Below are 72,089 nucleotides of genomic sequence, written 5' to 3'. Positions count from 1 at the left end.
ATTGTATATTTCCCATTTAGTCTTTTAAAAGCAACTGTTAAACGGTTTTGTTTACATACAAAATTTTCACTTAAAACAGAGACAAAATTGATCATTCATTGTATCAGTTGTGAGCAAATTTCCCAAACAGAATTATGAAAAGAAATCATTTATCAAAGTAAATATTTGGTTCGGTAAAAGATAAGAGACAATGGAATACATTTTAAGTGCGTTCAACATGATATACATTATAAAATTTAGCTCATATATATATATATATATATATATATATCAACGATTCGTTTTAAAGAAATAATTAAATAAGATAAGTAAAACGTATAAATATTTATGGAACACCAACTTGGCATTTTAGTCATCTTGTCGAAAACCCTGTTTGGAATAGTAGAATGTGGTAAGCTTTATCTAATTAGTTTCGCTGAATAGTGAACGACGAAAGAGAAAATACATTAATGAAAATGTTTGGAACCTACGGGTAATGATTGCAAGCAAATGAGCTTTCTATTTCTTAATTAATTATCTTTTTTGTAATGCAGTATTCCTTATATTTTTAACATGCATTCTAGATGGTGTTCAAGAATAAGTTCATTTTATAATGTTTTGTTATTGTTTTACGGCCATCAAATAGACATTTTAAGAAAGCAATTCCTTTTTCCGAGCGATGATTTTTAAATTTCTGTTTATTTATTTATTTTTTTGTACGTATAAAACGGTTATATATATTATCCAGATTTTGATTTTATCGCAACATTATATCCATGAAGATTCCCCCTTTTATATACATGAAACAGAGCGTTATATAAAAATTACAGTCACCAAAATATTCTTTTAAGTGTCAGTCTCTGTAAGAATCAGCAGTTGTTGAAACATGGTATGAAAAAAACACCATTTTGAAAGTTTAATTGTATTTTTTGCACTATTTGAAGCAAGGAAAAGATTTTCCATATCATTTTAGGAAATTAAGTCATATTTTTAATTGAAATGTACGAACATCTCAAGGCCAAATAATTCTGTCGAAAACCTCATTTTTCTAACATTCTGTTGAAAAAAAATTTCAGCAAATCCAGTGATTCAGATATAAAAAGTATAGTCTTTTCAAATAGTGAAAGCATAATTGAATGAAATTATATTTTCAGACCCGTTGGGTTTTGACATGCATGTTTCTTAATTTTCCCGTTTTGCCTGATTCTTACAAAAACCTTAAAGTGTACTTAAAACTATCAACACAATGAGTGTGTTGAACAATTTGCTCGAGGACATTATCTAGTCATTTGTTTATAACTTCACTTAAAAGGCATAATCACTAGAGGTTTAATCTCTGTCTATACCTTTAACAGCTTTAATGAGATATTAAGAAAAAACAGTAATTAACTTTTATTTCCATATGTGTTACTATACATTGTATGTAAAAAACGGTACAACACAAATATACCTGATCAGAGTGAGAGCATATGGTATAAAAATGTGCCACTGAAGATTAAAAAGTCTGTATAATTATGATTTGTGAACGGAAAAATAGTCAGATTTTAATATGATAAAGCATCTAGATAAAGTCAGATTTCATAAAATATATTACGAAAACAGTTAGGAAAGAGTATTTGAAAATTGTGACAAACTATTTAACAATTATACCAGTTAATATAAATGTTAAATTTGACTTTTGTCAATGATGGTGTTGAACTATATAAATGAAGGTGTTTACAGTATCTGTTATACCTGATCAGAGTGAGAGCATATGGTATAAAAATGTGCCACTGAAGATTAAAAAGTCTGTATAATTATGATTTGTGAACGGAAAAATAGTCAGATTTTAATATGATAAAGCATCTAGATAAAGTCAGATTTCATAAAATATATTACGAAAACAGTTAGGAAAGAGTATTTGAAAATTGTGACAAACTATTTAACAATTATACCAGTTAATATAAATGTTAAATTTGACTTTTGTCAATGATGGTGTTGAACTATATAAATGAAGGTGTTTACAGTATAACAAGAATTACATTCTATGCCCAAGTCATTTAATTCATAAGGTTCGATGATATGATAAAACAAACAATAGCAAAAATACTTACGTGTGAAATTTGCGGAAATAAAAACATCACTCATTCATGTACCAGCGTTTACTGCAAAATCATTAAGTTTCAAAGTCATGATAGGAGTAATCAAGGGAAACAAGGTTCTAGCGGGAATTAAACGAATGTAATCCAGGGACAAAGACCAGACATGGAAAACAGACATACACAACAAAAGTAAATGAGCAACTCGGATTCCACTACATACTGGGAGCTCGGACCAATAAATGAATAGAATTAGAGGTCGTAAAATATGTCTGCCCTATACTAAAGACCCCCCTAAAAATAAACCCTTTATACCTTCTCCACCACTATTATATTCTGTTAAGGATATCCTTAACAGATTACAGTATTAGTTTTTATTGTTTCATTATTCATTATTTGTTTCATACATCATGTTCATGTTCGGTTTAATGCATGTACTTTTTTGGATATATTTTACTGAAAATCTGTCTAAGAAAGTGAAAGATATGGTTGTTTCATAATCTATTTTATCTTTGGAGCATCAATACGGAATTTTGCAGTATGTACATGAATTTATTTGTCAATATCTGATTGTTTTTATTTATCGTTGTCGCAGCTATCAAAACAAATGAAATTAACTCTTCATTTCTCAAATTTAGAAATCTAGAATTACTCTTCGAGTGATTCTAATTGACATTGTCGTTTTGTCTAATTCCTCGACGGCTAGATACTTGCGATATCAGACAATAAACGATGTGGTACAAACTTGTGATACAAAAAAATGGCCGAGATTGTTTGTAGCGTGGTTGTGTATCATTTTCTATAAATGAAAACGACGTTGTGACCTTTCTAACGTTCTTCTCCCGACACCAATGGTGATGTCGTAGACGGACGATTGCAAGAATTTTGGGTGAACGATCCGTTATGTCGGCTTAAATATTTAAAATATTAAAAATTAAATGACGGCATTTTATGGATTCTCTAAAGTTAAAGCTGAATTAAATACCTTCTTCTCTCCAGAGCTCAGAATTCGCGACAAACGTATATAATAATAGAATTATCACGCACTTAGAAACACATTTAAAGGAGCAACAATCCAGAATATAGTAATAAAGCTCCTGTATTTCAGGGATATGAATTGAGTAAAATGTAATACTGCAGATTTCCATTAAGGCATAACAAAAGAGATATAATTTCCCGGGTCATACAAGTTATTTGTTTATTCATTCTATTTTCAACTTGATTACTTTTCGACTCAACGTTTAAATTAATATTTTTTTAGTTGCTGATTGCTCACCGACGGCGCTTGGCGATACCTACAGTGGTCATACTAGTACAACACAATCTGGTAAAACCTGTCAACGATGGGACAGCCAATCTCCGCATACTCACGTGCATACTTACATCGCAGACCAAGAAAACTACTGTCGTAACCCTGCCAGTGACGACGTAGGACTATGGTGTTACACGACTGATCCAAATGTTAGATGGGAGATTTGTAAAGTCCCACTGTGTGGTAAGTATCATTCATGAGTGTTTAAGAAAACGTTCACAAATCGAGAATATCCACCTCAAACTTACAGATTTCAGTTTTCTACGAAGTTTATAAAGTTTAATTATTAAACAACAAAAAACACAATGATTTTTATCTTTGTATATCTCAGAAACGTTGCTAATAGAACGCCTTCTAAGGTAAAGTAAAGCAAAATAGAAGAATATTGTGTGACAATTTACATGCAATTAGTTTACATATGTGTTTCCTAAATAGTATATTGTCACTGAAGCAGATCAGAATTTGTTAAGGGGCCTTCAAAGCAAGACAGAGCATGATCATGACCATGCGGTCTTTATATGCAAGTTAACTCTATATAATAGGGAATTCGTACGAACATTACCGGGTATGTCATCATTTTTATGACTGGAAATTGCTGAAAATAGATGATCGCTGAGACTGGTTTTATTCTAAAATAAGTTAGTTCAATGTTTTTAAAGTTAAATATTATGATATGAAATAACATAATTAAAATACTGTTTGTTTAAGCGATTGATTGCATGATGACACCACTTGGCAATAATTACAGAGGACAAGCTACTATAACCGAATCTGGCAAAACTTGTCAGCGATGGGACAGCCAATCTCCCCATTCCCATACGTATACTTCTTTGGAAGACCAGGAAAACTACTGCCGTAACCCTGACAATGAGGGAGTAGGTCCATGGTGTTACACAACTGATCCAAATGTCAGATGGCAAAGTTGTTATATCCCAGTATGTGGTCAGTATCAAAGAAAATCTCCGCCCAATAAATAATTCCAGATACATAATGACCTTTTTTGATGCCAGGAGGAAAGCAAAAGTTTTAGTTCTAATTTTGAATAAATCACGAAACCGGACGAGTACATTACATACAATTAATGTAAATTGTTATAAAAGTGTCAACTGTGATTTTTTTTTTTTTTTTTTTTTTTTTGTTACTATTTAAAGCTGTTTCACTTGATTACGTGTAGTTGCATATATGAGGGTTTTTTTTTATTCCGATGAAAAATCAAAAGCACAATTGTTTATAACGCTACACGATTTTTTTTTTGACGATATAATGAAATAAATAGTGAAGCTGAATAGTGATGGTCATGTACAGTTGATTATGTCAGCCCCTGCACTAGTAGGTTCAGAAATAAAATATAAAAATTGTGCCATCACCTGTATGACTTGCTGAAAGGTGCACATATTGAAATAACATAGTCACGAAACTGCATAAGTTCAGGTATGGTTAGGTATAAAATATCTTATTGTTTGAAATTTTATTTTTAAGTTTCCCAAATATGCATGGGATTTAAAATTTGTGAATTCACGATCAAATTGCCGTTGATGTGGAGGAATAACGACTTCAATAGTTTCATAATAGTTACAAAGAAAACTATGTTGTACGTTTTAAATTTTGCAATAAAACACTTCGAATTTTCCGAAAATACGTGAGAAAATTATCCGTGACGAAAAAAAGTGATGATTGTCTGTTTAGCATTAAATAAGTGAAATTCAGGCTTTACATGTACTAGCAAGCTATCAAGTAGTTGTGTCAATAATTTGTTCACAGAGTGTAAAATGGATATGATTGGCTTTGGGTACAGTGGATATACAAGTGTAACAATATCAGGTATTGTGTGTCAAAGATGGGACCGTAATTCACCTCATCAATCTGCTCATCCTCAGTTAGCGGACCAGGAAAATTACTGTCGTAACCCTGATGCTTATTCGGAGGGACCGTGGTGTTATACAACGGATAGGAACATTAGATGGGAATTATGTGACATCCCAATCTGTGGTAAGGAGTATACATGTAAAACGTTAAAAGCGAAACAGTGGACTTTTAGATCTATTGTGTAACCACACTTTTCACTTGTTTGTGCTCTCCGTTGTTTCGTATGTATTATTGCGTTTTAGTTTTTATGTCTTGTTTGTATTGTTTGTTAAATTATGTGTTGCCCGTTAAGTACACCTATTTTGTTGTGCAAAGTTGTCCACTCTATGTTTGGTGTTCAAGACAATGCCTTGTCAAAATGCCCTACCTACTTTAACTCTTATTATAAATTGTTTTTCTGATGTAAAAAAAACATTTCTGTATATAATTTGATTAGTGATCAACAAAACATAATAAGACTTTTTAATCATAATAATAAAAAAAACAATCGAGGCAATGTTGACTTATTCTATTGTGTTTCCTTTTTTTGGCTTTTTCTTTTTATTTGGTTTTGTAAAGTTTTCGTTTGTATGTTTCGTTTTTTTTTTATGTTCGTTGCTAACTTGAAGAAACATTGCTCATTATTTTAATGAGTATTCAAGGGAACCAAGGTTATAGCGGTAATCAAAAGAATGTAATCCAGGGACAAAGACCAGACATGGAAAACAGACATACACAACAAAGAACATAAAGTAACTAAAATCATACATACAAAGTAACAAAAGTAAATGAGCAACTCGGACTCCACTAAAAACTGGGAGCATGGACCAGGTGCACCGGTAGGGTAAGCGGTAATACAATGAATAAATAAGCTTTCTTTTCATTTTTTTTTTAATTTAGATACAAACATAGCCAAACATCATGTATGACTCACAGCTTGAAGTTACCGCTACAATCATAACACTTATTTTGCTATTACTGCTTTTTTCTCAAAAATGAATTTACATTTTGGAAACGGTAATGAAGTAATTTAGATGGATGTATTTGAAACATATTTTCTTTGTTATTATTCGTTGATTTTTTTGGCTTGTATTAGTTTTTACAACAACGACACCTGTAGCAACGCATATTTCAACAGCAACTACAGGCGTTCTCTCGACTGGAATGACCTCTACAACAACGGAAGTGTTTACAACATGTGAGGAATTTGCATCAACAAGAATGACATCTTCATCAACGGAAGAACCTTCAACTGAGAAGACATCTTTATCAACAGAGAAGAAAACTTATGTAACAACACAGTTTACTCAAGTTGAGATGACAACTTCATCAACGGAACTGCCTACTACAATGACATCTGGATCAACAACATTAATAGAAATGACATCTTTCTCATCAAAAGTGCTTACAACAAAAATGAAATTTTTATCAACGGTGAAGCCTACATCTTTATTAACAGAAATGATTTCAACAGAGAAAACTACTGCATCAAAAACACAAACTACACCAGAGATGATAAAGTCATTAACGGAAGTCCCTGCAACAGAAATGACACATGCATCAACGGAATATCCATCACAATTGACGACATCTGCATCAACGAATTTGCCATCGACAGTGACTACATCCGTATCAACGGAGTTGTCATCAACAGTAACTACATCCGCATCAACGGAATGGATATCAAGGTTAACAACATCTGCATCATCGGAATTTTCATCGCCAGGAATGACATCTGAAGAATCAATAGAAGTATCTTCATCAAAAACTGAATCTACATTTACGGAAGAGCCTTCAGTGAAGGAAACAACTACTGCATCAACACATCTGCCTAAAATAGAGACGACATTATCAACGGAAGTGGTTACAGAGACAACATCGTTTTCAACAGACGTTGTAACAGAGGAGGTGTTGGCAGTATGTTCCTGTCCTTGTTCACACATTTCTCCTGAAACACTGGAAAATATGGCTAATAAACTCAGGGAAAATTTGTCAATAGATAAAAGGGGCACTTCTAAATTCATACGAAGGCATATTTCTGTTAAAGACAATAGGAAATCTTCTCGAACTATAGGGACGATAGGCATTGCATTTCTAATCGGATGTGCATTTTTGATAGTTCTTTCCGACTGTCATCGTTATTGTTTCCTCCGTTACTGCAGTTGTGGAAATTAAAAAACCAAAGACACATTACACACTTAATAAAATGTAACAACTTTAAAAGTAAGCACTGAATTTATCTTATTTTTTCTGCTAAGCGGCTCAAAAGCTGATGATACATGGAGAGAGAAAAAACAAAGGAATGTTTTTCACTGCTTATATAACTCTAGGACTTTTTCTTGCCAAACGTCACAAAACGTCAATCCATCGTCCCAGAATTTACAATTTATGTTGAAAATAGCAACAAATACTGGAGAAAATCTATATAAATAGAATAATTAATTGGTTATTGTGAATATCCCCTAACGCATTTCCGTACACTCGTTAAATCTAGGGTTTCTTTGGCACTCGTGATCATATTTTGATTTTTCAATCTTTCCAATTAATTTTCGTATTATTCGGCAACTATTTGTACCACTGCTATTGTTGAAGCCACTGGAAACGTAAGGAAAAACAACTACTACAAATATATATTAAATATCATCATATTTTTATTCATTATTGATTGGACTTGGATCTAATAATTACATGATATGATTCTCGTACGTAACACCTATTGAAGCTTTACACCGTTCTGCAGGTTAATATTGCTACCCTTGTATTGTTTTCTTTTACGGATACTCCTTCGCGAGAAATGAACAAATACAAAATGGCAATCATATAACACACTGACCACGACATGGAACTTAGACACTAGGAACATCTCTCCATAACATAAATACATTTTGTATGCGACATGTAACGAGCCATCTGGTTAGTTTCTCTTTGGACAAAAAACATCATTTTGCATAAAATAATTTCGCACCTTTATCTCATTCACACCAATTAGCCTACAGTAAGTGTTGTAAATTATGACATAAGACATTTAGTAAAAATCCATTTAAAACATTCAGACGCATGATTCATTGTTCTGTCAATGTCAAATTCGGAAATGACAGCCGCCATATACAAATATATGACAAAAACTCGGGCATGTTTTACCCTTGTTGTCTGGTCCTTTTTTGCTCGTTTAACGGCGTGTTAACACCTGTTGAAATCTTATAGTGACTTGAACTTATTTTTAGGATGTAGGTTAAACGCTGATACACTTGTTGCGTCTTATAATATCAGTTACTCCGTATACGAAAATTCTCTGACACTGAAGTTTAACATCCATTGATAGAATGTCAGGATTTCGATTGGATCATAATAAGTGACTATGATTTGTTACCTCACTTTGTCCGTACTTATGAAGCCAAGTTATCGGAAAAATGTTTTTTGTTCTATAGTAAGGAATAGTTAGGTATGTGTTCAAAAAAGTTATGTGATATTGGAAGGGGAAAATGGATGTTGAAAAAGATGGATTTGTTGAGTTTTTTCTTTCTGGAAATAGCTACAAATAGTGAGGAAGACATCTGATTTAAATAGTAAAGAACCGAAATGGATAAATTATTGAATAACTGTTGGATTTTAAATATTTTTCAAATTTACCATTTACATCAAATATAATCATTACATGAAAAACTGGAATTTTAGACATATTATACTTCATCCTTTACTTTCTTTATGCATCTGCGTCGTCGTTATAACCCTTGCCAATGTGTTTTTAATAAGTTTATCAAAAAAGAGGTTAGATGAGTAATTTAATTAATTTGTCATTCAATTTAAGTCACACTTAAAGTAAGTGTAGTACTCTAACCAAGATATACATATAAATATATAAAATGATATTTCAATAATGGTCGTTTCGTTTTATTAAAAAAAAACCAAATAGAATTGAAAAAATATCGATGGTATTGAGTGCTAAATATAATATTCCTAGACGAAAGAGTAAAGGGAATCTATGACACATTGAACAAATCGGTTCTCATGCAGCAGACGGATACACCGTAACGACCATGGAACTTCTGTAGTGGTAAATTCAACATTGTATCAAGATAATCATGTTTCAGATGCCTATTAGGAAAAAGTCGAACAGGTAACAAAAAGTAGTAACAGCAATTCCTAAAATAACGAATGAGTTGTGATATGAAATCTCCATACGGTGGTGCTAAAGGGATGTCGCAACTTTTGACAGGAAAGTTGACAATACAAAATGAGAAGTCATGGCGTTTGTCGTTTATTGTTGTTATTTACCATCGGCCTCTAAGTGTATGTCAAGATATGAGGCTGGCTTCATAGTGTCTGTATTGTCCTTTATCATGCGTTCTTAGGCGGTAGCTGCTATGTATAAAACTCCCGAAAGTGGGATTGTTTAATAATACGTCTTCTATATAGCAAAACCTTGGATCAAAGGTTCCGGCAAAACGATGTTCCTTCTTTTGGATCAGACCAGGTGTAAAGTTAGCACATAAGGGTGAAGGAATAAGTAGGTCAGCGAGTACCGTATTACATTTTTTTACATCGGGTTGCTGACCGTTTGTTGAAAAATTCGTCCACCACACTGGACAAATATGTTATCGAGTAACAATTAATGAATTTTGACAACATCTTCGTCGGTAATTTTGGAAGATGATTCGGAATCAGGAATCTCTACCAAGCACTATGTATCACTCATTTCGTAATACTATAACATTTAATATGTGATATAATGCGGGTCAGATAATTCTGTCTACTGTGCATGTAGAATATATTCACGGATTTTTAAATAGAGTTATCTCGAACTCGCTGTTTATTCCTATCCTGTTGTTTTATGGATCTTCATAAACTTAATTGAACATTTTTTTGTTATTTTTCTCAGCGATGCAGAGGTAAATTTCACAATTGGTTTATTTCCTTCGTTATTGTAAGATATCAATAGAACCAAGATTCTAGCGGAATTAAAAAAAAAATAACCAAGAGATTAAGACCAGAAACGGAAAACAGAAAAACACAACAAAAAAAACATAAAATAACCAAAATAATACACACAAAATAGCAAAAGTAAATGAGTAACTCGGACTCCACTAAAATGTAGGAGCATGGACAAGGTGCTCCGGTAGGCTAAGCGTCCTCTGCTTTTCTAGAACAACCGGCGAGTTTCTACTACAAAGGCAAATTCATGGTTGCCGTAAGAGAAAATGACAACTATAACACGTTTAATAAATCTGTTTTCATGGTGCAGATGGATACACTGTAACGATCCACGAGTTCATGATGACAACCATAAAATTTCTGTAGTGATGACTTCAATCATGTAGCAACATTACCCTGTTCCATACGCCTAAATGTAAGAAGTCTAGCGCAATACAAAAAAAAACCCGCGTAGTTAGGGCAGACTGTGGCATGCAAACTCCATTTCCTTTTCCTTTGCTATTGATCTCTAAGTATAGGTCAAATGTAGGTCAAGATATAAGACTGGCTTTCCAGTGTCTGAAGTTCTTTGGGGTAGATGCGATATGTATACAATCCCCGAAACTAGGATCATTTAACGATCATACGTCATCTTTATAGCGGAAACCGAGTTTAGGGATCTACTTAAACGATGTTCTTTCTTTTAGGTTAGATCAGTTCTAAATTGTAACAATGTTCCTGATTTTAACTCCGGAAATTGTTACATAACCGAGAAATTACATGTACTACATTAAAGTTTTCGACCAACACAATTCATTCGATTTATATTCGTCATAAAGCCCGGAAAGTTCAAAACTCACCTTATAAGACGACGAAACCGATGAATAGGCTCATTTGTAAAGATATAGTTATGATTGTGTTGTCAATTTGTTAAAACGTGCATTGTTGGTATTAGCATTGATTGGTTCGTAGGTATTTAAGATAGAAACACACTATATTTATCAGTTTTTTTAATGACATCGGTTACGTCCTTATTCTATTGGCTCATGACATTCCGTATTTATTAAACCCGCATGGTAAGAGTTGGGATTGATATTACATACTGAGGACATAACATTTTGTAGGTTTAAACTGGTTTGGAGCTGGCATGTCAATTAACTGTAATTAGGTTTTTGCTTGTGCATTTGTGTAACGTATAATCAGTTTCTTTTTTTTAATTTTAGCAAAGGGCTCAGACCTTTTTGAACTGATTTTAGGTATGTTTAATTGTGTAATATTTTTCCATCCTGGCAAGTTTTGAAAAGGGAGGGTTATGATCACGCCAAAGCACTTTAATTCCGCTACATTTAATTGCACCTGCTCCAAGTCATGAATTTCTGGCTTCTTTATCTCTTGCTTCGTTTTACCTTTAGTTTACATCATATTGCTGAAGTATACAGAGCATACAGAGGCAAATACTAGACTGTACCTGTATATCATACTGTTTTGGGGCCAGCTGCAACCTACCCTGTGGTTTGAGGATTTTAATAAGTGTATTTTTAAAATGTATTTGCACAAATTCAAACCTGAATACAAGAAGAAGAATATTAAAGTTCTTCCAAACTGGTCAATACCTGGGACATTTATTATTCTATTGTATTTTAAATCTTCAAAAGATATATTTCAATAAAATGATATCCACATGGATATTCACTGCTTAGGAATATCTTTTTATAAGCTATATACCTGTGTGAATGTACAGAATACATGTAAAGAAACATTTTTTTTTAATTCAATCTACAATTTCTAAATTCTAAAGATATACACACATACTGACAATAATAAATATGCCCCTGAGCATAAAACAATATATTTCTAACTTCTGGATATAAATTTGATATTAATATTTTTTTTATATTTTGGAAAACCATCCCAATATTATGTTACAATAAGGAAATTACAACACAAATTATTACCTTTGCAATATTTTACAAAATCATATCATGATAAGTTCAACACAATTGTAACGAGAATCGATATGGTGAATATGTCAGAGACAACAACACCATTGGGATGAAAAATGTCAGTTTAAGGCCACCAACAGGTCTTTAATGAACTATGAGCAAATCATAATGCCACAGGGCAGGCAGCAACAGGCCCCAAAACAAAAGAAAGTGAAAATGAAACAAGACATTTAGAGGCCAGAAATTCCCAACTTGTGAAAGGCTAAAAAATGCAACAGGGTAAAAGTAATAAGATGTGACCACAACCCTCCCCTTTTTTAATCAGGCCAATGAGGAAAAAAAAACATTCCACAATTAAACCCATTCTATAAATATAACATTGACGATACTGACAAGTTTGAAGGATCTTTGAAGAAGATACCACATGATGGATGATGCCCACAAAATTCACATGAATGATCACACACTCAAATCTTGTGTAAAATAATTTAAACCTAATGATCTTACCAAGGAAATTAAAAATCTATCATTTCTGGTGATGACAAAAACATATCCAGATTTTTTTATTATACAATAATAATGTATTTTACCAACATCCAAAGCGAGTTGTTCAAATGCAAATGACTTATAAAACCAATCTGGTGATCCAGTTCCCAATTAAAAATTTATCTTGTCCTTTTAACACTTTCCAATTTCATGTAAGAAAGTTTTCCTCCTTTTTTGCCAATTCTTTACTTCAACTATATATCAATATATCTATTGTTCATTTCCAGCAAAAGAGTAATTTATATCAAGCCCATCACAAGGAAAATCTGTTTTTTTATGATTACGCTTGGTCAGATATTAATCTGATCCATGCAGAAAACAGGCAGAGAAAATTCCTTTAAATTTCATGTATTTATATCTTGTTAAAAGAACTATTAAAATACATGTTTGTTTCAGAAAGAAAAAAAAACAAATTTTAAATATGACAAAAGATTTTTAATTTCTCTTCACTTGAAATCAGATGGCATAATCACCACAAACAATCTTTTCTGAAAAGTTTTTATAACGCAATGCTACACCCGCGTTAACGCGATATCGTTAACATGGTACATACCGCTAACACGGTTGAACAAAAACAACACAAACCTGAACATGTTGTCAGAAAATGGTACGTTTCTGCTATTTATTCATCACTTTTTAGGATAATTAATACCCCTTTGACCTCGCATAGGAATGCTTATTTGATCGTACATGTAGCAACGGATCGATTCAGTAACTTGCGAAAAACGACGTTTCAAACTAGGTACACCCCAAAAAAGACGTATTTTTTTTCCGTATATTTCCATCGAGTGTGGAAGGGGAAGGAAGGTTATGACAAATCAACGCCTTTAATATATTTAAAAACCATTTTACAACATTCCCTTAAAATGTCAGCATCCAGATTTCACGGATAAGGACAGTAATGGTACTCTTTTGAAACGTGGTGTTATGAAAGCATGTGGTCAACCCGGGTGATGCTAAAACACACAAAAGTTATAATGGTTATTAAAGTGCTACCAAGTGATCCTTGAATACCATTAAACATTCAAAATTCTAGTCAACTAAAAAACATTACATTTTTAGCATCACAAAAATTTGAAGTTTTAGTCAGGAAAAAAATAAATCTTTTTTTCCAACCCAGTGATTTTAAGAATTATCATTATGACCATGTAATTGATCAAATTATAGTAAATGAATGATGCAAGCTCCAACTCAATTGAATGGCGAAATTAACAATTACAATGCAAAACAGAATGAATTGTGTAATAGACTTCATTTTGTGGCTTTCTTTGGTGAAATCTTTTCCTTGGTTTGTGACGGCTTTCTCTTTCTCGTTTTCTTTGTGTTGAAAAATTCTTTTGCCAACAAAAGTTCATTTTTCAACTCAGCTGACATAGGTTTTGAAGAGTCAAATTCAAAATTACAGATTACTGAACTAGAATGTACCTGAAATGAAAAAAAAATAAAGAAAATGAACTCTGTGCAAATATGTTTTTTGGTTATACCCGTGCCAAACAAATAAAATTATTTCTTCTTTGCAAGGTAAAATAATAAAAGGATAATTAATTGGAAAGAGTGATTGACCAAAATATGATCACAAGTGACAAAGAACATCTAGATTTAACGAATGTGCACAAGTTCAATCTAAGTGTGTTCTTGGCACAAGTGATCATCTTAACCAATTAATTAACCTATTTATTACACAGATATCCACCATTATTCATAGCAATTTTCAACATAAGTTTTCAATTTGTGAAGGCGGATTGATATCATGTCGTGACATTTAGTGATGTTTTGGCAGGAGAAAGTCCGAGAGTGAAATTACCGAATTTATTTGACAGTGTGAAATATTGACTCCACTACAAAGGGACCATTAGGTAAATCACTGCTATTAAATCTTCTATCTTATCCCTGTGAAACATTAAAAAAATCCATACAACAGTTTTAAATAGAAGAGTTAAAAACACATAATTCATTACGTGGTCAAGGGGTGTATACCTGGAGTAGGCCTTACCTTTTTGATGGAAAATTCAGTTAATTCTTTGCCATATAATCCATTTTTTGAGACCAGAAGTGTTGTCCAATTTATGAAAATTCTTTCGTCAATGATGGAAGTGACAAGCACTACAACTATCACTGACTATTTTGATCATGGTGTATATTCCTAGGAGGGTTTACCCTTTCAATAGAATTTTTTTTTTTAATTTCATTTAATAATATTTCAAAGAAATGGTTTGGCACACCCCTTTCTCTAAAAATGCAAGTGTATGTGGATTAGCCATTAAACAGATAGCAACAGTGATAACAATATGTCTAAAAAAATTTTGGTATGTTGGGCATGAGTTTATCTAGCAGATAGTCTGTCTAAAACAACTGCATCAACTTGCAACTACTTTGATTGTGATTGGTCTATTACTTGAATTTTGACCATAATATTTTAGATCAGCCTATAGTCAAAGACCATGATTTTCTACACTTTATACATGTATGTGGAGCTTTTTATAATCAATTAGAAGCAAATTATATTGTGTAATTAAGTGCAGCCTATACTAGAACAGTCATGGAATTTAAAGATTAATACTTGCTAAATGCTTATTTAAATTCAAATTTTCAAGTAGGAATCATTTCCCCTTGCTTAGGGAGGTAGACCTAGGGCCACATCAAGTTAGTTTGTAGGTTCCCATCCCCTTCCACCCCTACTCAAAAGGGCCTGTCCCAAAATTTTTTATTCTTGATTTCTTTACGGTTGTTCAAATTTCCGGATTTCTTTTTATGTCCATAACCGTCAAAATTCTTCTTATACACAATATGATAGACTTCCGGTAAAAAAAATGAGTAACGTGGTGTATCAAAATATTGTGATATTTTTTGGCAAATCTCAGGATGGTTTTCGTTGTTAGCTGCATTATAAGGGGAATTAAAGAAATAAAGCCATAGTATAGCACAAACATCTGAAAGTACACATTTCCAGGATTTCTTTAACAAATTTTTCAGAGAGAATGTTGATTAGAAAGGCCCACAGACTATGATGAGAACAACTCGAGAATAACAGACAGATATTGACCCCTCCCTGCAAATACACGATGTCATCTGCCTCGGAAATTACGACGAATATCCAATCAACAGTTAGCCTCAATGTACAAGTAAAAAATCAAATACAGACATACTTTTTTTAGTTGCTACAAATTAACTTGATGTAGTCTAAGGGAAATAACCTGAAATCAGTGATATATTTGTATCAAATTCAAAAGCCTCTCAAGCTTTCATTTGAAGCAGAATGTAATCAGTCCAAGTTATTTTGATGCTTCCATGAGATTGATATAAAATTCTGAATACAAATATTCCAATGATTTATAAGAGTTGTGTCCCTTTTCCTAGGTCTATCTCCATAAATTTGCTTTCAGAATTCTATATCAGTTTAATTCAATTCAGTTCAGAAATAACCCCAAAAAATAGCAAGTTTATATTTTCACTACTTGCTAAATTTAAATAGAGGAAGAATGTCTTAAATTCAATCCCTGAAATGATGCCAAATAGAGAGAATCTGTAGCAGTAATCACCTCTGTGTGGAGAATAAACGAAGACTTGTTATGTGGATATTATTAGTTTCTTAACCTTTGACGTGCTGTGCCCGAACCTATTTGGGATTAGCCATGGTTCTGACAGTGTAAATCTTAGTTCAGGAAAGCACAATTTGTGTCCACCTGCAAGCAACGTGATTGTGCTTTTAAAATGAGGCTGCCTGATATAGAGTTTGTTAAAATAAAAATGACTTAAGAGATTAAAAAAGAGGTCATGAGTTTCCGCTTCCAAAAAAAAAGTGAGATTTTTAAGGGAGTAGGGTTAATTTCTCGGCCCCTCGCTAGAGCAGAATTAATCTATAGTACCCTATTTCACCTGGAATCTAAATAAGTATGGTGTCTGTCACCATCATTTCTATGTCGACACCTTACATTGACTACTTCCAGTTTTAGGCCAAACAGAGGCCAAAAGTTGAAAAAAAATAAATCCTTATTTGGACAAAAATTACCATTTTTGAGTGACGACCAATTTTAACGTGAAATCTAGAATTTTTTCAGAGATACTCAGCACAACAATGGTCAATATGAAGAAAGGGAATTTTGAAGGTTTTTGACATGCATGTATTGCCTCTTGCTATTTAAAAACTTAGGTTCTTGATGGGTTACATAATCCCTTGGTACAGAGAAATATACAATGTAATTAAGTCTCAGTCTCTGTAAGAATCAGGCAGCGGGTGATGAATGGTATAAAAGAAAAACCAACCATTTTGGAAGTTAAATTTGACTATTTACACCATAATGGAGGAAAAAAGACAACAGACAAGATTTTCCACATCACTTCGGTAAATTAAGTTACAATTCTGGAAATGAACATTTCAAGGGCAGATAACTCTGTCATAAACAATCTATTTAAAAATACTTTAGCAAATCTAATGATGTAGACATCAAATAATGACCTTTTAAATAGTGAAATCATCTCTGAATGAAATGACATTGTTATTGTCAGATCAACAGGTTTTCGACATACAAGTTTCTGATTTTTCCCATTTTGCCTGATTCTTACAAAGACTTACACTTAACAAACTTACAGGCTCCTGCTTCTTTCTTATTTCAAACACTGTATCTTTCCCTAAATGTCCTACAAATAAAAAAAAATAATAATAAAAATATGGTAGCAAGGGTAGCAATCTCATATAGAAAATGCAGTGAAATTTCATAACAAATCAAGCATGCTAAGAACTGCTTACAACATATACAGCCAAAAATTACAGTTAGGATTTTTGTGTGAAACCTTTCTCTATTATTCCTTTACTGATAAATCACTAAGTCCCACAATACAATAATCACTAACTCCCACAATACAGTAATCACTATGTCCCATGACACAGTAATCACTATGTCCCATGACACAGCAATCACTAAGTCCCACAATACAGTAATCACTAACTCCCACAATACAGTAATCACTATGTCCCACAACACAGTAATCACTAAGTCCCAGGACACAGTACATTGATTTATACTGCAATCATTCTATTTGAGCAACCAAAATGCATTAACAGTATATTTATTTATGGCATATGGTCAGTGACAGTATATAACACTTTGGCTGCGCCTACTTTCCTACCCAAGCATGAACTACTTGTTTATCGTAGTGTCACTTTAGGGGGCAACTTGTGGTAAATAAATTTAATAAACATGTCATATAAGCATTAAACTTGATTGCAGCATAAAGACAATAACAGTATATTGACTAGAAATAAACATGAGTCAGTTATTTGTAAATAATTAGCACTATATGTCGCACTCAAACTGATCGCAAATGGATTAAAAAAATTTACACCTGTCTACGTTATCTATATTATTCTGCCCATATGGGAGGCGCCACACAGGGAACACATTATAGAATTCAGCAGAGCCTAGCAGTTACGGTTTCTTCACCTCTGTCCTCATCCTTTTATTCCTATTATGTGAAGTCAAGACACTATTATTGTCTATATCAACAAACAGAATGGCTAACACTTCTATCAATTATATATTTTAAAAGCCAATAGTTGATAATTGAATCAAATTCAGAAGAAGGGACAGAATGTCTGACAGTTGGAATATAATTTTTTTTTTTGTACCCTTGAAAACTGATACCAACAAATATGTCTACATGACAAAATTTGTGAAAATTAGGAACCGCACAAATTAATACAGTTACAGTATACAAATAGTAAATATCTATAAATTGGCTTCAATTTTCATTATATTCTTTTTAAAAATTTAGAAAATCCATCAAAATCATAATGTGGTACTTTTATTTTCATAGCCATTTGGAAATATGGTAAAATACTGCCTTCATATACAACAGATTTATTTGTAAAAAAATCAGTTTTAGTGTATTTTTTAAAAAGAAAGAAAATGCATAGAGAATTATTTAATTAGTATATTACAATCCAATAATACATGTCCAACCACAGTACTTGATATCCTTTATTGATCTGTTCTAAAAATGTTCTCCTGTTTTTACAATTCTTTTTTAAACCTAGTTAGTTCCATACCTTTAAACCAGTTGACCGTGTACTGTGTTGTTTCCTTCATTTTAAAACTATCCACCACTTTACCCAAGAAAACTTTCTCTTCAGCATCATGTTCTTCACTCATTTTGGCCAACAAACATTTTCCTGTTTCATTCATAGAGAAAATACTTAGATACTAAATTAATGCCTACAAGTTTCAATTGAAAATTTGCAGCTTTTTCCGCATGTGTACGATTTTCTATATACAATATATATCATGCATATATGATATTTCAAAGAGTATATTTTTCACTTTTCAGCAATGTATGTAAACACAGAGTGGAAATTTCCTTTTTTGTCGGGAACAAAATGTTTGTAGCTTGCCAAACAAATGCACACAACAAACAGTATTAAATACATTCGCAGAAGTCAGCAATCATATTAGAATGGAGGTAACTGTATTGTGTTAGAAGATTTGATATTACCAATCGTGAATTAATTATCAAAAATAATAATTTCTACTTCCGTGGACCACGAATAGTAAAATAAATGAGTAAATCAAATCATATTGATACTTCACAACTCCTCCTAACTTCCAAATACAACACATTTATCTTGTGTATATTCATGGTGCATGAAATGTGGAATGCAAGGTATGAACAGTAACTGGTATTTTGCAAATTTCCAGTTGGACCACAATATTTCATCAAAAGAAAAATTTGTCTTGAATGCAAATTGTAAACAAGATGTTGAATGCTACAAAGTTGTACAATAAACAGGGATTAGATAAGTGAGGAATATCCTTGAAAATGCTACATTAGTGAAAGTTTTATTGAATCAATTTACATATTTTTTAAAAAAAACATGCACATCACTATAGAAGTCTATGGGGAAAATTAATGCAAGACTGATACCAATATACGTCAAGTCTCAGTTACTCAAACACATCACTTCCTGTTTTCCTGCTCTGAGTATTGACTTTTGACTAACCATTATTAGTCTCTGAAGAGTATGTCATTCACAAAATGACCCTTTAAGTTTTGGAGAAAGATTATCATGTGGTCCATTACCAATTAATGAGCACTTTGTCTGAGCAGTATTCTTTTTATGCAATTTTTATTCTTCATTTGAAAATATGGTCCCCTTTGTTTAAATTCTTTGCCTTTAAATTACCTGTTTCAATACTGGTAGCCTTTATTTCTACAAGTTTAAGCTTTGGTGGAAGACAAGCTGAACTTTCAGACTTATCTGACCTGTAAAAATATATGATAAAAAATAACACGTGGAACTTGAAAATCTATATTTACCATAACATATTCTTCCTTTTAAAGATTTTTCTATAAAAAAAAATAAGCTTTCTGGCCAAGGATCAACATATATACATGTATGGGGTTTGAAAGTCTCGTCATGTGACTCCATGGTTTCATGAAAATGGGCCCTAGGCTGCCTTTCATATGCATTGAGAGTTGTCGGTTTCAGAGCATTTGGTTCAGTATATAAAAGAAAAACATATTTTCTTTAAAAATACCAATAAAAATAACAAATGTTTATTTCCACATGATGAAAGTGTTAAGAAAAACATAAAATAGAAGATTTTGCATTGTAATACAGTGTTTCTAAATACTGGAAGTGAACAATAAAATGCAGACCAGTCCTCAGATTTCAATACGTTCTACATCAAAAATTTCGGTAAAGGAAAATGAACGTAACTTTCAGACCGTGTACATGTATGCAGTGAAATCTGTCTAAAATGAACACCTTATGGACTGAAATAATTGTTATGTTAAGGCTTGGTTTAGAAATGTCTCACTGTAACATATGCTGTATTAAATTATTTAATGATTGTTTTTAATTTTTGACCAGCTTTTGCAAAATAACCAACTTTGGGGCAGTTTACACTTCATGAACCTCATATTCAATTAATTGTAGATGTTTTTCCTCGTTCATCTAGCGTGCATTTAAACACACACTATAAGCATTCATTTATCATGCATTTAAAGAACGATAGATGAATGAGAAAAATATTTACAACCAATGAAAAAAAAATATATTTAAAGATATTTTAAGATAAAAGATATTTTTTATAGAAATAATACAAAAAAGTAAAAGTAAAGGTATAAGAATAGCTGAATATTTTGTCTTTTTAAACAAATGCAACACACTCAGCAAAACACCCAATAAATAATGCACAAACACTAAAATGGGAAACATAAACATTATAAGGAGTGCGCCCCTTGCAGAGAAAGGACAAGAAATCTTAATCAAAGAAACCCATCACTACTCATAGTGTTTAAACAAAATCAACCTACTCGCTATCATAAGGATCAGTGGTCCCTGATGCTGTAGAATCTACTGATTTCCTGTGCTGTGATATTTTACTACCAGGACCAGAGTCTTTTTTACTATCACTTTCAGTTTTGTCACAATTTTTCTTATTATCTTCACATGATGATCTATGACTAGTAACTGACTGTGGGATTGATGAGGTCGATGTTGATGATGAATGTGTGGATGTCTTTGGCTTCTTGAATGATTTTTCTGAAGAAAAAAGAATACTAACTTAGAATATCAAATCAATAGATTAAAAATTTCAAACAATATTAAAAACTGTGATATAAAAACTGAACAACAAATACATGTACAACTCAAATGAAAAACAAACAAAACAAAGAGTGAGCTCACTGAATGATACCCCCAGTAGGTAAGATGTACAATTTAAAACACTAATGATGACCAACGAATCTTGCTTCAAGCACGACAACAAACACTTCTATTGAACTTGGATATATAATTTCATCAAGTTCCAGTGAATGGTATACCAAGAATTATGCTTCAGTGTTTTCTATATACCCCCAAACTTTGTTTGCAGAGGGTATTAAAACACCTTCTAGACCCATTTCCATCCTCATTCATCTATCTGAAATCATGAACTAAATAATGGTTCCAATTTAAATATAGAATTTAATATTATTCAATTATGCAACAATTCACTGTGGTATACAGACATTGCATGTTTGCCGTGTGCCACGAACAGAATGTTCACCAGAGCTTTAAGGCTTTTTAAGGATTTTGAAATTTTAATAAGAAAAAGAAGGTTTGTGCCAAAAATAAGAAAATAAGATCCTGCTTGAAAGCATGCATGATTAAGTTTGGTCTTATTCATATTTTAAGCACTAACATGGCTATTAAAGTCACCATAGCTGTGACTACTTTTTATACAATTTAACAAGAGTCAGGAATATTTATTTTACCTGATGAGGCCCCAAAAAAAAAGTGTGTTTACGGTACCTTGACCGACCCTATCTTCTGACACAACCTTAAACATTTTTATTAGAAATATCATCGGAAAATGAAAAATCCGGAAATTTTGTTCCGTCCACATTAGATTACATCTATTACCAATTCAAATAAACATGGCAATCTCTGAGTCTGGGTCCCATGCCCAGTCTAGTCTCTTACTTTCAAAAAATACACCAATCAAAAGTGTAATAGCTCCATTCAGTGACAGTACAAAGTTTGCGGATATATTTCACAGACACCATGATTTTAATTTGAAAAACAACAACTGTTACATCAAGGCTAAGAATGAAACCTTGATTACTTCGAACCTCACGGCAGGGGAAGATCAAATTTATTTGATATTAGAGAATTCACATAGGGTAAAGTAAAGACACTTAAGATTTTTTTTTTGGCCTGAAAGAAGGAATATTTATACTCCCTGATGAAGTTCCTTGGAAGGAATATTTATACTACCTGATGATGTACTTTGGAAGGAATATTTTACCTGATGATGTACCTTGGAAGGAATATTTATACTATCTGATGATGTACTTTGGAAGGAATATTTTACCTGATGATGTACTATAATGTTTTCTTTTCTCCGCTTTTAATTTTGCTCCTGTTCATATAGAAAGTTATAAAATTATTAGACAAAAAACATCAACTGCTTCCAACAACATGTGTACATGTACATCATGATTCATTCTGAAAATAGCTCATGCAATTTATTTGAAATAATGTTGAAGGGAGTAAATTAGAAGTGATTGAATTAAAATTCATGTAAAAATGATGCTTTTAAGTATGGATATTTACAATTAGAAATGTAGCAGTTAATACACCAGGTAATGATGCAAATTGTTTTTATTGGTATTGAATTCCGCATCCACATGTACATACATGTTTGTTAAATATATTAAAAACACTGCAAGTCAAATTTTCATTTTTGGGGAGTGTACCCTATATTTCTCAAGTCCAACTCACACTACCAACATAAATTAAGATTCTACACCCTTGTTTCCAAGTTCTAAGTTCTTTGATCAAAGAAAAAAAATAGATAGTGCTGACAATTAATGATTCTTTACTTACATGTACGATATTATACTGAGGATTGGATGCGCGGCTAACAAAAGACTCCCCATCAAACCGAAGTAGGTATCAGACTGGCCCGCAGATATTGGTCAGGGAAGTGAATTCAAAGTGAAAGTAGCCTTTCAATTGATTTAAAATTAAAATATGCAATGCAAAAACAAAGAAATGATAACAAAATATTATTTACAGTAACTAGATGTGATATGCCAAATTATTTTTTTTAATAATAGATAACCATTTGCCTATGCTACTTCCCCCTTTCAGCTTTCATCCCTCTTTTTCAATGATTTTACAAACGTAAGAAAAATGTATAAGTATAAAGCTCGGTTGTAGGCTGTGCCAAATTTATATTAGATAGATGTCAGTTTTACCTTTTTTATCTTCATGATCACTATTTTTGGTAGTTTTAGACCACACAACTTTTGTGGCTGAAAAATAATTTAAAAATGAGATCATTTACAATGTAAGTGCATAATAACAAGACACTATGTATGTACATTCTACTGATGTAGTAGCGAGTGAAGTTGCTCTGTGGAGAATCAACAAGAATTTGCTGGTGTTGTCTTACTCAAGATTGAGACAAAAATTCAACAAAACACATGAAACAGGAAACAGAAGTGACCACTATTTTATTGGATCAGTTTAACAGATTGATGTCCGTTCTGATCAATGATTGATTATGGATTTGATCAGGGCCAGGCTTCATAAAAAAAAATTCTTGAATTGAGATTTCCTCAAATCCTTCCTCAAGTCAGATACTGAACAATCATATCACTTGAAATTAAAGATCTGATGACAAACTCAAGGATTTGAGAAAAAACTCAACTCAGATTTTTTATAAAACCGGGCACTGCTCCTGTAGTACAAACACCAGTGGACAATTTCATAAAAAGTTTTAAGTGTAAAATCAGTTTTTAGTCATGACTTCATAATAGAATATTGCATTGTGATGTCATAACTTTCGAACAATTTAAACTTGCGACTTTTTGTGAAATTGACAGCAGCAGACTTCTTTATGCTACTTCATGAAAATTTGTTTTGTTGACAGTATTTCATTAAAATGATCCACAAAATCCTGAACTATGTGTGATTTTAACATACATAAAGGTACCGTAAAGAGATTCACAATTTGTTAAGCATAAATTGCAGTCAAAATTCATAGAAAGTATAGAAAATTTATAAAAATTAAAACCTCTGTGTAAATCAAATTAAGAACCTTATAGCTGCAGCATCTGATAAAGGACCTACCTTCAGCATGAATTGTATCACAGATATTAGCAATGGCATCTAATGAAGGTAGTAGCTTAGAAAATTTTCTATCTGGACGATACTTGTCTTTGTTCTGTAATGACTGAACAGCATTACATTTACATTTCTTCACAACATCTGCAATCCTGAAAAAGAACATATTTTTACTTGTATTAATCTCCAAGTCATAACTAAGTTTGATTATCAAATGGCACTGACAATATTTAAGTGTTTATATAATATTTCTTTTAACATTTATTTACATCATAAAGGGTTTTAGAAGCCAAGAAACTGTGTTACCTACATGTATCAAGTTAAATACATGATATTTTGTCTAATAATGAAAGCCATATTTCAAGGTTTCCCCACTGCCAACAATACCAACCATTTGTTCATCTTGCATTGGAATCCACACCAGAAGCATTCACTTATTGTGAATGTAAGCATAAAGTGTTTTTTTTTCATATTTATGTTGAGCCTTTTGTTTAGTTTTATTTGTAAGTGTTTTGCACATATCTAGAAATAACAGGCATACATGTAGGAAATTTTTGTTTCAATACATGAATTCATTTTACATCCCAGCCTGTAGGTATCCGTGACTAATTTTTAATGCTGTTTTGAAACTTTGTAAATTCACCTCTGCTTAAACTACATTGTAGGACCCAATGTTTGCAAAATTTGTTTAAATTTACACGTACACTACTGTCAAGACAAATTTTAATTTTCCCACTGTGGAGAGTGGAGACATTATGAGTAGAGTCACAATGTCTCCACTCTCCACAGTGGAGTCACCATTTCCAAAATTGTTCGTAGTTTACTACTATCTTTATAATGGTTCTACCAGTTTAATAACATTTAAATATTAGACAGGCATAATTATTGAAAAGTATAGAGATGGAGCAAATTTATCCTTGTTTTTGCTTTTGTGAAGTAACAGTGGAGGACATGAGTGACTCCACTGTGAAGAGTGGAGAAATTAAAATTTTGGCTGATGTTAGTGTAGAAATTCAGTTATAACAAGTGGAAATTTTCCATTTTTAAACACGAATGAAACATTAAAAATGAAATAATCAGCTCCTAAATATATGCATAAGGTCACACTTAAAGATGTATCTTTTGAAAATTGTAAATTTGGTTTGATGATCTCAAAGCCTTGTTTCCTGCAATCATCAAGAAAAAAATAGTGTAGGTTGGTACAGAAATTATTCTATTTAAAACAAAAAAACATTTTACAATTGAATTCATGGATAAACAAAAGTAAACTTTAAAGGTGTTTGAGCCAAATCTGCCAAAAAATTTCTAGGGTAGGAGGTAGGGTAGCAGGAAACAGACATATTATCTTTTTTTTCTCCTAATAATAAAAAAGCATTCTGGTGTTACTCAAGACAAATTTACACACAAAATGTAGTGAAATCCAGTACAGGACCTTATTGAATATGATCAAAATTTTTGTTGTATCACTTTAACAATGAGATGAAAGCAAATAAAAGTGTGGAACCTGCCCCTATTTCTGTAACCCCCCTCTTTTTCAATATCTATGGATCAGTCACTGACTCTAAGACTGCTCCCTTAACCTACTGTGTTGGTAGTGTGTCAGCTTCTTTCAAGTCGATTTTTGAGAAGAAGGTAATTGCCCTGGTTATCATGTTTGTAGCAGCACACAACATATCCCGGATACCATCCATGTCTTTATTGAGTACTTCTATATTCTGGGACTCAAACTGTTTAACATAGTTTGTTAATTGTTCTTGTTTTCCTGAAAAGATCAAGGGAAAAATACACAACAAATAAAATTGAAGATGACTGATGGGTGATCAATTTATGTTAGAATTGTGTGCTTCCATGATAAAGAAAGGCAATACACACCGTAATCAACCATGGGTTTCCAAGGACGAATCATTTCAATGATACTCAAGAGATTAATGAGAAATAGATTTTTTTTCAAATGATGAATGAATTTTCAGTTCTGATTTCTCACACTCCAGTAAACACAAAAATCATAAGCCTGGTAAATGTACATGCACTGTAAGAAAAAAAAGTTGTGACAGTAAATACAGAATTAAAACTAGAAAAAACTGCAAGCAATGCTCACTAATTTATACCCCACACACCCCATTTGATAACACAAGCCTTTTGACCTCCATATAAATCTAAAATTGAAGGTGCACAATGGAAACACGTAATAAAGATTCAGTGAAATTTTCATTCAATTCCATTCAGCAGTGTATAATGAGTAATGGATAAGAGATGGGCCCCCATGTTCCCATATTAAAAATTGACAAAGTCTATGTCTTGCTATGCAAAGACCTAAACTGATTTGGATATAAATTTTAATTTGGAGGTGCACAATGGGAAACAGTGAAAGTTTCCATTTAATTCCATTCAGTGGCATTTTGCTTTGTGAAATCCCATAACTGATTCGGATCAAAATCTGAAATTGGAGGTGCACAAATGGGAACATGTAATAAAAATTCTGTGAAAGTTGCACTTCCATTCACTTGTATAGGAAAAGTAAGATAAGAGATGCCCGCCCTCCTGTGTAAGGGAAGGATGGAAGAATGGACACACCACAAACTTTACAAATGGTGGGGGGGTATAAAAACATAATCATGTCAGATTTTTTAAAAATAAAATGTATTTAACTATGATTGTTACAAATTTTGACCACAATTCTGTATATTTAAAATGCCTGCAAAGATTTGAGTTGAGGCGTCACAAAGTCTTACCTGTTTTATTTTCTTTTTAAAATCTGATGAGGAGTAACAGTGATGCAGAAAGGAGTAAGTTCGGTAAAGACCCCTTTTGGCCTCATAATCTGAGCATTTTTGAAAATTTGATTACAGCTGTTTTCTAGGTAATGGTGGTATACTAAAATGGTCACAAACACAGAATATAAGATGCTTTTGACAAGATTTTTGACATTTTTCCAGAAATAGTACTATGCATTTATGTAACTTTCCCAAAAACCTTGAACATTTCTGCAATGTTTATGATTAATTTTGAGTGGAACAAAAGTAGCCATACATCTGTTGACGCAAGATATTTTTACACGAGTTGTAACTGACAATTATACACAAAATTTATGAAGCATAAATATTAACACGCATGTGGCCATTGTTAAAATTAAAAGAGTGAAAAACTGCACAAAATTTGGTGTTTTCCAGCCTTTTTAACAGATTTTCCCAATCTCAGCAAAGTTTGAAGGGCATGACCATTTATATTCAAAATATTACCATAAATCAATCAAATCAACTGTAAAACACATTAAAGCTGGAGAAACTACATAAAATTTTGTTTTTGAGGCCAATTTATGCCCTTACCAAACCGACTTCTTTGTAAACTGGAAGTTAATACATTTATACAGCAAAAAAAAAAGAAAGTAAGGGTAAATATATATTCCATCAAATTTAAATCTGCAAAAAAAAATTGGAAAATCATCTTTAGTACCTTGTAATATGCCCATTATAACTTTGAACTTGTTGTGTATATCACCTATCAATTTCTCGGAGGATTTCTGAAAAATAAAATTGGAATATTTTTAAGAACTTTCTTTCCAATATAAAAAATTCAAACAATTAAAACAGTTGCACTAAAGAACATGATAAATGCATCCTTAAATTTCTTACATCTTTAAGCTTGATTTCTTATGCCATTAAGGTGTTCAGTTAGACCTCATTTAGTTTGTTTGTTTGTTGGGGTTTAACGTCCGAACAGCAATATTTCAGCTATATTCAGACAATGGACATGAAATTGATGAAATGAAAAAGGGATGGGACAAAAGGACAATGGGGTCGACGAATTTTAATTGCCACTGGAAATAGGGAGAGGTGGTAAGGTCGGGCAATTTAGCCTCCTGTGGCGGAGCCCTATGGTTCCTACTCTGAGAGAATACCACAGTAGGGTTCTTTAACGTCCGAGGAACGTGGCATCTTTCCCAACACGGTGCACCACTATGGTTTGTGGTCATGTTTTTCGTATTATAGCCTGACAACCCCAACATGTAACACGCCAGGGGTACCCCATTCCACCACCTGGGGCACACATCCCAGTTGCTCTGTGGGCAGAGCACCCTATCCCCCTAGGGTTCTGTGCACTATTTAGTCGCATTTTACGACAAGCTTAGTGCTGCTGCAGGCCTATTCTTTTAACACCCGGACCTGCACGGGGCACCTCATTTAGTGATGTTGATTATAGAACTCTTGCGTATTCAGAATTTGATTTGTATATATATTAGCTTATTTTTGTGAGAAGATAAATATTGTACTTTCATATTAAGAAATGGTAATTTCTGACTTTTAAGATTGGAAACTGTAGATTTACTGTGTGTGAATTTTGGATCATTCTATTATCAGTAGTTTATGTAATGTAGTTGAAATGCACTTTGAAAAAAAATGGTGGGAAAATTTTCCCGCACTTTGTCCTTGCAATTCAAAAATATCTACGTCACCAATGCTTCAGGATAAATTAAATAGCTTTTCAGTTGTTTTCTAGGTGTACTGAATATATTTGAGGCAAAAAAAAAAACAAATTGAGAAATATGATGTGCCACCCATTGCCTGATTCTTACACAGAATCATGAGAATGGTACTTCAAGTTTGGCAGAAAAATATTGACTACAGAAGATGACAAAGAAAGTGTCATACAAATATTCACTGTACATGTTCAAGCACAAAATAATTGCAGTTGTACAAAAATCAGAAAAAAAACACAGAGTAGGTTCAATTGTGTACAATAATAATTAATAAAATGTACCAATCATACTGTACCTGAATGTCTCTGGTTAAATCTTTTCTTTCTTTGAACTGTTCCTTCAATTTCTGATGCTCTTGTTGCAGCTCAAAAACATTGTTTTCAACAGTATCCTACAAGTAAACCATAAAAATATACAAAAGCAGTTTAAAGTAGCAATCATACATGTATATGTATGTACATACATTTTGTTATTAGTTTCAAGCTACAACTTTCACTCTTATTCTTCTATACCTACTTGAAAAATATCAAGCAATAATATTTATATTATATAAACATAGGAAATGTCAAGAAATTGAGACACTGTGAGAGTACTTTAATTTGTGGGTTCCAGTTTCATGGTTTGGGGGATAATTATCCATTTTCGAACACTACTACAGGGTTCTCCCCAAGATTTTCGGATAGTGCTGTATTTAGTGCGCGTGATACAACGTTAATATGTCTTGTGTCAAAACATGTCACTTTGTATTTAATGTATTGTATAAAGATTGATCACTGTATTAAAAATGTACACTTGTACATGATGTACATTGCTGTTTATGTTTACATTAATTAAAGGTAAATATTTTACCTTTTTTCTTCTTTTGCAGTAACTTTAATACCATTTTTTATTTTTTTATTTTTAAATTAACAGAAAAATTAAAGATAATCTATCAAATTTTGATAAATTATAATATTTCCTCTAATTTATACACACCCAGTGTTCTTCAAATTTTTGCTGACAGCAGACCCTTGGAAATTACAATTTTTCATTTGTTTAGGGGCCTCAATGGCTCATTTGAACGTGATATTCATTTGATTAAGAGCAATCTCTATTATACTCTCTTTCTAGTCTTAATAAATTTCAATATATCTATATATTTAGAAGATTATCTAATCAGGTACATGTAAAAGACTACTCTGGTTTTAATATTCATGTTTCCAAAAATTTTCATGAAGTTGTGTGGAGTTGACCTAATTATACCAGGAAAAAACATAAATCTTATTCTTGTTATTTAAAGTTGACACACTGGTTGTTTTGTTTTTAAATATTACGTTTATATGTAGTTTACTCATGACATAAATCCCATATCATGATTTACATATAAAAAAGTTTCCCCCACACCTGTTGTACTATTTTTAGACTTGGGGGATTTTACGATCTATTTCTTAACTAATTTTCCCGCCAAAACAATATGTGCTCTTGATACACAAAAACATGGCAATGTAAACAAAAGACGGCCATTTCCTTTTTATTTTCAAAGTGTTTTGGAAGTATCTAATGGAATAAATATTTTTTTATATTGTTCTTTGATAAGGTAAATCAGCTTCTCAATGTTGAAAACATCATGTGATAGTGCAATTATTCAACTTTGCATTTATAAATAGCCACATGCTTTTGGCCAGGGTTGAGTGAATTCTTACCATAGTCAGTTTTGATTGGTTCATATCAGATATTAATATCTAATTGACACCTTCATTAAAATTAATTTGTGGCCAGGTGGGGTGACTCATAAAGAATTTTGTCGGCGATGTCATAACTTTTATTGGCTTAGGACACCTGTGTGGTCACGCGGTGATCAACTGACCATAGCATATTTACTGCTAATTACCTTCGACGATGCTGTAAATGACCTCAGGGCACACACGTTTCCTGTCATAATTGATTTTCAATCCTCAAATTTAAGATTATAGCACAGCACTGGTAACAAGATAGCGCAGTACCGATCTCCATAGCACAGCGCTCCATCTCGGTAGCACTGTAAAGTGCAGCGCTTTAAGGGCCTGGGGAGAACACTGTACTATACAAACGATTAGGAATTAGGATTTCCTTTCCGTTTCTCATGGTTTACTCAACCAACAAAAAGCACGAAAATTGGTACCCCACGAACAATAATACTTTCACAGTAATACATGTATCAGTGAATTGGATTAAAATTTGGAGAAAGAACCATTTTTCAAGATACAATGTGATATTCAGTGATTAGGATTTCATGCACATGGGGCCATGCAATATACATATATATCAAATATAATTTACATTAAATATATGTTTTTTGTATACATGCATTAAAAGTGATTGTTTAAGCCTTATAATATTACATGTAGATTATTTAATATTTTTCGTCGAGCGGCTTTGCCACGAGACGAGAAGAGGATGAAAAACTCCCCCGAGTTGAAAAAATATTTAATAATCTGTTTATCACGGTTTTGCTGAATTGGAAAGAATAAGTTTTTTTCTATCTTCAGTTTTTTCTGAACTAAATATGTAAGTTTCATAAGTGCTGCAAATTTCCTATCGGTACTATTTTTCGGCAAAGTGCTACGTGATGTCACGTATGTTGTGCAGCTGTGATACAAATCATTTGAAAAAAAATTGATTACTATGACGGTCGCATTTAAAATTTGTGGAATAATTTTGGGATTTATTCATTTTAATCAGGTAAGTTACTGTATTTAATCATTTTCCATTGTAGACTAGAAAATATTGCCACATATTAGCCATTACTTCATACGCAGTAATCAAACAGACGGTTATTTGGGTCATCAAATATTCCTACGATGTTGCTTGCATGTCACACAAGGACATAGAAACTGGCAATAATTTTCATTCTCACTCGAGATTGAAAATTATCATATAGCAAGATCAAACAGATTTAAATAAAATACATGTACCGATAACATTGTTTACCCTATGTTGCACCCCTACTGAGAACACACTTGAAGTACATTGTATTATAAATATATTATTCCAATCAAAAAAGGAGAGGTATTTTTGAAAAAAGGCCAATATTATTACTGAATACATATACAAACCTTGACTTTGAAATACTCCCTCATTGAAGTGACAGACCGTATATCATGTGACTGGTGAGAGCCCAGTAAACAAAGTGGACAAATGAGTTGTTTACATGGTATACAGACAATAATTCTCTCCATTCTCTCAGCTTTGTGGATATCACAGTGAGAATAAGTGTCTTTTTCTATCACTTCTGATAACATCTCTAAATCTGATGAGGTTAAACATTCCTGAAAATATTCAAAGATATCTAAAAAAAAAATCAACATTATACATTGTAGGTAGGAAAATTATTAAATTTTCAAGAACATTTTACATTGAGATAATGGGTAAACAATCTAAGACTTAACAGTTTATGAGCATGTAAAATGGACATAAAATGTTTAGGGTAGGCACAAAAAATAGGGTTAGTAGAGCTGCGGGAAACAGACATAATATTTTTTTGGCCAGGGTAGGGAACTCACTCAAATTCTAACCAGTCCTGAATACAATTTTTCAAAATATTTACTATATGGCTATATAAATTTTTGCTAAAATAAGCCAGTCTTGGGCTTGCAGGCAGGCTACTATTTCTTACTCTGTTTTGGCCCGATTAAATTGTATATTATACCCCAGGTTCCTGTTTCACGACTGGTTTGAGATCTTTTTCATCTTTATCATCATCTGAGGGAAGGTCAGGTAGATTTCCTAACTGCTCCTCTATGTTGTCTCCTCCAGGAGGGGGTATTTCTTTTTTGTCTTTTAGTCCATCTGTCTTTATGGTACTGAGTGTTGACTCTTTGTTGTCTGCCATTCCATTTGCTACAGAGGGACAAACCATCATAACAAAATTAATTCAATACAAATTTCAAAATGTGTTTAATCAATTGGTCTTTCAGACTTGTTACATTCAAATGAGCATATTGGTACTTAAAATGGACTGGTAATGAGACTGATTGTCTACAATTTGATATGAGTGGTACACATAGATATTTTAAAATTTGATATATATTGTATAGAGGCCCTTTGATTGATTGTGCAGTTTAGCTTCCTATGACAGAGTAATCAAAGGAACCAAGGTTATAGCAGTAATCAAAAGATTGTATTCCAGGGACAAAGACCAGACATGGAAAACAGACATACACAACAAAGAACATAAAGTAACTAAAATCATACATACAAAGTAACAAAAGTAAATGAGCAACTCAGACTCCACTAAAAACTAGGAGCATGGACCAGGTGCACCGGTAGGGTAAGCGTCCTCTGCTTTTCTAGAAACACCCGCCGAGTTGCTCATAAAAAGTCAAGTCTGGGGTAGACAATGAGGAAAGGAAAACTATGACCCGTTGAATAAATCAGTTTTCATGGTGCTGATGGATACACCATAACGAACCACGAGTTCATGATGACCATAAAACTTCTGTAGTGATGACTTCAATCTTGTAGTAACATAACCCTGTTCCAGAAGCCTATTTGTTAGAGTTCTAGCACGATACAAAAAGTATGCGTAGTTTCGGCAAGCTCTGGCATAACGTATGAGTTGTGATATGAACACTCCATACGCATTGGCCGAAGGAATGTTGCCACAGATGAAAGGAAAGTAGACAATTCTGAATGAAAAGTCATCACGTTTATCATAAATTTTGGTCAATAGTTTTCCTTTACCATCAATTTCTAAATGTAGGTCAAGATATGAGGCTGACAGGTATTTCATTCCTTTCATTTCTGGAACTGTTTCATGAAATTAGTGAAAATTTTGGCTTACTCACTAAAATTTTGTTTTTTTTATGCATTACCTTATGCTAAAAGATGACTACATTGTAACCAATACATAAAAACAAATGAAATTGACATCATAAATTATCTTTTCTATGCAGTTTTCTATGATTTCTTGTGAAACTGAGAGGTGTGCAGGTGGTTTTGCAATCAAGAAATATTGGCCACATGCTTCAACAATCTAAGTATTTTGTTAAAAAATGTTGTTACACGATTCATAGATGAAATATCTTAGTTGTCCATAATTACATTGTATTTCCTGCTTAGAAACCTGTAAGGAAATTCAGTATTTTCACCGATGTGGTCGAAATTACATGTTCTATCTTCATTTACTTTGGTTTCTATGTTAAAAATGCAAATGGAAATATTTTAAAGAGTCTTAATCACACACTTTACTAAAAATTACACCGTATCTCTTCATATTGGGGGTTTTGTAAACTTTATTATCAGACATCACTCTACCTTCTTCATATATGTTGCAACAGTGACTAGTGACTACCAGGTATAAGGATTTTGGTATGACTTAGCTTAGGAATGGCCCCATGACCTCCTACACTTCAAACATGCAGCTGCAATGTATGATTAGGCCCTAATTGAATATGAAAATCATGTACATGCAAAACTGTACTGTACATTTTACAACATACCTTGTAATATACTCCAAAATAATTTGACAGAAAATGGAATAGGTTTACCAACAAGCTACTAACTATTTCCAAAATCAATTCCACAGACCTGTTTAGTAGCAATGCTGTGTGTTTTATTGCTCAAGTCATAACCAAAACTCCTCCATGCACTCTGACGACTGTGCACTTGTAATAGATTTTCTACTTTTTATTGGCATATAATTATCCAAATTTTACCATTATTCCAATCAGTTATTAACACATCGTCTATATACAATAAGTATTCTATTTCTTTACAATTATTTTGAGCATGATGGAAAGCCAATTCATCTATAATGCGTGATCTGACTTTACTAACAAATCGAATCAAAACCTGATCTGTACAAGACCACATAGTACTGAAAACCCCAATCGCTAAAGAGGGGATTTCAATTAATCAACTGAATTGTATTAACCTGTATTTTGTTCACTCTTGCTAGAGGCAGGTGCTCGAGATCGTTGTTTATAATAATGTTTAGCATTCAACTCGACCCACGTATAAGTTCGCACCCAGAAGATTTCGACCCACAGGGATATCGATCGTCGGACATTAGAAGATTGTTTCTAGTAGGACTGTCACTGCCTTGCGATCTAACCATCATCTCTCTACACAAGACCTAGATAAATTTTAGTTTAACTGCCGTTCATCCATACTCAGTCAAGTAATTACGGTACCAAGTCAGAAGTATCTTTCCCGACAACAAATACTTCAATATAACTGCATATTAAAATATTTTCAACAGGGATCATATAATACTAATATAAAGTCCATATTTTCAGTCAATAGAAATAGAAACTAACAATAAATACCATATAGACCTGATGATTTCAAATAAGTGATAAGTCATATTTATTTAATAAAGAATAAAACCGCAGGCGTTGAATAGGTCCGCAACCAAACTGAATCTTGAATGTTGAATGTTGAATGTTGATAAAAATCACCACTTGATACAAAACAATACTAAAAAGAAATAATGTACCGACCACTCGACTCGAGCATATATACAATACATATACATTGGAATATGAATATAGGTTTTGAACAAGGCTGACTTTTGATCTCTATTTTTAAAATTCGTATGGCATAATGTATCTGACCATAGACCTGTAATAAGTACAATTGTTGACTAGATATTATCAAAACTGCCAATACAATACAACATACAAAAGTACGCCATTACGGGATTAAGCCGTCCAATGCGGCTTTTACCTGTCCAATACATGTACCCCAGACAGCATACCTCCGTTGGGCCAACGTTAGCCGATTGGTTGGTTCGTTGGCTTTTAGTTGGCGTTGGCAATACTACGTTGGCCCAACGTTGGCCCAATATAGCAATGTGGAAATATTTCCTCTTGACTTATTCTTACAAAAGTCGTTTATACATGTCAAGCCAATGGTTAAACATACCGTTTTGAAATTTTAAATACTTTCACATCACAAAAAGGTTTTACGTTGGCCCAACGTTGGTCCAACGTTGGCCCTACTATTCAGAATAACCTTTGCATTTAATGTTTTTCTTTAATAACTTTTTAGAAGCTGTTTGTACTTGAGAGTATTGTTAAATTTCAATTTTTAAATCAAAACCATGCTTACATAATTTGTATTTTTCTACATTAGTCCAACCAAGAGCCAACGGTGAGCTAACATTGAACTAACGTCAAAACAACTTTGGTGGTACACATATTAAAACAGACTTCATATTATTTTTTATGCAAAAGTGTATTTTGATCTCAAGTAAAGTGAAACAAGAAATCAAATCCGGACATATTGAAGAAAAATCGTGTTGCATCTAAACTGCGATACTAAGTTGGGCCAACGTTCGCCCAACGTTGAAACACCAATATATATATATATATATTTACTTAAAAAAACTCTGTTGGCTTTTTCAAAAAAAATACTGCTATGTGCATGTTTAATATTTATGTATTGAGTATTCGTGTTTATCGTTTAGTACTTAATAACACACAAACTTATTATGAATAACCAAATCTAACTTATGATAACAATAATGCATGTGATTATCTCCCCCTTAGTTTTGTAACTGAGAGCATAATACGCCTTTTTCAAATCAAAAGTTGTCTTTCATTTTGAACAAACGCATACATTTTTTCTATGTGAATTCTACCTAAACATAAAACAGTAACAAGCATTATCATGTTTCTATCAAATGCACATGATTTGCAAATTTTCAATATCTATTATACCAATGCTTGTTATATCTGCTAATTTGATAATATATTTTTTGTTAAAATCTTATCAACTGCAATCAGCTTGTCATTGGTACATTCTTACTGTAAAAAATTTATATGATAAACTGAGGAGAATTTTGAGTTCGATTTGTTTATGTCTAGTGCACAGCATCAGCACTCGGCGGCATAACAATGAAACAAGTTATAAAATATAATTCTAATATATCTCAATGAATACCATGGTCAGACCGCTTGGTTGGGTTTATGTTTGGCCAACATCGGGTATTCGTTGGGTCAATGTTGGCATTACGTTGGGCCAACGTTGGGCCAACTATTGCTTGCCTCCGTTGGGCCAACATTGGCTCTCTTTGCACTTACAACGTTGGGCCAATATTGGGTACCAAACGTTGGCCCAACGGAGACATGCTCTCTGGGACAGGATTTAACCGACTAATACGTCATATCAATAATGGCCTAGACCAATACGGCATATTGAACTAGTTAGTCAATAAAGGTATGAATGTGTAAAGTTTTCCATATTTGTTGAGTTATTGGTCCTCATCTAGTCATATTGGACTTCGGCTACGCCTCGGACCAATAACTAAGCCAATATGGAAAACCTTACGCATTAATGCTATAGTATTACTGTGTAAGGTTTTCCATATTGGCCTCGGACCAAAAACTAAGCCAATATGGAAAACCTTACGCATTAATAGTATATAGTATTACTGCGTAAGGTTTTCCATATTGGCCTCGGACCAATAACTCAGCCAATATGGAAAATCTTACACAATTAATTATTATACCTTTATTGACTAACTAGTCCAATATGCTATGCCAATAATGATATGGATTTTAACCAGTCCAATATGACGTATTGGTCGGGTAAAAGTCGTATTGGACGGCTAAATCCGTATTGGCGCACTTTTGTATTTTGTATTGTACTGGCAGTTTTGTGATCATATTTGGGCTAATATTCGAACGTTAGTCAATATTCTAATATGACATTTCCATATCGTCAAACAGTATACGTTAGTACAAAATGTACAACCCCACCTTTAGCACCTGCGCATTGTCTCTTTTCTTTCGCTGTCGCTTCGAGACAAAACACTCATATAAAAACGTTTACGCGATTATTCAACGGCTGAGAGGTTATCTAATCAGTGAATTCAACTATATAAAAAATACACATTTAACGTATACAATGACATGAATATACAAATTTAATCCGACTTCCAAATGGGTGAGGTTAAACGGAACAGCCATTATTTTGGCTACGCCTGGGGAATTTTTTGTCACAAAAATTACCGTATTTGTCATATTCGCTGTCGTTCGGTGTTAAATAATCGAATATAAATGCCGTACCCATGTTAAAATGATTATAAATCTACCCACTCCACGAATTATTTCTTAAGTATATTATAGGGGTTTTCCAATTTAATTAATTTCACGTATCACCTACAGAATTATGTAACTCTTGAACTGTTATGTCTGGTGTTCATGCTACTCTCACGTCCATAACTTTTCCACGGGATTCTGACCATACGTAGGGATAATTTCAAAAACTGTTTTAATGTCTGAATTTTTAAAAAAATATTCTTGCTACTAAAAACTCAAATTTGTGAGAGAGAAATAGATCTTGAAAAGTACGAAATAACGGTTTACAATTGTCTTTAAATTTTTTTTAAGGACTGTTCGTATTTTCATGCTTAATGTTTATTAATTAACCATATAGTATAATGGACCATCTCGGGTAGAAAAATTAATACAATGACTACGGTGATCTAAAAAAAATGTACAGTATGAATGTAATCATACATTCGATGTATGAAAAATTGATTAACAGTTGGCCCAAGTTCCTTCCCACTTGACAGAGTGAAAACCATGTTTCGTTGTGTCGTTACTCCAGCTATGTCTTGAGGTTGTCTGGTTAACTATTTTCTGACTTGGTGCTATCCTAAATATGGAGAAACGAGATTCCAACATCTTACATTGTAGGAGTAGGTGTGTCCATTGACTTAAGGAACGACCATGTGATTTTTATGGAAGGACTGGAGTCAAATTTGAAATAAAAAGACAGGATTGCAATCTTCAACTGAAAGTGAAAACGTTTAGTATACATACTTTTTATCCGCTTGATTAGGCTGCTAAAATCAAATTGCAGAAGTTCGTCGTCTGAATTTCTTCTCAAGTTTGCACCCCCTATTATCTTTTTCATAGCATGGCTTCTTTTGTACTTATTTTGTCGACATCTATTAATTTGATCTCCACTGCAAAGCCCCGAACTTGATCCCTCCACCATAGTACTATATTTATTACTGATATCGAGATCAATGTCTGAAGTTGGTTCCGATTTACAAATCTTGATTTCCAAAACACAATCTTCAGTATCAATCACAAATATATCATCCCGAGCTACCATACCAGAAGAGGTTTTTTTCACTTCACCTCTAGTTTGGTACTTATTGGGCTTATTGTTATCGTTTACATCAATGAAGTCATTTTGTTTGTCACAGGAATTTATACAGGGATTTTCTTCTCCGTGCTTATTATAGGAGGGTTTATTAGATATCATTTTTATCGGAATACTCCCAGCCTTGTTTCCTAGACGATCTTTGTTTATGTCTTTTATTGATTTCTTGTTCACTTTCTTTTTTAGAATGTCATTTTTCTTTTTATTTGATGGTAGATGAGCTGACTTGGTGACGAATTTTTCTTCCATTTGGTTTGCTCTATGTTCTTCCTCCAACGAACGACTAAAGCTATACCTATGACTGAAAAATGAAAGATGTCTAGTATGGGGAATAAGATTAACATCTAATCAAAGTTCTCGAAAACCATAGGTTATGCCAGTCTTGGGTGACTGACCAAATTTGAACATGATTTGTTCAGGAAGTGCAATATTTGTAAGTTTAGTACTACATATGTTATGTAACTGTCATGATTTTTTGGAAGACCATGCATATGAAAAGTATCAGTTTTTTCAGAACTTTGTTTTAACATGAAAGCAGAGTTCGACACTAACAGTAGTCTAGTAGTCATGTGCTTACCTAATTTTAGAGATGACTATCATTAATCCTTTGGGCGGCCTAAATTTTTTTTTAATTCTATTTGTCCTAGAGACGGGACCACGACATGATTTTGAGAACTACATAATTTATCTATCAGAAAGTCCTGTGGGCTACCTATATCTATATAAATTTTGTTTTTGTCATTGTTTTTGGTTTTGTTCTTTTTTGTTATAAAGGGGGTTAAATTATTCAAATCCACGATTTTGAAATGGGTCTGGAAGGTACATGCCTATTTTGTATGAGGAGTTTAAACTTGTATGGTTGTGATGATTCTTTCAACTTCTTTATTATCGACTATAACCCTTTTGAGAGGGAAGAGAGAAGTCAATATTTTTTTTTTGCCAAAAGCCAAAGGAGATCAGCAAATCACAATCAAGTAATAAAAGGAAAGTTTTGGATATTTTGTGTTCCTAACTTCATTTTATTTGTAAAATATTAAAAAAAAATAGGAGAGGTGGTATGATTGGCAATGAGACAGACATCTATCAAAATCCAAAGAAGGAACAATTTAACTTCTATAGGTTACCACGCGATTTTCGATGATCTTCAAACAAGCTGTAAATAGCTCCAACATAAATTAAATGAATCTATTCATACAAGACGAAAATCGACTTATCTATAGAAAAAAAACGTAATAAACACCAGTCCTCCCTTTTTCCCTTCAGCTACTGCAGCAAGTAACACTCTTATCAAGATTGTTTTTCAATTATAACATTGTACAAATAAAAGAGTTAAAATAACTATAGATTTCATATTCAATCAGCAAATTTTGGGCTTGTTTTATTTTATTTGTTTCTTTGTTTGTTTGTTGTTGTTCGTTTTTCTTTGTATTAAATAAATGTTTTTGACCTATCTCATTATGTTTTTTTTTTTTTTTTTTTTTTGGGGGGGGGGTTGGGGTTGGGGTGAGGTTGTAATCGGGTAAACGTTATAAGTATCACCATTTGGAAATTAATTTTATTTAAAAAATGAAGAAACCTGAACTGATCTGTCATTGGTGTACACATCAATCCTTCACTTTTCACATTTTGTCCCTTATTTTCGTTAGTTTTTACAACACATTTTATCGTAAGTAAAATTAGAAAATGGGAAAGACAAAGTTATTGCACTCTCAAATAAACATACAATGCATGACTCGTACAACGGTACATGTAACTTGTAAGTCTGCATTTTAACATTGCATAGAGATCTTTGGAAGAAATATACGAACAAATCTGTTTATGTAAACCATTAGTTTACATGAAGTGTTGCACAATAATGATGTAAGCGAGTTAGAACAGCGTTTTGACCAGGAGTAAGTAAACCTCTTCGAGTTGAGACTCGGATCACTTAACCATGTCAAGTCCATGACGCCGGCACCCTACTGTATGACTATGAGTCATGGCGTGTATACTTAGAATTTTTTTTTATAAAATGACAATCGATCATAATCAGGAATGTTTAAAAGGCATCCAGAAACCTATCGAAAAAGTCGATAACTAACAATAATTCGTCTGCTAAATTCCACCACTTCTTCAAACTCATTTCCCAACATGCAACAGATGTCTAAACTATTAATCGAATCAGGAAAAGGCACCGAGAAGAAATCATTCGGAGTTTAATACTAATTCATTGCATACTGGATTAAATTTTAGTTAATAGTACTTCATTATTGCCATAAAAGGGCAATTTAAGTTGGTGGATTTCTAAATCATTCTAAATAGAAAAACTCTACATTAAAGTATTAGTAAGGTTGGCTTAGTGTGTCAGTATAAACTATTTATACGTAGAGTGAATAATTCTATGCCATACTTTAAAGTCCAACGGTCATTTAAATTTTTAATAGTTTCTTATTTAATTCACTATGTATAATAGAGCTTAGTACCAAACATGTAAACAAAGAAACACATTTTCTCTCACGGATAATGGCGAATGTAAACGTAAGTTTTATTCCACGGGTTTCGAATTGATATGCAGTCAACTGTAGGGGTGTGTTACATGCCAATTCTTAAATCCAACGAGATATGTTCGTTTATTAGATGATTCAAGATAAATATCGCTACATGATTTGTTTTTCTATAATAAATGTTCTAACCGGCAAAAAGTCGTCATTTCAATTCACTTATAAATGCATGTAAATTGTGTTTTCAGCCTTACGGTGCACCACAGTACCCACCTCCACCGGGGATGGCGGGTCCACCTACCGGGCAGCCTGGATACGGAGGAGCACCACCACCTCCTGGTTATGGAGGAGCACCACCACCCCCAGGTTATGGTGGGCCGCCACCGACACAATACGGTGGAGACCAACCTTACGGTATTGATGTCTTCATTCACTGGTCTTGATATGAAGTATTCATGCATTAATTCTACATTCCGTGAAAAAATGTCATCGAAAATATTTTTTTAAGACTGGGTAAAATAGACACATCAAGTTCATCTTAGAATACATGATAGTTAATGATCATAGATATAATTCTATACTATCATAGAAGATAAAGCATGTGTGTCTGCAATGACCTATTTTCAGTGATTTATAGTTTACTCTCACGGTGTTTAGAATGACTGTTTATAACGCTCGGTCCACCCCTTGAATCCGCGCCTGTAAATAAATTTCATTGCTATCTTCTAGGGTATGGGCAACAACAAAGTACAGTGATAGTGACACAGCAGCAACCAACGGTTATTCAACAACCCAGAAAGGAAAGGTTATTAATTACTGCACATATCATCGCGAAGATGTAATCAACTTATAACAATATCATTAATATCTTTATATATACATATATATATATATATATATTGTGTGTTTGCTTTATGGCTTATTTTTAATATTTATTAATGTTGTTTTTTTTTTTTATTTTTATTTATATGTTGCTTTTTTTTGTAATGTTTTTTTTTTATATTCTGTTTTTGTTGTACTTTTTTCGTTTCCACGATCGAGTGTCAAGTTTTATAGCATTCATGGATACTAACAACGCAAACAGATATATTTCAATGAAAATGCTCCAATTAGAGAGAATGCTTTCTAGTTATGAACAATATGATGCATGTACATTGCAAACATACTTCAATTAAGGAATGAGTCGAACGAGATGTTTGAAGCAACCGACAGCAATATTCAGGAACGCGGGGTTGGTCGAACACTTACATGTAACCTGAAATTTCCAGTAAGCACTAAATCAGACATTTAATAAAAACGTACTTGATGGAAATTGTTTCTTGAGATAGTTTTGATGTTAATTAAATTCAAAGCATTTATCTTTACAGATTGGCAGATAACGTTTGTTTACACATCATTATAATAATCTTCTGTCCGTTTTGGATTTTTGTATGGATTTTATTGGTAAGTAGAAATTTAATCGAGCACATCTACAGGTGCATGTCCAACATTTTTTTTCTGTTAAGTTAAGCACAGTTTTCTTAATTTTTCACAATATAATGTAGCTTACTGGGTGGGTGTTTATAGAAAAGCAGAGGACGCTTAACCTACCGGTGCACCTGGTCCATACTCCCGGTTTTTAGTGGAGTCCGAGATTGCTCATTTACTTAATTTGTATGTGTTATTTTGGTTATTTTATGTTCTTTGAGTGTGTGTCTCGTCTTCTTCCCTTGATTACATTATTTTGATTTCCGCCAGAATCTTGGTTTCCTTTATTATACTTCTTTACAGAAAGCAACTCTCACATGTGACAGGTGTAATCTGTAAGAGGGCGTGACTTTAAAAATAGGTGTATTAATTTGGGTGTCGATCGCCTTAAGTCCCAGTTGTCTCATAATTCTCACAACCTTCCCTGTCAGTCTGAAATCTGACCTTCAGTGATTCAAAGGTCATAGGTTAAATCTCTTATAGGTTTATCATATGGACTTATCTCTTTATAAAAACTAGTATTCGAACCAATTATATATGATATCGTGGACCTTTCTATAGTCTTCATTATCCAGGATTTTATTTATTAAAGAAAACATTTTTGTTTCCTAAGCCCATATTCACAATGGTAATCTGTTTTGCCGCTCTAAATATTGTACCTCTTCGCAAATTTCAAAAATGCTTTCTCTGTCAAATCTATAATCTCTCTAACCTATGGTCATCTAAGAAATCCAAAGGATTACTCCTACCCCGAAATATCCTCCATGATATCCTTCTGCGATTTTGAAGATAAACTAGCAGTGCCATTTTATCAATAAGATAGGAGTTACGGATACTCCAGACTTCACTTAGAATTTCACCGACAATTACGTAGGAAAAACGTTTCGGGATACACTTGAAATATGCTACGAAGACGTTAAGATGGTAGTAAGATGAGTATCGACTTTCGAGATACTGAGTCGATAAAGTTAGAATTACGAGAACCTTAAGATAAATGTCAGCCGAGAGAATGGAATTTTAAGTGCTGTCAATCAAGCAAAGATTGCTTGGTGATACACCTTAAGCAGATAAGATGATCTTAACCTGTAAGATAGCTTCGTGATACTGGCCTTTGGTTACACTTGCAAACAATTAGTGATTATGGGATTATACACTTGTTCATATCAGGGGTCTCTTAAATGATCAAACATGTGGTTGAATCCCAACTGTCAAATCGTGTTATTTTCATTCATTCGTGTCTTTTTTTATCTTTCTTGATATTCTTGCATACTTTCGTATTTTCAAAACGAAGTTTTTTTTCTCGCTTATCTTTGATATTCTGACGCAATTGTGCAGAGAAAGCTGCAATGAGCAACAAACAAATGGTGGTGCTATTTACGAAACACAATATAAACTCGAATAAGGCTTTTATATAAATATTCATGTAAGGAATGTAACGAAAATCTGAATATATTATCTTGTATAATGAATTGTGGTTCGATTTACACAGACTTATCCGTGAAGCATCTTTCCAACAGTAAATATGGTCATATTAAATTATTCTATAATAATTAGGTTTATATGAGTAAAGTTTTGAATAAATTTGGTCCGATATCATTTGAACATTTTTTGTTGTTGTTTTTTTCAGTGTGTCTGTGAAACAACATAGATAATACACTATGGACACTATATGGACAATATGGACACTAAGACTGATGAACATTATTCACGCATTTAAAAAACATGTCCATCTGTCGTGTCATATTACATATGTAAAAAGTGAAAGCTTTTTGATTTTTAATAAAGTCATTGTGATATTTCTTATGATTGTAATACAGAATAAAGGTGAGTCTACGAGGATGGGTTTCGAATAATATCTTTCACGTGCTTTATATCAACCTTAATTAAAGCACATGTATATTAAGGACGTTTGAAATCGAAACTTCATGACAAACGTGATGATTTTGACTTTCAAATTGTAAACTTCTCTTTTCTTAGTAGTAAACATACCACTATTTTCAGCCTAAGGAGTTTATTTTACCGGATTTTACTTACTTGCATTGTGATGGCGGAGCAGGACACGCTTACCCGTCCAAAGCGAATGTAGTTAATCTCGCTTTAGTGGAATTTCATATTAAGTCCTTTACTTTTTGTGATATCATGTTTTTTTTTTCTTTCTTTTAATTAGTCTTAATATTTACATGTCGTTATATTATATTCTGATTTTTCCATTGTGTATTATGGAATTGTGTGTCTACAAGGCAGGGAAAGCAGCCAAAATAGATTCTGGTGCTCTGTTATATCCTTCCATTTTAATGCATCGGTAATTCTTGTAATTCTTCTTTTTTGCCGATATTTAAGTGCAAGTATTTGTAAGAAGCAGGCAAAACCCCACCGATCTGACGATAAAATATCACTCCAGAATGCTTTCCGTATTTGAAAAGTCCATTATTTGTTCTCTGCATCATTGGATTTGCTCAGAAATGTTTCAAAAGAATCTTAGAAAAATGAGGTTTTTGACAGAGTTATCTGTCTTTGAAATATTCATTTGCTGTGTATTTCAATGAAATTGTAACTCAATGGTCCAGCATGATATGGAAAATCTTGTCTGTTTTCCTTGATTCTGATGGTGCAAGTAGTCAAGTTACACTATCAAAATGATGGTTTATTTTCATACCACGTTTCACCTACTGCCTGATTATTACAGGCACTGGCACTTAAGTAACAAAACATTAAACGAAGAAAGCTCCATCGGTAAATATGGTTATAAGAACTAAATAATAAAGTTCAAAATATCAAACAATGAACAGACAGCTCTTCAAGTGGCTGATGCGCATGGGTATGCAGACATGTATAAACAGTTACGTAAACGCAGTGATCACTTTAAGGGTATGATTCCAAATCTACTGACATGTATATTCCCGACTTGCGGACCAACATTTTGTCAACATTTATCTCCCTTTGGAGCAGGTGTCTATTCGGAACACGTAAAGTTTTCCATCCGATATCGGCGATACTTTCGAAAATCTCGAAAGTCAAAAGGGAATTTCTCGTTCTACTGACCCTGCCATAAATTTTCTTTACCCGGGATACAAATGAAAATCATCCTTATGTAACCTACCAACAAAATGAAGCACTTGTAAATTTCAGAAACATCGTTGTGTTTATCCGCCGAGGGATTCCATTTTCACTCGAGTTACCTCTTTATTCTGCACCCGAATCCGAACATCGATTAGAAAGCCTTCAAAATTACACCTGCTCTTACGGGAGGTAACTCTGCAAAAAACAGGATAAAATATGGCTGCATCCCGAGCTCCGCAAGTAGGGAATACATGCATGATGCAGTAGGTAGGCCCATCCTTGATGTGGCCATGTTATGTCAACTAAACTAATATAGGTGTTACTTGTGATTTAATCGAAAGAAAAGGAAGTATTTGCAATAATAACAGTAGATAGCATAAGCAAGCAGAAAATTGAATCTGGAAACGAAATAGATGCGTGCACTTTTTTCATTTTCGGAAATGGAAAAACGGAAATGATTATTGTTCTTATCGTTTCCGTTCTGTTACCTCATTTTTAATAACACCCGCCTGCAATGCATTTTAAGTGCATCCTGAACAAATGCGGTATATCGCGGTATTATCGCAAAAAAGTGATTTTTTTTTATTGTATCGTCTCTTACACCAAACTTACTCTATCATTTTGCTCTCTAACAGATGTATATAGATGAAAACTAGGCATAGTATAAACAGCAATAAATAGCAAGCGGACATGTCAGAGAACACGCATAATTACTCAAATATGGAAACAATAAATGATTTAATGATGTTTTAAGGAAAATTTAAAAAAAACCTGGTCCCAAGTGCCTGTGTTCAACTCAGGAGATCACGTGTACCGTGTAAACAAAAAATCGTTGAAGTCAAAGCAAGAATATAAATTATCGGGAAAATGGCCGCCGAGACAATCTTTAGTCATTACCATTCAACATAGAACACATGACAAAAATCATTGGAATCCTAGCAACTGGAGAAAATGGTCGATAAATGGCAGCCGTTTGGAAAATGGCCTCCTGAAAAAATTCAATACTGCAAGTCAACTCAGAATATCATGTTTATCTTATGAGTAGCTTTCATCTTCATGATTCTTCTATAGCAGAGGAAAAAATAGTAAAAAAAGGTATTTTGACCTCTATTTTCTATTTTTAGTAACAGATGCCATGTTTTTGATCACGGATCAAGAATCCAAATGGTCATTTTGTGCAGAAACAGCAAAAAAAACGTCCAAAAAGGGCAATATTTCAACATAGGTCAACAGATTTTCACAAACATTTGACTACAGATAGATCTCGTCATGCTGAACACTTTTACCGCATATCAGAATTTGGTTAAACATAACGGTCTTTGAGTTTATGCAAAAAACTGCTGTCTGACCCATTATGTTCTATTTTTAAAAACAACGGCCATGTTTTTTTCCACAGATCAAAAATCCAAACGGTAATTTTGTGCAGGATAACCTAAGAAACAATTATACTAACGTTCGTTGAATTCTGTACAGTAGTTTCTGAGAAGAAGATTTTTAAAAAAGTAACAACATCAAAAACAGCAAGAAACGCCCAAAAGGGCAATAACTCCAACATGGGTCAACAGATTTTCACCAAAATTTGCCGACAGATAGTTCTCATGCTGAACACTTTTACCCTTGTGTCAGAATTCGGTTCAACCTAATTAGTTAACGATTTTGGAGGTACATGTGTATTAGTGAAAACCTGCTGTCTGATCCCTATATTTATATTTAGTAACGGCGGCCATGTTTTTCTACGGATCCAGACATTCGTTTTGTGCTGGATGCCCTAAGGAACAATCATGCTAAGTTTCATCTATTCAGTATTTTTAGAAGAGAAGATGTTTGAAAAATTGTTGACGACCAAGACGACAAATGACGACGAAGGCGACAGATAAAAAAGGAAGTCGTTGTTCAACATTAACTTCCTAAAGGACGAGAAAACTCGAGAACTCAGACTTGCATTAGCCAACATATAAATAAAACGTTCCGGAAAGTTCTCAACATTTTGAATACTTAATTCATAATGCAATTCTTTACTTTCTCGAAAAATGTGTGACAATGTGACATTATTAGAACTTATAGAATAGGACAACATAGAAGAGCAATGGAAAGAGTATAAAGGGATAATAATTAGAGCATGTACAGACGTTCTGTGTAGGAAAAAAACACAACAGAAAGATTGGATGCCAGCAAACACCAACAAGAAGATCAAGATAAAAGCAATAAACAACAGCTACACAAGAACAGCAAAGGCTAAAGCACTGTAAGAGTATATCGAAGCAAACAAGACAGTAAGAGAAACGTAAGAAAGAACAAGAGAGACTACGTGGAAGCGCTAGCAGAACAAGCAGAAACATGAAGCAGCTATATAATATCAACAAAAAGTTACATGGAAAAACTAAACCACCAGAAAGACCAGTAAAAGACAAAGATGGAAATATACTGACAGAGGCAGAGAAAATAATCAATATATGGGCAGAGCACTTTGTGGAGCTGTTGAACCGACAAAAAACACCAGAAAATCAACAAGATATCCAAGCAGCAGATACAGACCTCACTATCAACTGCGAACCACCAACCAGAGCAGAGAGATAGCCACAAGACAGCTTAAGAACGGAAAGGCACCAGGGCCAGGTGAAATCCTAGCTGATGTACTTAAAATAGACCCTGTTGCATAATTGAAAAAAAATCATACAATCTATTTGGTAAGATCTGAGAAGAAGAGCACATTCCATCAGATTGGAAAGAGATCAAGCTGCCAAAGTAGGGAGACCTCAGCATGTGCTCCAACTCCAGAGGGATCACACTAATTTAACAGAGTGATCCTGGAGTGTTTGAAAGAACTTGTTGACCAAAAACTACGAGACTAGCAAGCAGGCTTCAGACAAGACCGATCATGTACCGATAAGATAGCACACTGCGCATTGTCATCGAACAGTCCATGGAATCGAACTCTTCACTTTACTTAAACTTTTTGGACTACGAGAAGGCCTTTGATAGTGTGAACAGGGGGACGTTATGGAAATTATTTCGACATTATGGAGTGCCGCAAAAGTTTGTTAACTTGCTACACAACTCCTACGAGGTTATGTCCTGTCGAATAGTACATGTATGGCAACTGACTCAAAGATTTAATGTCAAGACTGGAGTAAGACAAGGTTCCTTGTTATCATAATTATTTCTGTTCCTTCTAGCGATAGATTGGATCACGAGGAGAACACAAGAGGACAGAATAATGGGATATGGTGGAATTCAGTGGACACTGTGGAACCAGGTCGACGACCTATATGTAGACGTTGCTCAAGATCTAGCACTCCTGTCTCACAACCAACAACAGATGCAGGAGAAAAAATCACACCTAGGAAACAACTCGGCCAAAGGAGGACTAAGTAATTTCACAAAGGGAAGACGAAGATTCTAAAAGTTAACACTAGTAAAAATGAACCAGTCAAATTTGATGGTGAACCTCTGGAGGGAGTCGAGTCCTTCACATACTCTGGTAGCGTAATTGACAAACCGGGAGCACAGATGTTGATGTAAAGACCAGGATCAGCGAGGCCAGAGGAACTTTTATATGGCCTAGAAACATCTGGAGTTCGACAGTGATAAGCCAGCTTACCAAGACCAGACTCTTCAACTCAAAGGTAAAACCTGTGATATTGTATGGATCAGAAACCTAGATATTTACCAATACTACCACTGATAAGTTACGGACATTCGTTAACCTATGTCCACTGGCCAGTCACCATCAGAAATACTGAGCTATGGAGACGGACTGAGCAACGTCCAATGGAGGTAGAAATACTAAGGAGATGGAGTTGGTTAGGCCACAAACTACGTAAGCCAGCAAATAACATCACTCAGCAGGCCCTTACATGGACACAACAAGGAAAGAGGAAGAAGGAGACCACGAAGCACGTGGCGCCGAGACCTGGACTTAGATGTAAAACTGACAGGGAAAACATGGGGACAACTGGAGCAGACAGTACTGGAGAGCAGTCGATGGCCTATGCTCCAGAGGGAGGGGGAGCAAAGGGCCAAAGTAAAGTAAAGTATTTCATTCATAAATTATAATTTACGAATCTAATCAAATCGGATTTACTATTCAATCCCCTGTTAAGAAGTGGCGGGATTTAGTGGGGGTGTTAGTTCCCATTGTTAAGAAAAAAATAATATATATCTTTACCACGAATTAGTCATTTTTCACATTTTACCTGAAAGAAATTTGCACCGCTTCGTTCGACAATTAGACATACCTAGGTCCCTAACCTATCTATTTTCATCTGTCACTGTTAGGAGTTTAAACGAGATCATATAATAAGACTGATTTTGGAATCACCCACCTCCTCTTACCACTAACGTTCTAGATCAGCCTCTGACATACATTTGTATGTCTTATCATATTAACAGGTGTTAGTGGTAGATCACAGGGGTTCGAGTGACTGAAACCCTGTCTAGTGTTGGAGGTTTTAGATATTTTTATGAAATAATATTCCGATCCCATTTCTGAATCATCGCCTGGATTTTATCAAATGAGACAAATATCTGTACATTGTATATCATACCATGATAGTCTTAAAAGTTTTTATTTTTACATGTACATACGATTCTCAAAAGAAAACGAAGTAACATAACTATTTTAATATATGTTCTGCATTCACTTGACGAGTAATTGGTCGTAAAGTCATCGAAACATAGATTTACATGTAAGTACAAATTGTTTAGATTCATAGTATCGAATTCAATGATCTTCACCATGCATGCAATACGATAGAGCTCTATCAGTATCAAAAATAAAAAAAAAAGTATTTTGGTAGTGTTCGTTCACTTCGTGTTTCAGGAAAGTTCATCGAAATTCAAAACTATTTTATTAATTATTTTACATGGAACGCCTAAACTGTCTGATACACATTTGTTTACGTGTTGTCAATTTTTTATTACTTGCTGTCGTTTTATAATTACATGTGGTCATTTTGTATTTACGTTATGTAGGAACATCTTTACATTATGTCGTTTTGTCTTTACGTTCTGCCATTTCGTCTTTACGTTCTGTCATTTCGTCTTTACGTTCTGTAACTTTGTCTTTACGTTCAGTAATTTTGTCTTTACGTTCTGTCGTTTTATGATTATGTCAACATATATTTACATTATGTGGATTTATCTTTACGTGCAGTGGTTTCCTTATAACGTAAGATCGTTTCATCTTTACGTTATGTCGATCTCTAAATACTTTATGTGCATTTTCTTTTCTTTACGTGCAGTGATTTCTTCTTCACGTGATGTGGTTTCTTCTTTACGTTATGCGGACAAAAAATTCATGATGACGTGTGACCCCGGAACTTTTCGACTAGTCAGAATATATTTTTTTAATTCCAAATACATGGGAATTTCGACTCCCGCGAAAATTTGCATAAATTCGACTCTACCAGTTATTGCGTGACTAAATTTAATTTTCTACATTAATAAACCACCAACACTAATTTTCAAGAAAGAATTTTCAAAAATTGTTAAAATTTACCCCTACCCCTAGAAAACTGGTCCCAGTATCAAACATAATTTTCATTCACAGCATACCGACACAGTGAAACTCATATTTTAGGCATTCATAATTAAGATAATGATTTACTCGACATATCTGATCAATTCAAAATACTTTTTTGTATCTTTGGCTACTTTTTATACCTCGTTGAGGCAAAAATCATTTTTAGCTCACCTGTCCCAAGACCATGTGAACTATTGCCATCACTTGGCGTCCGTCGCCGTTAACAATTATACAAAACTCGTCTCCTCAGAATCTACTTAACCAATTAGAACCAAACTAGGTATGAATGTTTCTTGTGGTATCCTCCATAGAACTGAAATGGGGATTTTTGTTTCGTCGAAAAACATGGTCGACGTTACTAATAATAGTACATAGGGATCAGACAATAGTTTTTTGCATATATCTCCAAAACCGTTAGGTTTTGCCAAATTCTTTTTATTGATGAAATGATCCTTATCATAAGGCTTACTAAAGTATCCAGAGAGAAAAAAGTTGTCAGACGTTTCCTTGTTAGAGTTATTGCACTTAAAAGGTGAAAAATGATTATTGTTTTTACAGATTTTAGCCAATATCTTGAAAACTATGATAGATAGAATAAAACTTTAAATTGTTGAAACGATCCTTATGACACGACCTACACATGTTTGTGGGGATCAAACTTGTTGGATGACTCCTTGTTAAACTTTTTGCCCATGAAAGACAAAAAATATGTTTTTAGCAGTTTTCAGCCAATATTTTTAAAACTATAATAGATAGAATGAAACTTTCAATTGATAAAAGGATCCTTCTGATAAGTCCTACCAAAGTGTTCACTGAGTCAACATGGTTGGACAGCTCCTTGTTAGAGTTGTTGTCCTTGAAAAAATAGGTGAGCTATTTAGGGCCCTTGGAGCATCTTGTTTATGTTTTTTTATACTTCTAACTTCTTTTTTTCTGCAAAACGAAATAATTCACATATGTATGTATCAATATCCTGCCAAATGTCTCAGCTTTACAATGATACCAAGAAAGTTGCGGTAACACTTGGGTTTTGTATCAAAATGAATAATACAATGGAACTCTGTCTCATAGAAATCGCTTAAATTGACATATTGTTCAAGTTTTGTATCAAAATGAATAATACAATGGAACTCTGTCTCATAGAAATCGCTTAAATTGACATATTGTTCAATGTCAAAACCCCTGGAGTATTTATTCTTCAGTAAGAAATGGCTTACTAGTATTTGTTATTTATGTTCGGGATATTCACAACTGATACTTCTTGGATTCTGTTGGTGACTTGTGGCGATTTTCGTAGTCAGAATTTATAAAACCAAAACAAAAAATAATAATAATAATAAAAAATGTAAAAATAGGAATTTCAATATTCCCGTAAAGAGTCGCATAACTTTGACTCTACAAGATATTACTCGACTTAAAAGTCTCAAATTTTGAATCATTCGATAGAAATTAAATTTCCTGAATTAATAAACCACCATTAACTGATTTTCAAGAAAGATTTTTTTAAAATGTTTTAACATTTAACCCCTTCCCCGAAAGACTGGTCTCAGTATCAAGCATAATTCTCATTCACAGCATACCGACACTGTGAAACTAATATTTTAGGCATTCATAATTTAAAAGATAATTATTTGCCCAAAATATCTTAACAATTCAGGCGTGTGATTTTTTATAGGGTTACAATTACTATAAAATCGTAAAAAGTAGAATTTACAGAATTTCAGAGTTTCTTCTATATCACCCTTTATTATCTTTTTGCAGAATACCGTAGTTTAAACAAGCTTTTGTGTAATATAGTAGATTTGTATAGTGTCTAAGCTTTCAAATCGGCCAGGTAATTAATATTTGAAATTTTCCAAGTAAAGTTGGTGCAAAAATTATAACCCCTAAAAAAAACCTCAACATGAACAAAAATGTAAATTTTTAACATATAAACGGCGTACACTGGGCATGTTTCGGGCGATTGCTTTCATTATTGACAATAATGTGGTTTTTTTTTCATAAAACGGGAAAATTCATAAATTCAAACGCCTGAATTGATATGTTGAGTAAATCATTATCTTAATTATGAATGCCTAAAATATGAGTTTCACGGTGTCGGTATGCTGTGAATGAAAATTATGTTTGATATTGGGACCAATTTTCTAGGGGTAGGGGTAATATTTTTAATTTTTTTTTAAAATTCTTTCTAGAAATTTAGTTTTGGTAGTTATTAATGTAGAAAATTAAATTTAGTCACGCAATAACTTGAAGAGTCGAATTTATGCAAATTTTCGCGGGAGTCGAAATTCCCATGTTTTTGGAATTAAAAAATATATTCTGACTACGAAAATCGCCACAAGTAATCAACAGAGTCCTAGTTGTATCAATTGTGATAATATTGAACGAAAATAACAAATAAGCTATTTTTTACAATAGAATAAACACTCTAGGGTGACTGGATAGACTACCCAAGTGTATTCCGTTCAGCATTTTTCTAATCGGCGTTGTGACGTCTATTTTGCCTTTTACGGACTGATTTGAAGTTTACACCGGATCGAAAAGCTCCGGGGTCACACGTCATCATGAAATTTGTGTCCACATAACGTAAAGAAGACACCCCATCACGTTAAGAACAGAAAATGTACATAAAGTATTTAGAGATCGACATAAGGTAAAGATGAAACGACCTCACGTTATAAGAAGACCACTGCACGTAAAGATAAATCCACATAATGTAAATATATGTTGACATAACGTAATCACAAAACGACAGAGTGTAAAGACAAAGTTACAGAACGTAAAGACGAAATGACAGAACGTAAAGACGAAATGGCAGAACGTAAAGACAAAACGACATAATGAAAAGATGTTCCTACATAACGTAAATACAAAATGACCATATGTAATTATAAAACGACAGTAGGTAATATAAAGTTGACAACACGTAAACAAATATGTATCTCATCAGACAGTTTAGGCGTTCCATAATTTTACATATTTTGTTATTTCTTTACCTCTATCCAAACAAACATTTTGAGTTAGATCAATTTCTTTCAAATTGAAAGGATTTTTTCACTTTCATGTAAATTGACAGAATTTTGAAATATGTTGGAGAATGAGAATCTAGGATTTTTTATGGCGGCCTTTAGTAAGTGTTTTGAGTGTATGGGATTATTAATGATGTACATATACCCTTTGAAAGCGGGTTTCTTAAAACTGGAACTTGAATAGGATTGTAGGCTGTTCTTATCGACCTTTAAGCTGTACACATTATATTTGGGTTGCCTGTCTGACTGTCACTATTAAAGGTTTCAATTTGTTTTGCTGTCAATTGACAATTTTATTCAAAATAAATATCCTGTAAAATTAAAATTAAGTACCAAAACAGCAATGAAAGTGCTGTAAGTCTATCAACTATAAAACTTTTCTACCAGTTGTGGGCGGCATGTTAAATGCACAGCCATTTTGTTATGGCGAAGTCTCATTTTGGTGAGGAGAATGAGTCCGACTTTCTTCTGGAAAAGCGTTCAAATACATTTCTACAGTATCAATAATTTCCAAATTATTCTTAAATAAATTAATAAATATAAAATCGTATTAATTGACACGTTAAAAGACAAAACAGCGCCACCGCACTTGCGCAATCGTCTACTTTCATGTCAACAAATTTCATCACTACCGTCAGAATAGTTTTAGCCATTTGTAGTTCTGGTCTTACATTCTATGTATATACATGTAGGTCTATTTGTAAAAGTATTCTAGCATTTCGAATCATTGAATAATAGTTAAGATTTCGATATTCTCTAACTCGGCGGAGCCTCGTTAAAGATCTCGAAGTCTTATCCTTAAGTGCCTGAGATTTCTCTGTCTAGCATGCACTCTCATCGGTGACAGATTCTTATTTCTAATAACTAAAATAACACGTACAAAGCAACAAAAGTAAATAAGCAACCCGGACTCCACTAAAAACTTGGATCATGGACTAAGTTACCGGTAGGGTAAGCGTCCTCTGCATTTCTGGAAACACCCGCCGAGTTGCTCATAAAAAGTCAAGTCCGGTGTAGAAGAAAGAGGAAAAGAAAACTATGACACTTTGAACGTATCGTTTCTCGTGATCAGATGGATACACCATACGCATGTGCTGAAGGAATGTTGCCACAGATAAAAGGAAAGTTGACAATACGGAATGAAAGGATCTAGCTAATAGATGTTCTTTCTTCCGGATCAAATCAGCTATAAAATCAACCTCATAAGAGTGAAGGAATAGGTCAGAAAGTAGAGGTGCACATTTGTTCCCACTGGAATGCCGACCATTTGTTGAAAAACGCGTCCACCACACTAGACAAATATGTATTTCTGCGGAAACATACCTTTAGCACCAGTGTATTGAGTATTCATACGTTATGCCAGAGATTGCCATAACTACACAGACTTGTTTGTATCATACTTAACTTCTCACTATTAGGCTTTTGGAACAGGGTTATGTTGCTACAAGATTAAAGTCATTACTACATGAACTCGTGGTTACAATGTATCCATCTGCACCATGAAAACTTATTTGCTCAATGTTTCATAGTTTTCCTTTCCTCTTTCGTCTACACCAGACTTGACTTTTTATTGAGTAATTCGGCGGGTGTTTCTAGAAATACAGTGGACGCTTACCCTACCGATGCACTTGATCCATGTTCCCAGTTTTTAGTGGAGTCCAAGTTTCTCATTTACTTTTGTTACTTTGTGTGTATTATTTTAGTTATTTTATGTTCTTTCTTGTGTTGTCTGTTTTCCATGTCTGCATGGTCTTTGTCCCTTGATTACCACTAGAATCTTGAATCCCTTGATTACTCTTTTAAATATTAAATACATCAAATTAGGGTATTGATTTCATAAATCTATCAAGCACATTTAATGATACAACTGTTAAAAATATTATACCTCCTTATTTTGATAACATTGAACCACCAAATATCTTATTTCTGCCTCTTTGAATGCCCACCTATACCGGATGTTATAGTTATTCTTATGAGCACTCCGATCATTGAACGGTGAGGAAAAATTGTTTGGTGGAATTATGTGACAATTTGTGGAAAATTAAGATATTAAAAGTACATGTAATTTAAAAAAAAAACACAGTTTCAATTGATTATAAATTTGTGCGTGTTTCAAGGTTTTATTACAACATTAATTATTGGTAAAAACGCCACTTCCGACATTCTGATAATAATACTCTATTTATACTTAGATCCGAATGACAACTTTGGCAGGAAGAATGTTGCTTACAAAATGTACTATGTTTACACCTAATGAATTTGGTATATATACACTAGTAAGCCCCACCATACTACCAACCGCCAAAATTAATACGCAATGTAAGCAAATGATACCCTGTTACCGCCCTTATTAAATTTCTGGATCATAACTATAATTTCTGATTAAAACTCTGTGACGTGCAGATACCCTGTACCCCCCTCCCCACTATTAAAATTTCTGGAACAGAACTTTTCTTTGATTGATTTCAGGATAATCTGCTGTGATGTACAGGTTATCGAGGAGCTATATTATCTTGAATAATAGTACGCTTTTTCTTGATTTAAGTAAAAGGGTAGCCTTCACGCTAAAATTTATGACAAAAGAGAAGACTTTTCTGTCCTTCAAAGATTCACTTATTCGTCTATTTTGAGTTTTCACTACATCATATTACTTCTATTCCAGTCCATTTGAATCTCTAGATGTCTACCCCTTTAACCAAATTTTAAAAATTGCCAATTACCATTTATCCAACTATAGTTTTGGGTCAATTAAGGCGTTGTATGTTTAGCACTAAATAGGTGTCTTCAGAAAAAAATGACAAAAAATAAGTTCCTGTATGTCATTCCAACATAATAGGAGAGTGTGCTAAAATTAATTAAAATTTCAAACTTTTTTTAGATTTTTAAAAACAAAAAATGGAATAAAAACTAAAACTTTTATGAAAATTAAAGTATTATACAACATTTATATGATATTTCATATAAAAAAAAATGAATTATTTGTTATTGTCAATCAGATATTATAAAATGAGGAATAGGGCCAAATCAAACACTAATAAAGTCTTAATTATCTTAATGAAATTAAGGTTTATGTGAAAAATAATCACTTTCTATTAGTTTTAATGATTCTGTGTGATAATCACACAGAACAAATGTAAGCTTTCGTTACACTTATTATTATTGCAATAAGCCATCCAGGCATCCATGCCAATATATTCAAGTGTTCAAAGTATCATCTAATGGAACAGTGTTCAGTAAGCAAACCTAAGCCGTCAATATTGGTGTATTCAGGCCCTCAGTCAAAATTTTAATCAGTCAAAATGGCAAACGAACAAGTCAGAGCACAGCTTATTTCACATGCTCGTGGTCACTACCTAGCAATTTTTCTTACAGATACACGGTGAAGACCGGGAAACAGGGACGAGACGCTGAACCTCTACTGGAAATGTACCGAAAAAGACTAACACCAAAGACAACTTAGTAACCAGCTTTCCCAGGAATCACAACCACCCAACCTCTGAAGCCGACATCAAAGCTAAATTCTTCCAGTCACACATCCAAGATCCTGTCTAGATCCACTGCCAACTCTCTATACGACAGTGAGATAATACAGTTTCTCATCAGGGAATGGGACGATGACACCAGATAAATCGTTGAGAAGATACCAACTTTTCCTGCCCGGAGTTCTTTGTGTATGTCCGTTAACATTTTCCTAAATTTTCTTCAGAGTATGTCTTGATTAAAATTTACTGAACTTTGTACCCAATACAAGGGGATCTATATTTAGTGCCTGTAGTTACTTTGGTGCAGGTGCAATTTGAGAATAAAAAAAATGATTTAAAAACTCAAATAATTAAAAATTACCAAACACTAATCTGATTCATAATCAACTCAAGTCCAAAATAAATCTGGCAAAATAGATATTCCACCACCAGAGCAGCTGGTACAGCAATGGTCCCGACTTAGTACAGGCACTTCGAACGAAATGGTGGGTTTTGAGGGCTTTGCGCGATCATCGGATCTCTTGACCGTTGTTATAATTATAGCGATGTGTAGACGGTCCCAAACATGTTTCAATAAATATAATGTACTTTGTAATTGTTCGCTGAGCCACTGTGACTAATATGGTCTTGTCATGTGTAACATTACAATTTTAGACTAGCTCCTTAAGGAGGTAGACCTAGGTTAAGGGAAATAATTCTTTAAATCAGTGATATGTTTGTATCATATTCAATTTCACCAAAGACTTTCAAGCTTTTCTTTAAAAGAGAAATGATGCTTACATAAGATGATTGTAAAGTGGTGAATACAAACGTTCCAGCGATGAAGCATATTGGTCTTGTCAATTTACAAAACAGGTCTACGACTGCTTTAAACAGCAAAATCACAGGTTTACTTGTATTTGGTCAATAGCCATTCTACTGGATTGAGAACTGGTTGCAACCATGGGAGCTTGCCTAAAACACCAGCCACATACTATCGCCATGTGTATTTGGCCGATTAATTTTCTTTCGAGAGAAATGCCTGTGGTTGCTACACATCTGTTTTAGTGATTGAAAAAAGATTTGCAAAACGGATATTTCTATTCGAACTATTCTAAGCAACTGTTACAGTGGAAACTTATCACTCAGTTCAAGCATTGTTTTTATAATTTCGCAAATATGTGGTCAAATTCATTGAAATACCCAACTATTTTAAGCATTAGGTTGAAATACTCAGCTATTCTAGGCATTTGCTTCACATTACCATGCTTACGTTGCATGGAGATTGAAGGAAGTTGCGCTTCTGTTTTGGCAATACGGTAGAAGATTATTCTGACAAAAAACTGCTTCAAAAAGACATTTCCATATTTTTTCCTGGTGAAAAAGCATATGATTAAATTGTTTGGACAGCATTTCCTTTTTGAGGAAATTGTATATTGTTAGACGCCTTGGAAACCTTCATTTGTACATTAATTGACGGAATGGATTCTACCTAACAAATGCCAAATTTTCACTTCAATTTTGGGTATTAAAAGTTAAGGATCTGATTTTTATTCTCCAACGGAAAGTGCGTATTGTATTTTTTGTTGTTGCTGGGTATTAATGCAAATAATTTTTTTTTATTAAAATATTATTGTCAAGTGTAGTTTCTTTTCTATTTTCTTTAATTTGTCCAGCAATTTGAAGTACATTGTATAATTGACTACGTTCGAATATTTGCCTAAATATGATCAAACTGCCAATACAATACGAAATACACAACACGCCAATACGGAATTTAGCCGTCCAATACGGCTTTTTCCTGCCCATTACGTCATATTGGCCTAGCTAAGATCAATATTGGCCTAGGTTAATATGACGGACTGGACTAGTTAGACAATAAAGGTATAATTGTGCAAGGTTTTCCATATTGTCCGAGTTATTGGTCTTCGGCTAGTCATATTGGACATTGGCTACGCCTAAGTCCAGTATGGCTAGCCTCAGACCAATAACTACGCGTATGCCAATATGGAAAACCTTACGCAATAATACTATAATACTGCCTTCGCAGGAATGGTGAATTTGGAAGCGAGAATAACCTAAAGATTATCACGATTGCCAAAGAACGCCTAGATTGCGATTGTGCAGAACTTGTCCGGCGCATGAGTTCACCTCAAGCGTTCTTGGCACGAGTTATTTACGATAACCAATTTTAGAACATATTATCCTATTCATTATTTTCTTCGTTATTTATCGATATTTTAAATATGAATTTTAAGCTCTGTGATTGGCGGATTGATATCAAAATTTTAGCGTGAGAAAGCCCGAGAGTAAAACTAATTTATTTCAGTGTTAATTATCGATTTTTTTTTACACTGGGAACATTTGATAAAACACTACTATGTAGATCTAAAATTATGTCTTATTCTTCTTTCTAAACAACCCATTCAAAATTTCATGGTTGGGAAATAAACTAAACTAAAAAGATAGGTGAAAAAATGTATTCACAAATCTGGTCTTGAAAAAAGGTACATTTATTTTGATTGTATGATTTTGTGGAGAGTTTACACTATGAATTTTGCAATGAAATAGACTTTCAGTTCTTGGGTAAAGTGTTTCTTTGATCTTAACAAATTGGAATCATTTCTTTTTTTTGTGGGGGGGGGGTGGGGGGGGGGTCAAAAAATGATCTGCAGCATTACCCTAGAACTGTAAAAAGTTCTAAGGAATATCTGCAACTATTAGGTTTTATGCGCATTAGAAGTTTTGTTTACTATTGGAGTGACACACTTAATTATTGCACCAATAACCCATTGCTTGTGTTTACTTACACCTTAATCTGGGACATGATTCTGAATCATTTTCATGTTTCACTGTTTCTTTTACTTGAAACAGAAACATGAAATCGAAACATTTGAAACATAAGTGATTGATGTTTCAAACTGAAACACAAACCGAAACCGGTCCCGATATTATTTTGCTTCGCTACCAAGATGGCGCAGATCAGTGATGTTGTATTTTGGAACAATTCTACATAGCTGCTGCATCTATTGCCATCTTCACGTTTGTTCAAAGCAAGTGGGTATAAATATAATGGAGTAAGAAATGGTTTGGAGCTAAAACTAACAGTGTCACGAATCAATCTTGTTTTCTGTAGCTCAAAAAAGGAAAAGGCAGCAGCAACTGTTACTTGCTCTTTGGAAGCCATTTTGTTACATTTGAAACATGTTTGTTTTGATAGAAACTGAAACATGTTACAGTTTCTCAAATGTTGTATTTTTAATCACCGAATCATGTTTGTTTTTTGAAAAATTGCACTGAAACATTTTTCAGATTCAGGTAAAAGAAATGCGCCCCTGGTCCAGTTCATTTGTTGATTTGATCGTGGGTCCTCCAACAATAAACGAAAATTCAGCTTCAAAGGGAATTTGAATTTAGAGTATATTATAACCCGTTACAATTTATACTTGTTTATTTTTCTGTAGCATGCTTCTGTTCTTTAATGTATCTTATGTTAATGTTACATCCTTTCCATTGTCAATGTTCAGATTTTTCTCACATACATGTATGGATTTGTGTTTAATTTCAACACGGAATTACGCGTAGAAAATGTAAATTTGTCAGTTTTAGCTAGTTTTTATAGTATAAAAATTTCCATATCGTTGGACTATTTTAAAATGGTAAAACATAATTTGATACTTATGGTATGGACAAGCCATCCTGATACTTCAGGATATTTTTTGTAAACCTGCCTTCCGATATAACATGTTGGGAATTTTCTGGATCAAGCACAGACTACATATACATGTATGCACATATTACATTCAGATTAGAATTACTGACCTATATTTATGACTTGTAAACTGAAGGTATTCTGGTAGCTTGCGATATTTAAGTCAAATACATGACCTATACCGTACTTCATCGAGATATTTGTATATATACTGCTTATTCAATCTTGATAAAAATCATAAAAAAACTTACTGGGTATAATTAAATAAAGTATCAAAGACGAATACTGTGTACTTTTTGAAACATAAAAAAACAAATCTAATTTATAAATAATTTTATTACCGAACTAAGATCTGATTCACAAGTGTTTATATTAACCCCACATATGGAGGTTGAAGTTAGGGCATCTGTTGACATATTTGAAGCGATAGCTGTGATAGTAGTACCACAGGTCATTGCCACATCGGATGACACCAACACTGCAAGCTCCGGACTTGTTCAGACTATTGTAAATAGCCTGCGCGGTTCGTCGGGCAGTATAGTAGCCGGTAAACCAGTTTCCTTTCCTTTCCGTGGTAGCAACGCTTTTCATGTCCCTTTCGGCTCTAGCTAAATCCATTCTACCAGAGTATCGGTCTTTGCTAGCTACTATGAAGTTACGACCATGAACACGGAAGCGGATATGGCCAGAGCATACTTGTACCCAATGGTTATCGCTACCAGATATGGGGTTATATGCAGCAACAAACCAGTGTCTCCAGTAGTATTTACCGCTAATGAACTGAAATAGTGCTTTTACGAAATCTTTATTAGATTGAGAGCTTTTTGGGTGGTCTGCAGCATATTCATTAATATCCGTTAATAATTGACTGTGATAACGATCTCTACAGGTCCTATCAGCTGCCTCAAAATTACGCTGGACTTCTTTAACATGATTCTCTAAAACTCCCTTCATATACTTCATCAGAGTGTCTTGCTGTTGAAATGCATAGTATGACAGTTCCATCTTTACAGCTTGTAAATAAAGCTTCATTACGCCCATCAAAAATTCCTGGGTTTTTCGGCGATCATTTTTGGTATAACGCATGACGGAAGTAGCCAGATTTTCCTGAAACACTCCTTGCTTGTGGATAATGGCTTGGTAAAGCTTAGTTCCAGAATTTTCGAATGTCGAGGGATAATTTTCGATAAAGTTTTTGCTAGCACTATTTACTCCACTCTTTGGTACGCCATACAAATATTTGTATCTTTGAGACATAGCAAGGATTTTTTGTTCTAACTGACCAAAGTTCACTCTTACAGCATTCCAGTCAATTAATCTTTCGACATCGTTGAATCGATTATCCAATCTGTCAAATTTGTTATCAATGTTCGCCATAATATCTTTCAGCATATTCATGACAGGATCTTCGACAGGAATGAATGCCATCACTAGTCCAGCAAACGGTCCGATTGCCCCAAGATAGGGACCAATATTTTTAGCAATTTTTGCTAATGATTGAGTAAATTGTTTGCTTTCTAACAACTCAGCTACAGATTTTCCAAATTCCAAGCCAGTGGTGATCTGGTTCTGTTCGTCTGTATTTAGGCCTTCAGCAAGAGGACTTGCAAGAACTGCTAACAGCACAATAACCGGGAGCACTGAAATATAATTTTTAAGTAATGATTTGAATTAAAAATTCTCAAGGAGGTAGATCTAGGGTAAGGGACACAACTCTTACAAATCATTGGAACGTTTGTATTCAGCATTTTAAATCAATCTAATGTAAGCATCACAGTAACTGGTGGATTTCATTCTATTTCAATTGAAATTTTATGATATAATCAAAGATTTCAAGTGTTATGTTCCTTACCCTAGGTCTACCTCCTTAATACGAAATATTTTTCTATAATCTGTATTTTGATATATATTGTTATTAAATCCGCATTTAGTCTTGTTGTAGATATTGTTTCTGTACTTTGTGGGGAATAATAGGGCGTGTTCCAGACATGATAAATCCTATTACACAAAATTGTGTTCAATGTACATCCGAAATTGTTGATAAAATGCAATTTCAATATTTATCAAATTAAACAATAATCACAGAAGTTATATAATTGCTATTTTTTTATGCTAAACACAATTATAGCGAGTATGTGAGTGATTAAGCCGAAATGAGCATCGAGAATTCAAATTTAAGACAAAAGTCAAATATATATATGCCTAACCAATTTTACTTTTAAAATTACAATATTCAGGCAAATGTTTTAAAGATAAGACATTTGAAAATTCGTTTTTTTTTCTAGAAGACCCTTTTGTGCTAACGTTGGTGTAGTCGAGGAGCATGCATAGAGCATGCTTAATATACACTTCCGCTAGGAAAATTTTGTTCTACCAAGCCTTACCTCGCGGAAGTGTATATTGATCATGCTCACCAACTTACCATAAAAGGGTCTATGGGTAAATCTAACACGTGATTACAGATCTTTCTTTAGCGTCAACAGTGAATGCAGTAACCAGATCTAACTAAAGTTCGTTCGAAATTTAAAAATCTCCGAAAAAATTCTTATTTTTTTCCAAAACTTGTTTTTATCAATTGCTCTTACTTTTCTATTGTGTATACTCACGCTTTATATATTGTAAGAATTTTACTCCGACTTGTGTCCTCAATTTTGTCTTGTACAAAAATGTAATTATAATGAAATTATAATTCAATTTTGTCTTTACCACTTTTTAAATACTTTGGATAAATATTTTAGACAATCACGTTGTTGTACTATATGAAAAAGCTAGCCCACATCAAGTACAATGTACATATAAAATATAAATGAATGTCGGTACAGGTTTACACACGTAGAAAGCACGAATGTCATCTTTCTATACTATCAGTTATATCACATGATTGTGGTTATATATTCGAACTTTACTCTTTCGGCTCTCCTTGCCGATGGACCCCTTTCGCTTTGCAATCAGTTTTTTTTTAAAGTATAGACCCTTATCATTTGTGCGAATTCAGCAGAAGTTACATACATGGGTAATTTATCTAGGTAGACTTGACAGATTATATATCGACATCTATTTCGTGTATTTAATGCATTTTATTTGTTGATATTAAATGAAATTATATACTGGAAAATTACAATTTAGTAGAAATAATTCAGTTCAGGCATGATATTTCAACAGAAACAAAAAATTGCGAAAAGGACAGTTAAAAGCAGCTTTAAGCATACTAAAAAAGTATGTATTTTAATTTTCATAAAATTCTAAATAGTTCAGCGTTATCGAGAAACATGTCCAACTTGCTATTTTAGCCACTGATAGTAGGTTAGATTATAGGATATGAATGACTTTGGGCCGGTTCATTCAGCGTAAACCCACCCGAAGTCATTTGTATCACATCTAACCAGCAATTGAAACGATCCTTCAATAAAATTAAAATTACATTAAGCCTGAAAGGAATGGAATTTTGTTGAGATAAATTTCAGGAAATATTTCTGCAAGTTCATATGTACTATAAAAAGGATCTTCAGTAAATATTTTGAAAAAAGAATTTGAAAGGATTTATGAAACTCGGACGGACTATGTATCGCTCCATTTGCTTATTGGTTGTGCTGATGAGGGTGTGATTTAAAAAAAAAGTATGATCTTTAGAATTTAGTATGCTTAAAAAAGCCATGAAGATTCATAAGCAGATTAAGTAAACAAAAATATGTTTTTTTGTTTTTTTATGCAGTAAGTTATATCAACTAGATATGGTGGGCGGGTTCTCTTCAATTATGAAGATGTCTTTGTTTATGTATGCTTGTAATGAGCAATGTTTCTATCTACTACATATAAAAATATAAATAAAACGTATGAAAAATTGATGTGCCCAAATATCCGGCTCATTTTTTCTATATTTTGTGCCTATACCCTGAATATTTACCATTTTAGTGGGAAGCGTACTTCTTACGTCAATTACATGTTCTTAATGGTGGGTGCCGCAAAGCTTTTGCGCCAGTCCACGTTATGTACAGTGAATGTATTAAAGATGCATTCTATGCAGAGTATACGCATCGCTGCATTCAGGAGTAGACAATTCCGAGAATGAGAACTTCTCTATATTGAAGCTACATAATTTAAACTTCATGTGTATCAAATTGACTTTGACATGATATAAAAATGATTCCAATATCTATCTGTTGCTCTTTAAAAGATAGAAATTAAACTACAAATGTATACATTAAAATGTCTCACTGCAATAGTTATATACTGCATATTCCCGGTCCGGATAAGGGAGGAGAGTTTACTAATTGTACTCTAAAATGTTTGGAATTATACCGTACTTTATTATAAGTGGCGCAACCAAATACAATAATATATACAGGCGCAAGTAGTAAGTTGTGGTGCAAAAGGACGCAAAACTGCCACAAACGGATATATTTCAGAACGCATTTCACAACAATACTACAGTAAAACTGAATTAATTGTTAAAACAGTTTAAAAAGAAACAAAACGGGGATATCTCAAGTCTCGAGCATGTTATTGCATCACAAAGAAACTGAGAAAATTCGAAAATAGAGAATTCCGTACTGAACTAAAACATTATTAAAGACTTACCGGACATGGTGACTTGCATGACCTCTTCCGTGGAATAATTCGGTGTCGTTTGAATGTCCCATCTTCCTTATATAGCAACCTTAAGCCCGTAAAATCGTGCAAAGTAAGCGCGGGAGAAAGGTATTACGCGCCTTATTCCAAACAAGTCGAGATGTATGAATACAGATCATAATTATCTTTTGATTTTGCAATTCAAAATCGGTTAAAGTTGTAAAACTGGTTACTTAGAACCATATTTATAGAAAAACACGACATTACCACGATTACTATATTTGGTGAAGAGGACAAAATTTAGACATAATCAATCTTACATGTACTAGAAGAATTAAACAAAGAGTAATTATAATTTTATTTTAATATTAAACAAAAGATAGTTGAACTTAATGGTATAAGTCACAATTAAGAATTGTTACAAATTAAAACTTTTTCTTCTGAAAATTTAAAAGTAAATGGAAATTCGAACATTTTCACATGGTTTCTTTGTGTAATTGAATAATATAAACGAAAATTATATGAAATACATTCCATTTACACATAACTGAATTGGGAACTTAATATTACATTTAATATTTATATTATCAAATATTGCTTTTCTTAAGAGAAGAACAAACATTTTTGTTCAAAGAATTTTCTTATGCTTATAGTTGCATTGAAAATCAATTGCAGATTCGAAATTCTGATTGGACAATTTCCTACCCGATTACTGGCCACGCCCACTTCTCGGTTTTTAAATACTTATTTTTCCGTAGGAATTTGAATGAAATTGGTAAACATCTAACTTCAATAAAAGCATGTATCCTTGCGTTATTATTCAATAGTTTAAGAAAGTGGCACGTTAGAAGACGTAAAATTCTGAATTTCAAAATGGAAAACATTTTTTTTCTCTGAATATGATTAAAGAGACAAAAATATCATTTTCTTATCTATTCGATAATTAAATAATGATATTTATTTAAAAGGCGGGGGTCGGCAAATTGTAATTTTGGAATAATAAAATATAATTGACCCCCTGAAATAAATTTGCAAAACATTTTGACCCTCTTTTCAAGTACATTAAAATATTTTGACCCCCCCTCTTCTGTAGTTTCATGCTTATATTGATCACTATCTGTTCATATCGTTCCACTTTCAATTGTCAATATAAATGTTTACATCAAAATGTGTGTTTTATTATAAATGTCAAAGTTGATTCTACAGAAGCCGATAACGGCCATATTTTTTTCGGGATTTTTCAAGATAATATAACTTGAAAATTCAAGAAAGTTTCTTGAAAAACCAAGATGATAACTTGAAAATTCAAGAAAATACCTTGATTTATCAACTTATTATCTTGAAGTTTCAAGAAAAACCCCGAAAAAATGTCGTAGGCGTTTTCGGCTTCCGTATGACTCCTACAATAATTGTTAACAATTGAAAAAAAAATCTTGTGCAAGCAGTATGTAGACATCAAAAATATTCTTTGTTCCCTTTAATTGAATATGCAAGTGTAGACATAAAGGCCAAGCAAAATAATGCTGTGATTCCTACCTGAATTTCATTCTAAAATAATCAATGGTATTACATGGTTTTTGTTAGTAGAAAATATTTTTGTTAGAAAAAAACAGTGACATTTAAATAGATTGTTTTGAATAATTTAAGAGCACAGTGTTGAAATTGTGGCTATTTAAGTGGTAGTCTTTGTAAGAATCATGCAAAATCTGTAAAATGTGGTACACCCCAAAAAGGCTAAATATTTTTATTTTTGTAATTAGTTGTTTGATGGGTCTTTATTGTCAAATGTGTAATTATTCATTCCAACCTGTCTGCTCTTAGAGGATAATTAACAAAATCCAAAAGATTCTACTATATTTGAGTGCTGTTTACAGAGTTATCTCCCTTAATTTTGCAGTGCATTCTATATAATTTTTTTCTTTTAAGAACACAGGTTTATATGAAAAACTGAATGTTAATTTCTGTTTACCATGGCAATTCAAACAAATTATCAAAAATAAAAACATGTAGGATTTCCAACCATAAATCACATTTTGCATGATACTTATGTTGAGTGCTACTTAAATTATAATTCTTACAAATCTTGCTTAGCTTTTGGAAGTAAAGTTCCACTATTGTGCACATAAGTATGTAGAATAAATGAATTGTAGAAAAAATAAATATCCCCATTGACAGTTAATATCATATATCAAAATGTTTGTTGCGGACCTAAAAATACCTGTCATTCATAATAAATGTAAAACCTTGAAGTGTTATTATGATTAAGCGTCAGTCCCTGTAAGAATCAGGCAGTGGGTGCAACATGGTATAAAAAAAAACATCATTTTGATAAATTAATTTGGCTATTTGATTATTGTCACCATCAGAATCAAGGAAAACAGACAAGATTTTCCGTATCATGCTGGACCATTGAGATACAATTTCATTGAAATGCACTGAAAATGAGCATTTCAAGAGCAGATAACTTTGTCAAAACCTAATTTTTCTAAGATTGAAAATTTTCTGACCACATCCAACGATGCAGAGATCAAATACTGGTCTTTTCAAATAGAGAAAGCATAATCATTGAGTGATATTACATATTGTCAGATCGGTGGGGTTTTGAAATGCATGTTTCTGATTCTGATTTTTCCCATTTTGCCTGATACTTATAAAAAATACACTTAATAACACCCACTTTTAAACAAAAATATAGAGGTTTTATAATTGTCTTTTTTGGTTTAAAGTTTATATTGAAAGATTTTTATTACTATTAATCTAGTCAACGTACTACATTGTATTCATCCATTTGAAAATTTTATTTCATGTTGCAATTATGTTATTAAAATTTCACAAATAACAGTCAAATACATCAAGATATTTTACAGGGCAATGGGAGGGAACACAAATGACTGGGTGAAAGTTATTTACCAGCTGACAATTTTTAAAATTTTATTTGTCTTTTTTTTTAAATTTTAGGCGCAAAGATCATGGGAATGCAAAAATGCGTTTGTTGCATCTGAAAATTTATTTTAAACCAACAATTTACAATAAAAAAATATGTACAGTACTAGAATATTACATGTATCTCATGAACAACATCTATAGTGTCCACCTGGTTCGTACTCTCTGATTCTTTTCATTCGTAAGAATAGATAAATATGGGAACTGTCTGAGACACAACGATCATATATTGAGTGAAAAATTAAGGAATAATTATGGCTCAATATCAGAAGTGACTAGTACATTTTATAATAATTTATTTAGTGCTTTAAAAATCATGACTTCTAGGGCCTAATCTAGACTTTAATGACAAGGATAGCTTTGAGTAAATTCTGTATGAAAAAATAACATTATTGACATTTTTGTCTATAACTGTAATCTCTTACAAAATATTTCTTCGTGAAGTAAAGTCAGACAAAGAAAGATTACTTAAGTACATAAAAAGGGTTTATATTGATGATACCTCTCCATAGATGTCTTTTTGCTATAGACGTAATAACATGACACCAGCTGTAAATACCCAATCAAGTTGTGAAAAAAAAACTTTCCATACTTACCAATACCCAACTGATCTGGTTCTGGGCTGACCAATATACACCGGTCTAATATGGGGATGGCATTTGCGTTAAGTGCGATCGAAGCAGTAAGTAGGTGTCCATTTAAATGATTTCATGTCATTTACCATTTTTGTTAAATTTGATTAAAGGATAATTTCATCTGTGGGGCCGGCAAAAGATGTTCCAAATGTTAGTCATTTTATATGTCGAATAGGTCCGGGATCGGCGAAGAATGCCCTGTATTACATGTACCTTAAACAGAAAGGTGTTTTTAAGTCACTGATATTTTTAGCGACTTCCGGCACTCGTAATTTCCATACTTTATATATTCGTATTTAATTTGTATATTTATATATTACTACTATGCGTTGTGCTGCAGATCTGTGCCGCGTTTACCGCCATAGTGTCATAGTACTAGCTTCATTAGAGATAAAAATGTACCTCTTAATTACCATACACGTGTGTTCAACATGTGTTTCTAGCTTGTATGAGTATCAGAACGGGAAGTCAACATCCCTTCAGCACCTGCGTATGGAGTGTTCATATCACAGCTCATACGTTATGCCAGAGCTAGCCGAAACTACGCAGGCTTTTTGTATCGCGCTAGAATTCTAACAAGTAAGCTTCTGGAACAGGGTTATGTTGCTACAAGATTGAAGTCATCACTACAGAAGTTTTATGGTCGTCATCATGAACTCGTGGATCGCTACGGTGTATCCATCTGCACCATAAGAAATGATTTGATCAACTTGTCATAGTTTTCCTTTCCTCTATCGTCTACCCCGCACTCGACTTTTTATGAGCAATTGTGTGGGTATTTCTAGAAAAGCAGAGGACGCTTACCCTACCGGTGCACCTGGTCGATGCTTTTGGTCCATGGTCCACAGTTTTTAGTGTAGTCCGAGTTGCTCATTTGCTTTTGTTACTTTGTACTGTATGTATGATTTTAGTTACTTTATGTTCTTTGTTGTATATGTCTGTTTTCCATGTCTGGTCTTTGTCCCTGGATTATATTATGTTGATTACCGCTATAACCTTGGTTCCCTTGATTACTGTTACATAAAATGAATGGTTAGCATATAACATTACCCATTTTCCGAATCAAGCACAGGGGCTCGTTACAAGACTCTATTAAAAATGCAGGTCATATTCATTTAGCAGGGCCCCGATATCTATAAATTATCATTGCCAGTTATTTAATCTGGTTCCCTGGTCAATATCATGAGCGACACAAAGATCGCTAAAATGTACCTCTTTTAAAAATATGATACACATGTCTATGCGGACGCGAAGTTAAAAGGATGAAATGATCGGTTAGCATTGAATGTAATATTACTCAACTCCCGATTCGAATACAGTGGCTCGTTACAATTAAGTGACTATATAGGTCATATTCATTATCAGTGGCCCGATGTCTATATATATAGGCTAGAAACCATTAATTCTACTTCCCATAGGCTTCTATGCAAATTTCACAATCTTCAATGGCTTCTCTGGACTTTACCTTAACTTTAACCAGCAGAGGACTATATATTAGCATGATTCTACATATGTCAGCTCACAATCCTCAGAATGGCATGTGGGGTTAGCAGACTTGCAGTGCAGTACTGGTCACCGGAAGTGAAGTGTCTATAAATAACATGGGAAATCCAAGTTTTTCACAAGATAGGGGTATATTTAGAAATCATTATGGAGATTAGGCTTCACATCACAAGAAGCAAAATGCACCTATAAAATGTACAGAAATGTTTTTCCTTTCAGAAACTGTTTAAAATTTTTTAAGTAAGATAACTTTTTTCACAGCACTATGAGGAACAGGGTAATTTCTGCGTAGGACTATTTTTGCGTACATTCCAAATGCTCATTGGTTGAATTGGTGGTCTGTAACCTATATAGCCATTGCCAGTTGTTTAATCTGGTTCCAGGTAACCAGTTGTGGTGCTTGAAAACATTCGGCTCATCACGGTTGCGAAAGAATAATCATGTCAAGGGAACCAAGATACTTGCGGAAGTCACTCGATTTTAGAGCATATCACATTTGTGCCATTTCGGATGTTGAAAGTAAGCCAAAATCAGTGATATTTGACAATTAGCGACTTCGAAGACCAGTTTGAATTTTTGTAAACGTCCAAGGAGTCCCGATGAAATATATGCAAAAATTTTTAAGTGGTCAATATCATAATTTTTTAGACGAATTACTGTGTTTAAAACCGAGCTTACATTGTAGCGCTTGTTATAGATTTTAGACTGTCATAAAGTTCAGTTTAAGAATTTTAAAACTGTCCAAGCTCTGTGCGCTTTAATCGTATGAAGTATTTTAGTTTTGTTAACGCATAAAGACCGGGCAGTCGAAACTCTTTGCATAGCAGTGCTTTTTTGCATGGCTTTTAACATGCCTTTTAA

The 72,089-nt window shown here is 33.3% G+C and overlaps 5 protein-coding genes across 7 annotated transcripts; 3 read left to right on the top strand and 2 right to left on the bottom strand.

The window, feature by feature from the left end:
* The first annotated feature begins 299 nt into the window (after nt 1-299).
* LOC148626478 (uncharacterized) lies at nt 300-7,469 on the top strand. The gene is made up of 5 exons (XM_088571232.1): nt 300-391; nt 3,319-3,552; nt 4,078-4,311; nt 5,131-5,358; nt 6,311-7,469. Exons 1-5 carry the CDS (start codon nt 328-330, stop codon nt 7,387-7,389), a joined length of 1,839 nt encoding a protein of 612 aa, XP_088427358.1. The 5' UTR covers nt 300-327; the 3' UTR covers nt 7,390-7,469.
* Nucleotides 7,470-11,874: 4,405 nt separating this feature from the next.
* On the bottom strand, nt 11,875-40,983 carry LOC148626477 (uncharacterized). 3 transcript variants are annotated; one of them, XM_088570514.1, is made up of 15 exons: nt 40,927-40,983; nt 38,497-39,146; nt 32,373-32,563; nt 31,780-31,992; nt 29,001-29,096; nt 27,682-27,748; nt 25,813-25,990; nt 24,235-24,380; nt 23,358-23,414; nt 22,469-22,516; nt 20,928-21,156; nt 19,792-19,871; nt 18,661-18,783; nt 17,203-17,252; nt 11,875-14,039 (listed from the first exon to the last, which is right to left on the bottom strand). In XM_088570514.1, exons 1-15 carry the CDS (start codon nt 40,965-40,967, stop codon nt 13,866-13,868), a joined length of 2,343 nt encoding a protein of 780 aa, XP_088426640.1. In that variant the 5' UTR covers nt 40,968-40,983; the 3' UTR covers nt 11,875-13,865. The 3 variants fall into 3 exon arrangements, with proteins under 3 accessions (XP_088426640.1, XP_088426641.1, XP_088426642.1); XM_088570515.1 differs by lacking the exons at nt 38,497-39,146; nt 40,927-40,983 and adding exons at nt 33,980-34,086; nt 34,599-34,648; XM_088570516.1 differs by lacking the exon at nt 38,497-39,146 and having other exon boundaries at nt 40,927-40,972.
* Nucleotides 40,984-41,248: 265 nt separating this feature from the next.
* Nucleotides 41,249-44,593, top strand: LOC148626476 (uncharacterized). Its single transcript, XM_088571231.1, has 5 exons — nt 41,249-41,362; nt 41,574-41,739; nt 42,055-42,130; nt 42,693-42,768; nt 44,420-44,593. Exons 1-5 carry the CDS (start codon nt 41,348-41,350, stop codon nt 44,438-44,440), a joined length of 354 nt encoding a protein of 117 aa, XP_088427357.1. The 5' UTR covers nt 41,249-41,347; the 3' UTR covers nt 44,441-44,593.
* Nucleotides 44,594-49,497: 4,904 nt separating this feature from the next.
* LOC148626475 (uncharacterized) lies at nt 49,498-57,962 on the top strand. Its single transcript, XM_088571113.1, has 2 exons — nt 49,498-49,881; nt 57,778-57,962. The coding sequence occupies exons 1-2, from the start codon at nt 49,498-49,500 to the stop codon at nt 57,814-57,816; spliced, it is 423 nt and encodes a 140-aa protein (XP_088427239.1). The 3' UTR covers nt 57,817-57,962.
* A 3,934-nt stretch (nt 57,963-61,896) lies between these two features.
* Nucleotides 61,897-66,235, bottom strand: LOC148626474 (uncharacterized). Its single transcript, XM_088570513.1, has 2 exons — nt 66,157-66,235; nt 61,897-63,218 (listed from the first exon to the last, which is right to left on the bottom strand). The coding sequence occupies exons 1-2, from the start codon at nt 66,173-66,175 to the stop codon at nt 61,951-61,953; spliced, it is 1,287 nt and encodes a 428-aa protein (XP_088426639.1). The 5' UTR covers nt 66,176-66,235; the 3' UTR covers nt 61,897-61,950.
* Nucleotides 66,236-72,089: the final 5,854 nt, after the last annotated feature.

This window comes from Perna viridis, chromosome 2 (genome assembly GCF_037379345.1).
Source record: "Perna viridis isolate PV_CMFRI_1.1 ecotype Kerala chromosome 2, ASM3737934v1, whole genome shotgun sequence".
NCBI lineage: Eukaryota > Metazoa > Mollusca > Bivalvia > Mytilida > Mytilidae > Perna > Perna viridis.
The sequence above is the reverse complement of the archived record's forward strand: the minus strand, read 5'-3'. Positions and strand labels throughout refer to the sequence as shown.

Coding starts and splice junctions, on each gene's coding strand:
- LOC148626475 (XM_088571113.1), top strand. CDS start 49,498: ATGGATCAGAAACCTAGATATTTACCAATACTACCACTGATAAGTTAC. Junction 49,882..57,777: donor GAGCAAAGGGCCAAAGTAAA/GTAAAGTATTTC, acceptor TTTTTCTTACAG/ATACACGGTGAAGACCGGGA.
- LOC148626476 (XM_088571231.1), top strand. Junction 41,740..42,054: donor CGGTGGAGACCAACCTTACG/GTATTGATGTCT, acceptor GCTATCTTCTAG/GGTATGGGCAACAACAAAGT. Junction 42,131..42,692: donor CAACAACCCAGAAAGGAAAG/GTTATTAATTAC, acceptor TTATCTTTACAG/ATTGGCAGATAACGTTTGTT.
- LOC148626477 (XM_088570514.1), bottom strand. CDS start 40,967: ATGAGTTTGAAGAAGTGGTGGAATTTAGCAGACGAATTATT. Junction 31,993..32,372: donor TCGTGAAACAGGAACCTGGG/GTATAATATACA, acceptor GAATATTTTCAG/GAATGTTTAACCTCATCAGA. Junction 24,381..25,812: donor GCTGACACACTACCAACACA/GTAGGTTAAGGG, acceptor GTTCTTTTTCAG/GATTGCAGATGTTGTGAAGA.
- LOC148626478 (XM_088571232.1), top strand. CDS start 328: ATGGAACACCAACTTGGCATTTTAGTCATCTTGTCGAAAACCCTGTTT. Junction 3,553..4,077: donor TTGTAAAGTCCCACTGTGTG/GTAAGTATCATT, acceptor TGTTTGTTTAAG/CGATTGATTGCATGATGACA. Junction 4,312..5,130: donor TTGTTATATCCCAGTATGTG/GTCAGTATCAAA, acceptor ATTTGTTCACAG/AGTGTAAAATGGATATGATT.